At 34.8% G+C, this 72,089-nt stretch overlaps 5 protein-coding genes and 4 non-coding genes across 11 annotated transcripts; 4 read left to right on the forward strand and 5 right to left on the reverse strand.

The window, feature by feature from the left end:
• The first annotated feature begins 274 nt into the window (after positions 1-274).
• On the forward strand, positions 275-354 carry TRNAS-GCU (transfer RNA serine (anticodon GCU)). The gene has a single exon. It is a non-coding gene; the product is annotated as a tRNA-Ser (tRNA).
• Positions 355-4,332: 3,978 nt separating this feature from the next.
• On the forward strand, positions 4,333-4,414 carry TRNAS-GCU (transfer RNA serine (anticodon GCU)). Its single transcript has one exon. It is a non-coding gene; the product is annotated as a tRNA-Ser (tRNA).
• A 1,877-nt stretch (positions 4,415-6,291) lies between these two features.
• On the reverse strand, positions 6,292-6,363 carry TRNAD-GUC (transfer RNA aspartic acid (anticodon GUC)). Its single transcript has one exon. It is a non-coding gene; the product is annotated as a tRNA-Asp (tRNA).
• A 333-nt stretch (positions 6,364-6,696) lies between these two features.
• On the forward strand, positions 6,697-6,778 carry TRNAS-GCU (transfer RNA serine (anticodon GCU)). Its single transcript has one exon. It is a non-coding gene; the product is annotated as a tRNA-Ser (tRNA).
• Positions 6,779-11,107: 4,329 nt separating this feature from the next.
• Positions 11,108-13,362, forward strand: LOC114164145 (uncharacterized). Its single transcript, XM_085667204.1, has 3 exons — positions 11,108-11,562; positions 11,814-12,202; positions 12,628-13,362. The coding sequence occupies exons 1-3, from the start codon at positions 11,436-11,438 to the stop codon at positions 13,048-13,050; spliced, it is 939 nt and encodes a 312-aa protein (XP_085523330.1). The 5' UTR covers positions 11,108-11,435; the 3' UTR covers positions 13,051-13,362.
• A 15,571-nt stretch (positions 13,363-28,933) lies between these two features.
• On the reverse strand, positions 28,934-30,658 carry LOC114162362 ((+)-cis,trans-nepetalactol synthase NEPS1-like). The gene is made up of 2 exons (XM_028046223.2): positions 30,333-30,658; positions 28,934-29,733 (listed from the first exon to the last, which is right to left on the reverse strand). Exons 1-2 carry the CDS (start codon positions 30,527-30,529, stop codon positions 29,130-29,132), a joined length of 801 nt encoding a protein of 266 aa, XP_027902024.1. The 5' UTR covers positions 30,530-30,658; the 3' UTR covers positions 28,934-29,129.
• A 3,780-nt stretch (positions 30,659-34,438) lies between these two features.
• LOC114162367 (LRR receptor-like serine/threonine-protein kinase FEI 1) lies at positions 34,439-38,598 on the reverse strand. 3 transcript variants are annotated; one of them, XM_028046232.2, is made up of 13 exons: positions 38,281-38,598; positions 37,850-37,985; positions 37,600-37,671; positions 37,446-37,517; positions 37,272-37,343; positions 37,045-37,116; positions 36,892-36,963; positions 36,579-36,685; positions 36,201-36,374; positions 35,764-36,096; positions 35,293-35,541; positions 34,970-35,103; positions 34,439-34,896 (listed from the first exon to the last, which is right to left on the reverse strand). In XM_028046232.2, exons 1-13 carry the CDS (start codon positions 38,363-38,365, stop codon positions 34,675-34,677), a joined length of 1,800 nt encoding a protein of 599 aa, XP_027902033.1. In that variant the 5' UTR covers positions 38,366-38,598; the 3' UTR covers positions 34,439-34,674. The 3 variants fall into 3 exon arrangements, with proteins under 3 accessions (XP_027902033.1, XP_027902032.1, XP_027902034.1); XM_028046231.2 differs by having other exon boundaries at positions 36,186-36,374; positions 38,281-38,596; XM_028046233.2 differs by having other exon boundaries at positions 36,186-36,374; positions 37,846-37,985; positions 38,281-38,595.
• A 15,723-nt stretch (positions 38,599-54,321) lies between these two features.
• LOC114163136 (ATPase 11, plasma membrane-type-like) lies at positions 54,322-60,253 on the reverse strand. Its single transcript, XM_028047255.2, has 22 exons — positions 59,974-60,253; positions 59,719-59,810; positions 59,470-59,589; positions 59,243-59,341; positions 59,007-59,144; positions 58,735-58,869; positions 58,450-58,629; positions 58,090-58,296; positions 57,895-58,014; positions 57,684-57,803; positions 57,410-57,532; positions 57,217-57,321; positions 56,971-57,115; positions 56,652-56,816; positions 56,285-56,523; positions 56,078-56,110; positions 55,899-55,980; positions 55,647-55,807; positions 55,287-55,472; positions 55,020-55,202; positions 54,771-54,949; positions 54,322-54,609 (listed from the first exon to the last, which is right to left on the reverse strand). Exons 2-22 carry the CDS (start codon positions 59,770-59,772, stop codon positions 54,513-54,515), a joined length of 2,871 nt encoding a protein of 956 aa, XP_027903056.1. The 5' UTR covers positions 59,773-59,810; positions 59,974-60,253; the 3' UTR covers positions 54,322-54,512.
• A 7,273-nt stretch (positions 60,254-67,526) lies between these two features.
• Positions 67,527-68,246, reverse strand: LOC114163417 (uncharacterized). The gene has a single exon (XM_028047736.1). The coding sequence runs from the start codon at positions 68,244-68,246 to the stop codon at positions 67,527-67,529; it is 720 nt and encodes a 239-aa protein (XP_027903537.1).
• Between the last annotated feature and the right edge of the window lie 3,843 nt (positions 68,247-72,089).

The raw sequence follows: 72,089 nt of genomic DNA on the forward strand, positions 1-72,089 counted from the left end.
GTAATATGATAAAGGAACAAAGACAATAAGAAATTTGAATTATGACCGATTGAGAAGATTGATAACAACAATATTTCCCAAGAACATGAATTATAATCCTAACCTGAAACCAAACTATACACAACCTTGTTTCAAAGATTAAACAAAAATCGCGTATCCATAAAGTCGATTCAAATTTACAAAAAGAATAATCTGAATTCATGGTTTTTTTGGAATCATCCCAACTTGTGAATGTTCACCAAAGAAAAACCATTAGCACCAAAGTCACAAAGAAGTCGCTTTGGCCGAGTGGTTAAGGCGTGTGCCTGCTAAGTACATGGGGTCTCCCAGAGAGTTCGAATCTCTCAGGCGACGTCGATTACTAATTTTTTTTATTTGCTGTCAAAAAAATACCTTCGACAATAATTTTCCTATGCTCATCCTCTCCAAACCGAACATATAAAAATTCCAACACCGAAAGGTGTGGCCTTAAGGTTAGGGAACATACCATGTAAAATGCCTGTCAAGAGGCGATAATAGAAGCTCTAACGTCGACGATGAAGAAACATCGGAACAAAGGCGACGACGAAAATGGCCTCACCACACAATAGGGGGCGATAGAGGAAGTAACAGAGCTGATGACTGAGGCACTACAGAGGCAATAACGAAAGCATGAAAAGGGTTTGGGAGGGAGAAATCTTTACTTATTTTTCGAGGGAATTTCAAGGTGTTTGAAGGTGTTTTTCGTTGTTTGAAGGTGTTTTTCAGGAGTTTCGAAGACCTATTATTAGGTGAAGAAATGGTAATAACTTTCGAGTGTTTTTTTAGTTTCTTCTTCATCTTGCATATGTATTGTTGTTTGTGTTGTTGTTTGAATGTATTTTTTGTGTGTTTCTATTTCGTTTTCATAATTTTTGTTTTGTTTTTCAGGTTCTCAAGTTTTTTCCAGAAGCTTCAGCACCACTCACACACTCACCTACCACTCTGATACACTTCTTGTCTTCGTTCTCTCTCCTCTACTCTTTCTTCCTCACACTCTCAACTTCTCTTTGAAGCTTCTTCTTTTCCTCTATTCTTTCATGTTTTCTTCTATTAAAAAGAAGATCAAAGATTTTTGAAGATCCAAAACGAAGTTCTCAAGCAGAAGGATGAAAAATCATTATTAAGAGGTTTTATTTTTAAAAGGTTTGATTTTTATTATTTTTCCATTTTTTGAGATTGATTCTAATCATTTTTGTTTTGTGAGCCAACCCATCCTCCTGGTGGTGTTCCAATGGTGTTCCTCACATGTGGGTCTACGAGGTTAAACTTGAAGGATCTGTTGTTGGATCTGTACGTTATTCATGAATTTTTTTTTATATGGATTTTGTGTATATATAATTTGTTTGGTTTATATGACGATGTTATTGTTCAATAAATATTATACTTAGGATGCAGATGAGGTTCTGAAGCAAGTTCTTGAAACTGAATACTTTGGATTTTTTTGAAAAGATGAATGATTTGCTTAGTTAAGTTTCTTCAACACTAGATGGTAAAGTTTCTTCAATGAAACCTCTGGATGTTTCGATCTCTTCAAATCAGTAGCATGGAAAACATAAATTATTATTGAAGACCATTTAATAGCATGGGAAACATAAATTACTATTTAAGACCATTTAATGCAACTAGATGGTAAAATTTCATCAATGAAACCTCTGGATGTTTCGATCTCTTCAAATCAGTAGCATGAGAAACATAAATTACTATTCAAGACCATTTAATAGCATGTGAAAAATAAAATTACTATTCAAGACCATTTAATAGCACGGGAAACATAAATTACTATTTAAGAACATTTAATGCAATAACTTACTCTATCAATAAATCTTACGTTCAATGAAACCTGCACAACTTCCAATGAAAATATAAATTTATCACTGCATTGGAAATCTAAATTTATCACTGCTCAAGAAACCCTACACAACTTCCAATGAAATTTTTTTAAATATATTTTCATAACGTCTTATAAATAATGAATACAAAATCTGAATAAATGTTTGTATAAATTTTTGTAATTATTATTTGCACTACTCCAGATAATCATCATTGCACCACTGATCTAGATAATTGAACTGTTCCATTAATTTGAATTGTTCGGAATAAACATTTTGATGATTCAATTGATTGGAATTCACCTATTGACGTAATTCATTAATCTCTCTTGATATCCGAATATGGTGCACGTTTGTATAAATATTTTTCCTTATTATTTGCACTGCTTAAGATAATTATCATTGCACTAGTCCACATATTTCAATTGCTTCATTTATTGTTTCATCACCAATATGCTTTCATGATTCAACTTATTCGGATTAAAATATTCAAAAGATACATTTACTTATCTTCATATTTGACACTTAATTCAAAAGATACATTTACTTCTCTCATCTACATTTCACACTTTCTTTGTTTGATCAACAAGAATTAGTTATTATAAATTAAATGTCTACATTGATAACAATATCTGCATTTATTTTTGTTTAAAAATGTTAACATCAATCTTACATTATGTTTGCATTTTTGTTTAAGTTTATTATTCATGTGTGGACATTAATTTTGCATGAGACCAAAGTTCTCAATATTCCTATATTTTATTTAAACAACAATATGTACACATGCATTTCATTTCAATATAATATATAACTCAATGTACATTTTAAACAAAAACAAAATAAAATGTGTGTACCTATCAACAATTAGTTATTATAAATTTAATGTCTACATTAATAACAATACCTGCATTTATTTTTGTTTCAAAATGTTAACATCAATCTTACATTATGTTTGTATTTTTGTTTAAGTTGATTATGTGTGGACATTACTTTTGCACGAGACCAAAGTTCTCAATATTCCTATATTTTATTTTAACAATAATATATACATATGCATTTCATTTCAATATAATATATAACTCAATGCAATAAAGCTTTTGATGAGAAATCATGAGATCCACTCAATTGGTTCTGCTCCATTCCCATAAGTGAATGTAGCAATCAATATTATGAACTTATTTCATGCCTTTGTGGGGCTGAACAAAGCAATGAGCTTTTGATAGAAAATCATGAAACATGTCCAATTGGTTCTACTTCATTCTCAGAAGTGAATGCAACAATATTTGATCTATATTTTCATGATCATGATATTGATTATGAACATGGTTATAAAGAAAATTTCTTAGACATATTTTGTCACAAGAAGTGGCATAATAATGTGAAAAAGGGAAGAGAAAAATTTGAAAATATTGACAAATAAGATGAAAGTATATATTATCATTACGGTAGTAAAGACCAGTTGAGTTGTATTTGTCGTACACCAAAACATTTTACAAATAATGTGAAGAATATAGAAACACACTTTGCTTATAAAGATGGTGATTCTGATTATGGCCATATGGATGCTACTCATCTTGATATTATTATTTTCTTTGCTAAATCAAATGGAAGCATTGATCACCTAATTGGTTATGAGAGTGTTGAAAAAAAAAACTCATATTGATATTTATGTTTATATGAAAAATGAATGTTGGCACTAACACTAATGATGAGGATATGTGCCTTATTCATAGTGTAACAAGTCATACAATTCTCAAGAGTAATAAATTTTTTCTCTTGTTTGGTAATGCAATAAGTCAATATTATTTCTCGTACTACTAATATAATTGAAGGCTCTAAAAGAGCTATTGTACTTCTACCAAGAGGTACAAGATTACATATTAAAAATGCATTTTATTTTCCTAAATCTAATGGAAACTTATTAAGTTTCAAGGATACTCATCTAAATGGATATCATATTAAGACAAACAATGAAGGAGATATTGAATATTTTTATATCACTCGAAGTAATCCTTAATAGAACGAAATTTACATTCAAGCAAAATAATGCAACAAAGATTTAAATCTCACAGTAGGAAATCGCCGTTGTCGGGGATCGAACCTTGGTCACCCGTGTGACAGGCAGGAATACTCACCACTATACTACAACGACCAACACATTAAAATTAACTAAAGCCTCTCCTTCATAGCCCTTCCCACACTCCCTACAAAAGTAATATGATAAAGGAACAAACTAAGAAATTTGAATTATGACCGAGAGAGAAGATTGATAACAACAATATTGTCCAAGAACATGAATTATAATCCTAACCTGCAACCAAACTATACACAACCTTGTTTCAAAGATTAAACAAAAATTGTGTATCCATAAAGTCGATTCAAATTCACAAAAAGAATAATATAAATTCATGATCTTTTTGGAATCATCCCAACTTGTGGATGTTCACTAAGGAAAAACCATTAACATTAAAGCCACAATGAAGTCGCTTTGGCCGAGTGGTTAAGGCGTGTGCCTGCTAAGTACATGGGGTCTCCCCGCGAGAGTTCGAATCTCTCAGGCGACGTCGATTACTAATTTTTTTTATTTGCTGTCAAAAAAATACCTTCGACAATAATTTTCCTATGCTCATCCTCTCCGAACCGAACATATAAAAATTCCAACACCGAAAGGTGTGGCCTTAAGGTTAGGGAACATACCATGTAAAATGCCTGTCAAGAGGCGATAATAGAAGCTCTAACGTCGACGATGAAGAAACATCGGAACAAAGGCGACGACGAAAATGGCCTCACCACACAATAGGGGGCGATAGAGGAAGTAACAGAGCTGATGACTGAGGCACTACAGAGGCAATAACGAAAGCATGAAAAGGGTTTGGGAGGGAGAAATCTTTACTTATTTTTCGAGGGAATTTCAAAATTGAATTTTCTCTCAAATTCATTAATATTAATTAACCACCTTGTTCCTTGAAAGAGAAATTGATAGTGAAAATATACAAATTATTTTATGAGTATCTTTTTCACCTCATAATGACGGGTTGGCAATGTATTACCCTCTAGGAGCATTAGATGCAATAGTTCTAGTAACTCACTAAAACTTTTATCAATCCACCCATTTTTGGCTTTAATGTTAAATAATCTTAGTGTCGCTGACAAACGAGTGAAACTCGTACAACCAGGATATAAAGTATTTTCTTAATCATCTTTCAATGAACCATACACGTGTGCTCGTCGAAAATTTTCTTGTCCAATATCTTCAATCATATCTTCCATGCAATCCTCACAATATGGATTAAACTCTTGACTTTCAAATAAGGTTGAAAGGTGTACAACTTCGTTATGCCAGGTCCACGTTGTATAACTCTTCAAGATACCATCACATAAAAGATATTCTTGTATCAAACAGGGAAAAGCTCCATTCTGCTATCTCAAAAGAGTTCCATCCACCAAATTATGAGTTCTAATCAATCAATTTAGTGTACATGTCAACAACATAATAAGGTGGTTCTTGTTGGACTCAGATACATACACACACACACACATACACACACACACACACACATATATATATATATATATATATAACCTGTATTAGCAAAAAAAACTAAAATAATGAAGTAGCATGCACGATTAAACACATGGAATGGTGAAAACATTCAACAATACAATAAAATCACTCAAATTACTATCTTCAATACTTCAGTTCCAGGGGAAATATTGAACATATTATGCTAGAACAAATATAAAGATATCCCTATGAAGTTTCTGATTAAAATAAAGCAAACACTTGTGTTAAAACTATACAAAATATATCAAGTATCTAATTACTAAAACCTAATCCTACTCAAAGTAGTTACGTCGAACTGATAAATTTACCCGTATAATTCTTGGAGCAGCATAGCCTGCGCACATCCGTATCCGACGATCATAATTGAGCCAAAAAAATTCATGGGAACCTTTCAAATATCTATAGTAGGAGGTGGTAGTTTCCAAAAATTCCAAGAGTAAAAGTCCTCCCTGTAGACAAGGTTCAGAAAAAAGATTGGCAAAAAAGCAATTTACAACATGCAACTTTTCAAAAGTAACCCTTAATAGAACGAAATTTACATTCAAGTTAAATAATGCAACAAAGATTTAAATCACACGGTAGGAAATTATAAAAAAGGTCCATCCTAGCTCTCTCACACAACACTCGACATGATTTGCATTGAATTTTAAATGTTCCAAAGACCGCAATACCAACCCCCAATGACATTATGAATAAGAAAATTAAATGATAAAGTTTCTTCAGATTTTCATATAAAGATGCATAGGTTGCAAAATCTTCTTTAGAGAACCACAGAGGTAGGCGAGTAGATGGGTCAAACAAGGTAGCAATTGGAATCTCACTTTTGGAGAAGAAAGTGCAAATGACACCACATTAAAAGGTAGCAAAAACATAAATCGCCGTTGCCGGGGATCGAACCCGGGCCACCCGCGTGACAAGCGGGAATACTCACCACTATACTACAACGACTAACACATTAAAATTAACTAAAGTCTCTCCTTCATTGCTCTTCCAAAACTTCCTGAAAAGTAATATGATAAAGGAACAAAGACAATAAGAAATTTGAATTATGACCGATTGAGAAGATTGATAACAACAATATTTCCCAAGAACATGAATTATAATCCTAACCTGAAACCAAACTATACACAACCTTGTTTCAAAGATTAAACAAAAATCGCGTATCCATAAAGTCGATTCAAATTCACAAAAAGAATAATCTGAATTCATGATTTTTTTGGAATCATCCCAACTTGTGAATGTTCACCAAAGAAAAACCATTAGCACCAAAGTCACAACGAAGTCGCTTTGGCCGAGTGGTTAAGGTGTGTGCCTGCTAAGTACATGGGGTCTCCCCGCGAGAGTTTGAATCTCTCAGGCGACGTCAATTACTAATTTTTTTTATTTGCTGTCAAAAAAATACCTTCGACAATAATTTTCCTATGCTCATCCTCTCCGAACCGAACATATAAAAATTCCAGGTGTGGCCTTAAGGTTAGGGAACATACCATGTAAAATGCCTATCAAGAGGCGATAATAGAAGCTCTAACGTGATGAAGAAACATCGGAACAAAGGCGACAACGAAAATGGCCTCACCACACAATAGGGGGCGATAGAGGAAGTAACAGAGCTGATGACTGAGGCACTACAGAGGCAATAACGAAAGCATGAAAAGAGTTTGGGAGGGAGAAATCTTTACTTATTTTTCGAGGGAATTTCAAAATTGAATTTGCTCTCAAATTCATTAATATTAATTAACCACCTTGTTCCTTGAAAGAGAAATTGATAGTGAAAATATACAAATTATTTTTTGAGTAAACTCATTCTTTTCTTAAAAGTACTTCTTACACATAAATTAAAAACAATTCAATAAATTAATACATATTTTCTCTACAAAACAATTATCTATTATAATATATAAAAAAAATACTAGTAAATTTTCATTTTGTTTGGTTGACAAATGTCACCAAAGTTTGTTTCTTTAGTCATTTAATATTTTTTAATTACTCTTTCATTTTTATTTATATTTTTCACATAAAAGTTTTTTTATTTATTTTTTTATTTTCAGATTTATTTTTTATTTATATTTATTTTATCGTTACGTGTGTATAAAATTTATTTTATTTTTTTATCTATTTATTTTATTTTTAAAACAATTTGCCTATACTATTTATTTCTTAATTTAATCTTTTTATAAATTTTAACTAATTGATCATTTAATAAATTATTAAAAACTAACTTATTTTTAAAGTAGTGTTATGAATTAATGATTGTTTATTGATTTTATACAATTACTCGTATGATTGATATGATTGACACTGATATGATTCGTTTATGTAAATATTTGTATTGACTATTTGATTTGTATAATTTATGGGTTATATGTTGTATCCATAAATTAGGATTTTTCCTATCAATAATAAGATACACAGAAAAGTTGCTCCTCATTTTCTGGATCTCTATTCTTCATTTTCTTCTCTCCTCTATTATTAGCTTTATTTTATATCACGTTATCAGCACGATACTCCAACAAACTGAGCGTTAGTGGAAGCATTTTCTCTCTAAGGACAATGTTCTACGTGTCTCAATCCAAGTTTTTTATAATTCTTTATTCCTTTACAATTTTATCTTATATTTTCATTCTTGTGATAAGAATTGTTTGAATTTATCAAATTTCATATCCGTTTTATTATTATTATTATTTATTTTTATTTTTATTATGATGGTGATTTTTGTTGTTGTTGTTGTTGTTATTATTATTATTATTATTATTATTATTATTATTATTATTATATGTGCTAATTCTAAACACGTGCAATGTTGCAAATCTTGAATTTGTGACCCTTGATATTATAAGTAAGAATTACTTGTATTAGATTTTAAATGTTGAAATACATTTAAATGGAATTGGTCTTGGTGATACCATTAAAGAAATAAATAAAGCATATGAGCAACGAATTTGTTGTTGCAACAACAATATTGTGAAAAAAATATTTCACAAATATTATAAATTTATTTCATGCATTTGTATGGCTGAACAAAACAGTGAAGCTTTTGATGAAAAAGCATGAGATCCACTCAATTAGTTTTGCTTCATTCCCAAAAGTGAATGCATAAATAAATATTATAAACTTATTTCATGTCTTTGTGTGGCTGAATAAAGCAATGAGATTTTGATAGAAGATCATGAAACATGTCCAATTAGTTATGCTAAATTCCCAGAAGTGAATGCAACAATATTTGATCTATATTTTCATGATCGTGATATTGATTATGGACATAGTTATAAAGGAAATTTCAAAGACATATTTTTTCACCGAAAGTGGCACAATAATGTGAAAAAGAGGAACATGAAAATTTGAAAATATTGACAAATAAGATGAAAGTATATATTATCATTATGGAGGTCAGTTCAATTGTACTTGTCGTACACCAAAGCATCTTACAAATAATAAGAAGAAGATAGAAACACACTTTACTTATAAAGATGGTGATTCTGATTATGACCATATGGATGCTACTCATCTTGATATTATTATTTTCTCTGCCAAACCAAATGGAAGCATTGATCACCTTAATGTTATGAGAGTGTTGAAAAAAAAAATCTCATTGATATTTATGTTTATATGAAAAATGAATGTTGGCATTAACACTAATGATGAGGATATGTGTCTTACTAATAGTGCAACAACTAATACAATTCTCAAGAGTAATAAATTTTTCTCTTGTTTGGTAATGCGATAAGTTAATGTTAGTACTATTTCTAGTACTACAAATATAATTTAAGGCTCCAAAAGAGCTATTGTACTTCTACTAAGAGGTACAAGATTGCATATTAAAAATGCATTTTATTTTCCTATATTTAATAGAAATTTATTAAGTTTCAATGATATTCATCTAACTGATATCATATTAAGACAAACAATGAATGAGATATTGAATATCTTTATATCACTCGAATTGAGTCGAATAAAAAAATGTGTATTGGAGAAATTATCAGTCTTTCCTTATGGCTTGTACTACACATGTATTAATGCAATTGAGACGCATGTCATTGTAAGCCAGAAGCTTACAAATAGAAATGAATTTCTTGTTTGGCATGATTGGTTGGGTCATCCTAGATATATCATGATACGAAAAATAGTTGAAAACTCATGTGGACATCCATTTAAGAGTTCAAAATATAATTAACAAACTTCTTCAGACCAATGAGTTCTCATGTACTATACGTTCACAAAGGAAAGTTGATATTAAAACCATCACTAGAAAAATTAGAAATGAGTCAATCTCATTTTCAGAACGAATACAAGGTGATATTTGTGGTCCAATACACCCACCATGTTACATTTAGATATTTCATGGTTTTAATTGATGCATCAACTAGATGTTCACATATTTGTTTATTATCAATTCGCAATCAAGTATTTGCAAAGTTAGATATACACATTCATTAGAGAAACTCTATCCCCTGATTCCATAAAGCATGGCTACCACCATGTTTGTCTACATTCTACATCTTTAGATGATAACCTTAAGACATTCTTTGTTGCCATAAGCCACAACTCGTGGTTCTGCCATCTATAAGCCACAACTTTTAGAAACACGTGAAGAAAATCATGCTACGGACCACACTTTGTAGCAACAAGTGGAGTTTTCAATACAAACCTAAGTTTGTAATTTCAACACAAGATTAGGGTCCAATGGTTTGCCTGTGCTCGACTAACTTGGTGCCAAGATTGATGAAAATTTGAAATTCATGATTTTTGAGTTTTATGGATTAGAATGCACTCCAAATATCACCAAATGATTATAGCAAAAGTTTTGATTCATAAAAACCCTTTATTTTCCATAAATATATTAGATATTTATCCAGACCATGTGTCCAATGTATTTTTGTAATTACACCCAAACAATCCTTAAAATTCACTTAACATTACTTTCTTATTTTGTACCTTAATTACATTTTATGTAATTTATATTAAATATCCACCCATATTTCATCTTGTAGTCATCCTCACATTAATTAATTTTTTGTACAATTTTTGAAACTTAAATTTATTCATTAAAACTTCAAATTAACAAAAATATGTAATCCTTGTTATTTAACATGTTCTTCACAAAAATAATAAAAATTAGTTGTCGTTTAGAGACAAGTAAGAAATGATGAAATAAGAAAACCACCACCTTGTCAATGAAAAAAATTAATGATGATAACTCAAATGAAAAATATAAAATTTCTGAATGCTCAATAAAATAAAATATTCAATATAAATTAAATTAAAAATATACAAATTTGTTAAGGCTTGAAATTCAATTAAATTTTAAATAAAATAATTAAGTTAATTTAACATGTCAAGAACATCCATATATTATATAATTAGCTTAACAAATATATTTAAATACTCAAACTATTTAAGAGGTTATAATACATTAACAAATTACAAGGTGACTATAAAATTAAAATCTTTTAGAATGAAAGAACAAAACAAAAATTTAAACCTTGCAAAATGAATATGAAAATGAATCATTTAATAAAAACTAAAGCTAAACACTTTTAAAAGGATGTTAGGATCCCCCACATGAGTTGTCCATTGCACACTGCCTCTCTAACACAGTAATTAGGCAATGTAAACGTGCGAAATGCACGGGATCAAGCAAAATGATGAAGGCTAATTGCACAAGGGCATCATCGTAAACCACCATCGTCGTCATCCCTGTGTTGCTCCATGTGCCTCGTATAAACCCACGATTCCCTCCTCTTCCAGGAACACCCCAACCAAACCATTCTCTCTCTCTGCACCTTCCTACCTCCTTTCCCCTTCCACTCTCTTCCAATAACACTTTTCTTGTTTTTCAATTCCCCATCTTTTGAGAGTCTCAGTGATGGGTGTATGCTGTCGCTGTTCCCACACCTCACACATCACCGCCATCATCATCACCAGCTTCTTCCGCCACAAGCCTTAGATTTTTACAGTTTTACTTCACCCACGTATTTCTACACCGTTGACCACACTCCATGCTCTTCCTCTGAGGATCCAACATGGTGGCTGGGACTGTCTTTTCTGCTGCTTCAAATTTAACCACTTTGCTTCCCAACCAAACACCTCCTTCCGCCTCTCAACCTCTTGATTCTCTTTTCCATTCTTCTTCTTCTTCCCCTTTTCTCGGTACCTTCCTTATCTCTCTTCTCTCTTACAATAAAGGCTTGTAACACCGATAAAAATCAACTCTTTTACAGTCTGAACAAAAATTCATGAATAAAAACTACAACTTGCACTTGCCCAAGTTGTGATTGGGTTGGCTAAGGATCCTACAACAATTTACAAACATGGGTTGATGGAATACGACTCTTAATAGTCTAAATTGTCATTTTTTATACATGGGTAACGGTCTTTTTGTGGTGGTGTTGTTTGTTCAGGTTCAAGATCTATAGTGAGCTTTGGAGATGTTCAAGGGGGGAAGGGGTGCAACGAGTCGTTCTTTCTGCCATATGATGAGAATGGGGATGAGGACACGGACGAGTACTTTCATCAGCCTGAGAAAAAACGCAGGCTTTCCGTTGAGCAAGTGCAGTTTCTTGAGAAGAGCTTTGATGAGGAGAATAAGCTCGAACCCGAGAGGAAGATTCGGCTAGCTAAAGAACTCGGGTTGCAGCCGCGGCAGGTGGCGATTTGGTTTCAGAACCGCCGGGCGCGGTGGAAGACGAAGCGGATGGAGAAGGATTATGATTCCCTGCAGGCATGCTATAATGATCTCAAGGCCAGTTATGATGATCTTCTCAGGGAAAAGGATAAGCTCCAAGCTGAGGTGAGTTCAGTTGATGCCACTTGCTGAATTCTAGAATGCCAAATTCGATGTATAATTTAGCTCTTCACAGTAGTTACTTAATCTAAGTTGATTCCACTTGTTGAATTACAGAATGACAAGCTTTCAGTTAGCATGCAAATTAGCTTTTGAAAGTAGTAACTTGTGTTAAATTGTTGATTTGATAAAGCGTTTGTGTATTCCAATTGGCAATCTGTTAGTAAGTTTACTGGGAAATTGTTTAAACCAGCAATACACGGTGTCTTGGTTAGAATCTCATCGCTGGGTCATTGACTCATTATCCCAAATGCAGAGATTTACCATACCAAGTTGTCAATTTATACATAGTCTTGTCCATCTAAAAGGATTATTTACCACACCATTTTATGATTCATGAAAGTGTTTGTGATTGTGGTGTTTCAAATTAGGTAACAAAGCTCAGTGAGAAGGTGCTTGGAAGAGAAGAACTGGAGGAGGGGAAGTTTTACCGGGTTGAAACCAAGGGATTTGAGGAGCCGCTGCAGAAGTCTATGATTGATTCAACTTCAGAGGGTGAAGGGTCCAAAGTTCACATTAGTTCAGCAAAGAGTGACATGTTTGATTCATCAGAAAGCCCACGTTACACTGATGGAGTGCACTCTGCTCTCCTTGAGACCGGTGACTCTTCTTATGTGTTTGAACCTGATCAGTCTGATGTGTCTCAGGATGAAGGAGATAACTTGAGCAAGACCCTTTTGCCTCATTACATGTTTCCCAAACTTGAAGATGTTGGTTACTCCGACCAATCTCATAATTCATGTCATTTTGGAATTCCCGAGGAAGATCAAGCCATCTGGTCTTGGTCTTACTGAATTTTCTGTTGTAGTAGTAGTAGTACACAGCATGCATCTACCTTGGACTCTCACAGCTTCTTCTGTCAAGAAATGAGATGATGTTGTAGACATGGTTGAGTGAGTGAGAATAATAAGCCAAAGAAAAATGGCACTTTACTTTGCAATGTAACTTTTGGATGAAATGTAATTAAATAATGTCTTCTTGTTGAGTATGTAGCTCTCAGTTTCATTTGAGTTACATAGGTAGTTAGATGAATAATCATGAACACAGAGAGTTTATGTTTTCCATTTGAGGTCAGTTATGATGATTCTATTCTATAGTTTTGTGTTGATTGTGTTGTTGACATTTAATTGGTGGAGGACCTATAGCACTTGCTTGATTCCTCGGTTCACTTGGAACATGGGACCATGTTGTTTGAAATTTGAATAGGTGGCAAAACCTTGCACGAGGAGGTTGACTAGACTGTTTGAAGGATCACTTTCTTAAGTTTGAGGGTATTTTTGTGAGGTATCCTTTCTCCTCTAAGGGTCACTTTCACTGAATTGGCAACAATCATAGTAGTGGCTTCCAACAAATTAAGGAGAACCACCGACTTTTGAGAAAAAAAGTTTTGCAAGTGGTTCTAGATATCAACTTCATTTTTACACTCTATTAACACACATAAACTTAGACATGATGTGTAAAATTTACAGTTACATGTATGAGATTTGTGGTGGAGAGAGGAGAATGATATTTTTGAGTGTGGGGATGGGGTAGGGACCACCACTTTGTTGTTTCCCTTGGAAGTAATCAAAAAATGAATGCTTTTTTTGATAAGTGATTTCAAAGAACTATGCAGGAGACAGATAATAACTTGTCGTCATATGCACTATAGAAATTACATACAAGACGTCATAAGAAACAAAAACAATGTTTTACATATAAATATAAGTAGTAAGCATAGAATATGAATGTGTGTAATCGAATGCAAACAAATTAAACAAAATAGTTCATTTTAGATTAAAAGTAAATCGCATTCTTCCTAACGCTAACATTGTTAATTGTTAATAAAAGGAATAATAATATTTTATTTTATTTTATTGATCTTGCAATTTCCACAACTTGAATATTTTACTTAAGAAATGGACGCACATTCACAAGAAAATTGTTTATAAACATTTTCCAAAGCGCTCATGTTGGTTTTAATGTAACTCAATAAATGCATCAAATAATTGATCATAATTTGACTCAAGTTCAAATTCAAACTTACTTACATCGTTAATAGAAGACTAGAAAGAAACCAACGATGAAACATAAGTTTGACTTTTCATTACTCTCACTTTATGTTTTTCTGGAGAACTTGAAGCATTTTCCTCCAAAAAGAAAAAAAATTGTAGACTTTCTTCTTTTTACAATTTATGTCTTCAACTTGTTTTGTATTAAACAAAGGACAATCAAGTTTAACACAATCACACATACTATATTCAAAACATGTATAAGATGATGTTGACCTTTATGATGTTTACGTTATTGTTTCTAAAATTTGTTTCCGCTAAAATATTTATATTCACACAATCTGCACTATGCAATTGCTTCTCTTATCTAAAGTCTACTTTCATTCTTCTTCTTTCAATCTCTCTAGCTTCAACTTATGCTCTCTTAGTTTAACAAATAATGTAGCCATGTGATGATATTTTCTTATTATGAAATTGTTTGTGACTCTAAGTTGTCACCATCCATTCAAACTTTTTATAATGTTTATATTCAACTCTCTTTTATCGAATTTCTTTCCAAGTGATTCACTATGGTAGAGAGTTGTTCCACACATAAAAAATGTTTTCATTGGGTAACCTCAAAAACATCTCATATTTCCTTTGCATTTATAACAGAAAAGGTAGAGAGAGAAAAGAGAAAGGAGACTTGTGATATTATGAAAAGGAAGTACACTATTATAACATATGCAGAGACGTAACATGGTGTATATAAAGGAATTAGGGGTGGGCAAAAAATCTAATTTTCTTGATCCAATCCACTTTTGCTCCAATCGAATCCATTTATAATCCATTTTATTAAAAATCCAACCCATTTAAAATCCATTTAATGGATCTGGATTTCAATCTAATTTACATTTTATATATCTTATGGATTGGATATCCATTTTATAAATCAAGATTTTTAAATGTGGATAATCCAAAAAATCCAATCCAAATTTTCAATTTAAATTTTTAATTGGGTTAGACTAAAGGTTGAGATGGACTATGCTAAATTCAAACTTGGATGGGCCTTGCTCGACGACCTATACGGATCGGGCAGGCCCGACGACCACAAAAGGTTAGGTGAGTCTAAAGATATGAACGGACTAGGCGGGCCCAATGACCCGAATGGGCCTAACGATTCAAAAAATTCAAGTGAGCCCGATGACCCGAACGGGGCAGGCAGACCCAATGACCAGATGAGCCAGGTGGGCTCGAAGACCCGAACGGGCCAGGCAGGTTCAAAGATCTGAACGGGCCAAGCAGGCCCGATGACCTGAACGGGTCAAGCGGGCTTGAAGAACTGAATGGGTCAGGTAGACCCAAAGACCCGAACAGGTCAAGCATGCCCAAAGACTCGAACGGGTCAGGCGGACCCAAAGACCAGAAAGGGTCACGCGGACCCGAAGACCCGAACGGACCAGACGGGACCACTGACGAAAAAAGGTCAGGCAGCCCAAAGACCCGAACGGGTCAGGCAGGCCTAGAGACCCGAACGGACTCGACGACCCGGACGGGCCCAACGAACCGAACGGGCCCAAAGACCCGAATGGGACGGACGACCTAGATGGGCCCTACGACCCGAACGGGCCCGATGTTCCGGACGGGCCTGACGACCCGGACGAGCCTAACAACCTACACGGGCCTTACGACCTGGATGACACGACGAAACGAAGACCCGGACGGGCATTACGACCCAAACGCTCCCTACGACCCGGACGAGCCCGACGACCCAAACGGGCCTGACGACCCGGCATGCCCGACGACCCGGATCAATCCGATGACCCGGACAGGCCTGACGACCTTGACGTACCTAACGACCCAGACGGGCCCCACGACTCGAACGTGCCCGACTACCTGATTAGGCCTGACTGTTTGGACGGGTCTATCTGGGTCGTCTGGCCTGTTTGGCCCATCCGGGTTGTCGGACCCATTCGGGTCGTTTGGCCCGTTCACGTCGTTGAGCCTATTCGTGTTGTCGGGCCCGTCCGGGTTGTTGGGCCCGTCCGGGTCGTTGAGCCCGTTCGGGTCGTCGAGCCCATCTGGGTCGTCCGGGTCGTCGGGTCCAATCGGGCCTTAATGACACAAGTTTTAAAAAATTCAATTTAAATTTATTTTATAAGAAATGGATTCTGGATTTTGAACTTGATCCAAATATTTGGATTGGATTTAAATCTTGATCCAAATATTTGGATCTGGATTTAAAAAAAATCCAAACTACTTTTACTAAAAATATGGATTTGGGTCAAAAATCTAATCCAATTATTTGGATCTAAAATAAATGTGGATTGGATCATTAAAAATCCAATCCATGCCCACCCCTAAAAGGAACCTAGCATGTGCAAGGCACATGTGTGAGCAGATATAGGTTATTTACGTAATATCCCCCCTTAAACTTATGGTAGGATTGTGCACAACCATAAGTTTAGCACGAAACAGATGAAACATGGATGATGCAAGCGACTTTGTGAAGATATCCACGACCTAAAATTTTGAAGGAAGATAAACAAAACTAATTTTTTCTTTTGAACATGGTCTCTAACAAAGTGGAGATCTACTTCAAAATGTTTAGAACGTGAGTGTTGGATTGGATTTGCCGCTAGTAGCACTGCTCCAAGGTTGTCGCTGTATAATGTTGGTGTGGGTATTGAAACCTGCAGTTTGGTAAGCAACGAAGATACCCAAATGATATATGTGAGAGCATAGGCAACATTTCTATACTCAGCCTTTGTGCTGCTTCGAGAAACAACTTTTTGCTTGTTGCAAAGCTAGGAAACCAGAGTGAAGCCAAAGTAGATGAAGTAACCAATATGGAGCGTCTGTCTGTCATCTACATCAGAACCCCAATCTGAGTCACTGAACCCAACCAAACAAAGATCACGAGCAGATCGAATAAGAATGCCATGAGTGGATGTACTAGCCAAGTATCTAAGTATTTGTTTGACAGCTTTCCAATGATGTTCTTGGGGAGCTTGCATGTATTGGCACACTTTGTTAACGAAAGAAGCTATTTCTAGACGTGTCAAAGTGATATATTGAAGGGCTCCAACAATCACGCGATATGTAGTGGGATCAAAGACATGGGACAAACCATCTTTGCTGAGACGTGAAGAAGAGATCATGGGAGTTTGTGGAGGTTTAGCATGCAGCATATCAGCCTTTGAGAGAAGATCATGGATGTAATTTGTCTAAGAAAGGTGTAAAGCTCCTTCTGGTGTCCACGAGGCCTCAATCCTCAAGAAAAAATGTAATGGGCCTAAGTCTTTAAGCGCTTAGTTAGTGTGAAGAATGTGAATAAGGTGTTGAAGACATGAAAATTATTACCAGTAATTATTATATCATTAAAATAAATTAACACAAGTAAGGTAATATCCTTTTGAAAGCGAATGAATAAAGAGGAATCTGACTTAGCAAAATGAAAACCAAGAGAAAAAAGAGTTGCACTAAGCTTTAAAAACCATGACCTGGGGGCTTGCTTTAAGCCCTGTATTGCTTTGTTTATTCTACACACAAGATTAGAGTTATCAAATAAAATCACATTTATTATAAATCCATTTCCCAAAAACGCAGGAAATTTCAAATAATTTATTTCATAATAAAAATAACTCTAAGTTCAAATCTTCTCAAAATTCAATAAAATACCAAAACAGTCTCACAATAGATTACATCTTTATTCCAAAACCATAAATGATAAAACTCTATAAAATTGTTCCCATGAGTTTTCCCCGCTCCGCTGCTAAGCCTCACCAAATCCACCTGCAACATCATTTGCTCCCATGTACCACGTACACGATCATCGCCAAACACAAGCAGATAGGGTGAGCTAACAAAATAAACACACACACATATATATATGGCACAAATATACAAATCACACAATCACCCCAAAGGAATTCCATCCTTTGATATCACATCACATGGCCACCACTATGTTATTCGTGTTCTACATCTTCTAGTGAGTACCTCTAGGTGTCTTGCTGCCATACCTATCGGCCACAACCGATAGAGCATGTGCGGGAAACCATGCTATGGATCACACACCGTAACGCCAGGTGAAGTTCGCAATCCCAATACGAACATAGTTCGTAATGTCCTAAGACTACCAAACTCGTCAGCTAATTACTGAGGAGGGTAATCTATTTGGACCCATTCGTACTGGTCACAACCAGTACACTCACACCGGCAACACTCGTCAACCCGAGCCACAACTCAAGAGTTCCTCGTGTTCATCCGCCATCCCGAGCCACAACTCAAGAGATGTTATTTCGAGCCACAACTCAAGGAATACCATGTGCTTAACCCCTATCTCGAGCCACAACTCAAGGGATACGTTCCGAACCACAACTCAAGGAACACCAGGAACCGACCTTTAAGATATTCTAGAAGTCTTATAGATCACGCACACAGAATCAACAACCCAAGGCTGCTGCAGTAAAATCTCCTGGCGGGGGACACGTACCGCTAGGCATTGCCCGCTTCCAGATCGCCTGGTGGGGGACACGTGCCGCCAGGCGCCAAGCGCCTCTGATGCTATTGTTTCAGCAAGTATCGCCTGGCGGGACAACCCCTTACCGCCAAGTGCCAAACAATACTCTAATGGTTTTGTAGCTATCGCCTAGCGGTCAAACACCACCGCCAGACGCTACACCAGTACTTACGCAGTACTGGTTTTTAAGTACCCAAAACAAGGTAAAAATCAATCCTACTCTTATAAATAAGCATATCCACAATCAAGAATATAGGCTTCCAAAAATCAACATGACTCACATGCATAATCTCAACTTAGATGGCATCATCATACATGTACACAAGTATCACCATATATCATATGCATAAATGCAATTAATATTGACACACATGCCTTGACCAATAACCAATTCTCCACATGTGACTAACCCAAAGGAACATTCAAATTGATATAGACTTACCATATAACCCAATCATGCTTCATTAGAAGTTACTTGAAATTATCAAGAACTTATTCATGTATTTTAAAGACTCCAAAATCAGTAATATTGAGTAATGTATAACTCTAGCTACTGACCTCCAAATCAAATCTCCACCGTTCAAAGTGAAGAACTACATGTTATGGACCACATGTCAAAATTTCACCTAAATCGGACGATTAAAGAACTAGAAAATGCAGTTTTACGAAAACTGCGCAAACCAAAAAAATGGTAGCCCCTAGTGCCCAGAAGTGAGGAAGGTGGCGCCCGACGGGACTAAACTACCGCCCGACGGGTCTTACATTGAAGACATGCAAATTATTACCAGTAATTATTATATCATCAACATAAGTTAACACAAGTAAGGTAATATCCTTTTGAAAGTGAATGAATAATGAGGAATTTGACTTAGCAAAATGAAGACCAAGAGAAAAAAAGAGTTGCACTAAGCTTTAAAAACCATGACATGGGGGCTTGCTTTAAGCCATATATTGCTTTGTTTATTCTACACATAATATTAGAGTTATCAAAGAAACCTGGAGGTTGAGACATGTAGATAGTTTCATGAAGAAAGCCATAAAGAAACACATTATTAATGTCAACTTGGTGGATTGTCATTTGTTAGCAACGACAAGAATTAATACAACTCGAATGGTAGAATGCTTGATGACAAGACTGAAGGTGTCATTATAATGAAGTCCAAAAGTCAAATGAAATCCTTTTGCAACAAGACGAGCCTTTCGTCTTTGTAGAGATCCATTCGCATTGTACTTGTTCCGAAAAACCCATTTGTATCCAATGATTTTATCATCAACGAGAGGAGAGACAAGAGTCCACATGTTGTTTTGAACGAGAGCTTTATATTCAACTTTTATAGCATCAAGCATTGTGGTTGAGACAAAGCTTCTTTCATTGTGACAAGTTCAGTGTGGATGGTAGTAAGATAGGTATTATAAAGTTTTGGTTTAAAAATACATGCCTTTGATCAGGTTACCATTTTATGAGTGTTAGGCGTGACTTGTGGCGAGGAGGATGCTGAATCTGGTGAAATCTCAGTTAGAACATTGTCCACAAGCGCATCTCTAGAGGAAAAAGGTTGTGATGACATGAATGGAGAGGTTGCACCATGAGTTGTTGATGTAGCAGTAGTGGTATTATTAGATGAAGAATTGTTATCATCTTGAAACGTAGTGTTATGCATATGTTTGTGAGAAACCACAATAAGAGGTAAAAGGAGGAAGATGGCATATCTTTAAAACAAATTATTTTGGAAGGGAAGCATTTGAGGCAAGTTAGAAAGGAAATTGATTTTCATTAAAAACAACATGCCTGGATATATATATATATATATATATATATATATATATATATATATATATATATATATATCTTTTACCTAAAGGATTAACACAAACATAATCTTTATACTATTGATTGTAGCCAAGAAAGATGCATAACGTTGAGCGTAAGGTGAGTTTATTGGAGTGATATGGGCGCAACATAGGATAACAAGAGCATCCAAAAGTGCGTAAAAAGGCATAATTTGGTGTTTTGTGAAATAGTAACTTATATGGGGATTTATGTTTTAAACAAGTGTGGGCAACAAATTGATTATGTAAACATCAGTTTGAAAAGCTTCCCCCCAATATTACATGGGTAAAGATGCAGCAAGCAAAGAAAAGCCAACATCAACTATGTGGCGATGCTTTCTTTCAATTGAACTGTTTTGTTCATGTGTATAAGGACATGTAAAACAATGCATTATGCCACAGTCACGTAACAAAGAAGAGAAACATATGAACTTTTTAGCGTTATCGATTGAAGACATTAAATTTTACACCTTCTTTGAGTTTTGACTAACATTTTAAAGTTTTTAAAGACATATAAAGCCTGAGATTATGAGTTAACAAATGTATCTAAGTATAACGAGAATATGCATATAGAAAAGAAATATAGTACCAAGAGCCACATGATGCAGTCATAGATGAAGGATCCCAAATGTCCATAAACACTAGTTGTAAAGGAGTGTGATAAATTGTAGTAGAATCTTTGAAAGGCAATTTATGGGACTTAGCTATAGTGCATGCATCACAAAAATCATTATTATGTTTACAAGATATGTTGCAAGTTCGTAAAACAAGATTTACAATGGGAGAAGACGCATGTCCGAGTCTAGCATACCAGAGTTTGTATACATGAATAGAAAAGGAAAAAGTAGCATTACAAGTAGTGATAGAAGAAGTATTAAGCAGCGAAGGAAAAACATAAACCATTTCTAAGAAAGCCTTGAAAAATAATCTGGTTGGTGTTATTTGATTTTACATAGCATCTGCCAACATGAAATTCAAAGAAGACGTGATTATCTTAAGCAAATTTGGACACACTGAGAAGATTTATCATGATAGAAGGAACATAAAGAAGGTCATGTAAAATAAAAGGTGATTGTGTGTGTGGAGTAGTGAAACAAATAGAACCAATAGAAGAAATAGAGATACCTACACCATTGCCAAGTTTGATTGAGTCTTTACCAATGTAAGAGCACTTTTGAGTGAGGTTTTGAGCGTCGTGAGTGAGGTGGTGCGTTGCACCACTATCCGGATACCATAATGGCTCATGAACAATTGATGGCATTCCAAGGATAGACGAATTTGCATCTTCAAAAGGAGTTAACTGTATAATTGGATAAAACAAAAGAAGAATATGATTAATCAAATCTAAACCAATAATCCATGGAACTGTGGCTTTGTTTTCTACAAATCTGACATTGTTGTCTAGAGGTGGTGGATGATGAAGATTTGTTTGGAGGTTTGTTATTCCATCGAGGTTGTCAAGAGGAGGTGTTTGGCTGGCGAAACTTGTTAGAACGATTCATAGGAAAATTGTTGTAGTTGTTCTTTGACGCATCATTGGAAAAAGATGATGAAAAGTTAGCATGAACTGAGGGTTGATCAGCAAGCCTGTGCCGTTCAAACCGTTCTTTCTAAGATAAGTGGAGAGACTCAATATCCTCAACAATATAAGGATCCATTCTTGAAATGATGGAGGTTACAAAACTATCATAATCTTTGGATAAGCCGTCAAGGATGCATTCAATGTGTTCTTCGGTTGATATGGAGCACCGATTGCAGTGAGAGTATCCACGACCTTCTTGATATTAAGAAGAAATTGATTTATCGTGCGATCTTTCTTTGGTTGATGAAGGCTGAGATGTAGCTTCTTGATGCACGTGCGGGTTTGCATGGCATATTATGTGCGGAGGCGTTGCCAAACTTGAGCAGAGGTGCGTAACCCAACCATTTTTGTTAAGATGGGAGGAGTCATTGACGCTAGTGTAACATCCCTATTTTTTTTCATAAACTGTATTATTTATTTTAAATAAAACACTTAGAAAATCTTCTATGTTTACTAATGTTTCGTATTTTATTATGATGTAGTTTAAACATTAAAAATATATTTTATCATGATGTAATTTTTACTTATTGAAAATAACAATAAGAACAAAACAAAACAAATAATATATATATATATATATATATATATATATATATTAGGTAAAAATACATTAATTAAAAATATTATTAAATAGGTGTGTGAAAAAAAAATAATATACGAAGAATCTTTTAAAAGAGAAAAAAAATATAGAAAATAAAAAATAACAAAAAAGAAAAGAAGAAGAATAGATAAGAAGATAAGAAGAAAAGATAAGAAGAAAAGAAAAAAAGAAGAAGATAAGATGAGAAAAGATAAGAAGAAAAAAAACCCTAAAGAGATAAACATTATCTCTTAATTAATGAATGCAATGATGATAAGCACATGCAGGCTATATATATATATATATATATATATATATATATATATATATATATATATATATATATATATATATATATATATATATATATATATGAAAGAAGAAGTTACGGGAGAAGGTAAGAAAGTGAGAAAGAGAGAAAGAGAGAAAGAAAGAAGAGAGAGAAAGAGAAAAGAAAGAAAGGAGAAAGAAAGAGAAAGAAGAGAGAGAAAATTTAGAGTAAAGATTCAAAGAAATCCTAGTTCTCTACAAATATTATTAGTGTGTCCTTCAATCAATAAGGTAAGGGGAGAGTAAGGTTAAACTCTTTTTATATTAATCTTGATAAACTCATGGGTTTTATATTGATCTTTTATTTATTTTGACTCATATATTATTCTATTTACTTTTATTTAACTTATTTTCATTTATTATCCTCTTATATTTATTTTATTTAATCTCTAATTATACACGAATCTTGTTTATTTATTTATTTTATTTAATCTCAAAATATGTACTGATCTTGTTTATTTTATTTTATTTATCTCCAGTTACGCACTGGTCCTATTTATTTATTTTATTTTATTTATCTCTAGTTATGCACGGGTCTTGTTCATTTAGTTTATTTTATTTATCTCCAGTTACGCACTGGTCCTGTTTATTTATTTTATTTTATTTATCTCCAGTTACGAATTGGTCCTATTTATTTATTTTATTTAATTTAATTTATCTCCAGTTATGTACTGGTCTTGTTTATTTATTTTATTTAATCTCCAGTTACGCATTGGTTCTGTTTAATTTATATTTTTGTTTATTTATAACGTTCTTATCCTTATCTAATTATTTATTTAAAGTTTTTGCTTTGATTCTTATTTTATCATTATTTTTACAATTAAAAAATAAATAATTCTGAAGTGAAAGTAAATATTATTTTATCATTATTTACATTTTATCGTTGTTTATATTCTTTGTGTATAGTTTATACAATGACATGATTTGATAATCATCATATTTTATGACCTTTGAAAATATCCAAGAGTATGTCAGTTAAGTAAAAGTTAAGTTTGGTTTCAATAAGTTGAGATTAAACCAGTGTCAAAGTGTTTGTATTTGGGAAGTCACAGTTTGGTACACTGCGGGATGAAAGGCAGGGACCATGGTGGGGTCTAAGGAAGTTTTACCAAGTAGGTGAATATCTGGATAGTTCAGAATAGCGCCCTGGACTAGGATATTCATAGGCCAAACTTGGGACTATCCGATACCTGCTCGGCATCGCCAAGGTTAGGTAGTGAGCATATATTTCTTTTGTGAGTCGATGAATGGCTAATATTCTCGAGAAAGAAATAATTATGACTGTACCAATATTTTATGAGAAATACTCAACTACCTAATCACTTCCCAAAGTAACTTTTGATGTTCAGATTGGATCATCAGAAGTGGAATATGGATCCATATGTCTGGTAAAACAAGATCAAGTTTTGTGGTTGTAGGTCCAAATCTAGGCCCCCGGTGTCTGTATTGTTTGTTGAGTTTATTAAGATTGATATTTAAGGCTTATAAAGACCTCACCCCTTTCATATTTTTCTTTCATATGTACCTGTTGCATGAGCAGAAGAGGAACCTGCTCAGTGAGAGTTGTTCGGGATATTATTGGTGGATCTTCTGAAGATTGACTCATGGATAATTTCTATTAATATGTTTAGAAGATATTAAAAATATAGATAATCTTCTATTCTAATGTAGAACTCTTAATATTTTACAAATATATATTTTTGTAATATTTCATGAACAATTATAGAAATGTAAACTATATATATGAATATGAAGCTATGTTATTATTAATGTTCTCTCCTCATCTATTACAACATCACGACTCATAAGTACTTTGTTTGTTACTGGATTAAACAATTTATACCCCTTTATTTTATCATCATATCCAATAAAAACAAGTTTCTTACTTCTATCCTCGAGCTTGGTTCTTTAGTACACTGAAACATAAGCATATGTTACACTTCTAAATACCTTCAAGTGAGATACACATGGTTTCTTTCCACACTCCATGCTTCATGTGGTGTCTGTCCATTGAGCTTTGCATGAGGACACCGGTTCTGCACATATACTATACACTGCACTACTTCAGCCCAAAATTCTTTTAACATATTCTTACCTTTCAGCATTGCTCGAACCATGTTGAGAATGGTCTGATTCTTCCTTTCAACAACTCTAGTCTGTTGTGGTGAGTATGGAGCTGTCAAAAGTCTTCTAATGTCGAGCTCCTCATAGTACCTCATGAACTCGGTTGATATATATATTCACCTCCTCTATCTGACCGAACAACCTTAATTGTTGTGCTCGTTTCATTTTCAACCATTACTTTAAATTTCTTCAACACCCCGAATACTTTATATTTCTCCTTCAAAAAATAAACCCATGTCTTCCGAGAGAAATCATCAATAAATGTTAAAAAATTACCTCTTACCACTGAAAGATACAAGAGTAATTGGTCCACAGACATCTGTATGCACCAAGTCGAGCTGTTCCTTCACCTAATACTTAGTTATATTTGGAAATAGAGTTCTTTGGTGCTTGCCAAGTATAAAATCTTTGCATAAATTCTTTTTAAATTCTATATTTAGCAATCCATGCACCATTTCCTTTTGTACTAGCTCGGTCAACCCTCCAAAATATAGATGGCTAAATCAAAAATGTCACTTCATGGCTTCATCATTGACGTCAAGTTTCAAACACCCCAACTCCAGTTTATACATTCTATTTTCTTTCATTCCGACTCAGGTAATAAGGTGTCTGAGTTTATCCCTCAACTCTAGTACTCGGTCTTTCATGATGACCGAGTACCCCTTTTCCATTAATTGCCCTATACTCAATATGTTACTTTTGAGGTCGGGTACATAGTACATGTCCCAAATTTTCCCAATTCGTCCATTCTTCTAAGAAAAAAATATTGTACCTCGTCCTTTTACCATCACCTTGGAAGCATCTCTAAATGACACATGTTGGACCTCTATTTTGGAGAGCTCGTCAAACATGTTTTCATCTCCACACATATGGTTACTAGTTCCAGCGTCTAGATACCAAACTAAGTTGTTTTGGCAACTCAAACCAAACTCGGCATTTGTGTTATAGCTCGGTATCCGAGCTCCTCATCAGCAACATCTCACACTCATCAATTTCCTCCCTTGCCAAACTCTTCCCACCATGTGCCGAGCTCTTCACATCATGTGTCAAGTTTGCTTCGCTACTAGCCATCAACAATATTCCTACTTGTTCTGCAACCTTTTCTATAAGAAGATTGGTTGATTCATTTCTCCTATTTTAAGATCGACAATCCTTTGCAAAATGACTGACCTTACCACAGTTATAACATTTAGCCGATCTACACTCATTTGCATAGTAACCAGACTTGCCACACTTGTAGCACTCACCACTATTGCCTGACCGAACTCTTCGGCCTCGAACTTGACCTCAACCTCGCCAATTTTGCAGGCCAACAACGCCGTCTTTGTAATAATCTCGGTTTTGACCACTACGTCCTCGACCTCTACTTCCAGGATCTCGATTTTGACTCCCGTGATCTCTTCCTCCTCTACCACGACTGTTTTGAATTTCAAACACCTTTTTCTCCTTGAAATTTGTCATTGCTTAGAGTCTTTGGCCAAAGTAGTCCTCCTTCGTCTTTCTTCTTCTTTGTTCATAGGCTTCCAAGGACCCAACAAGCTCATCGACCATGATTTATAAGAGGTCTTTGGATTCCTCTATGGTACACACAATGTTGTCGAAGCCAATTGTCAATGACTTCAAAATTTTCTCCACAGCTTAGTTTGCAAGTAACGACCCCCCATTCTTACCGAGTTGGTTTGCCATAGTCTCCACCTAAGATATGAACTTAGCCACCCCTTCGTTCTCATTCATCAACAACTTTTCAAACTCTCCTTTGAGAGCTTGAGATGATCCTATTTCACACGGTCATCTCCCTTATATGTTTTCTCCAAGATCTCCCATACCTTTTTTGAAGTCGTAGCATTTGCTAACTTCTCAAGGCATGTATCGTCCATAGCTCGGTACAATGCATACATAATTGTCCTATCTTTGACTCATGTTCTTTTCAATGTAGTAATCTGGGCGACCGTCTATTCATCAAAATTCGTTGGCTCTTCGAAGTCATCTTCAACTACATCCCATACGTCTTGGGATCTGAGGTAGGCCTTCATCTGCATGCTCCACTTATCACAATTGGTTTTTTATGTCAACTGGTGTAAGGACATATTGTTATTGGCCATCACTCTCTCTTACTATTTGCTTCACTTAGACACTCGGACAACTGGCTCTCTTTTTTTTATTGCACACTTAAGAACAACCTAGCTATCTAGCTCCCAAACTGTCTAACTAGCTCTTGATACCACTTTGTTAGGAGAAAGAGGCTCTTGGATGAAAAACTTGTTCACTTTTCGTTGTTATCTTATTCATGTCATCAACAATAGAATTTATAGGCTTATAATTTTTGTCTGTTGTACTCCCAACGGCTATAAACAACTAGTACATTAACTACCCAACGACTATAAATGATTAGTATACTAACTACCAACAGCGGCTATAACATAAACTTTATTCTATTTAAGTTTACCTAACAGGTTTAACTCTCCATGGTGGAGAACCTAGGGTTTACAAATAGAAGAAAGAGGGAAGAGATCGAAACCAAAGAGAAGATGCAAGCTCTGTCCCAAGGTTCTTGGCAACTACTTCATGCTCCATGCTCCATGCTCCATGCTCTATTTGTGTCTCTCATTCGCGTCTCCATCTCCAATTTGCATCTATCTTCCTCTCCAACTCCAAAAGAGGGAAAACCACCATGAATGGAGGAGAAGACCCAAGGAGGAGTAGGAGAGCTTCCCAATATTCCTAGACACCTCCAAGAAGCTCTCTAAGCACCTAAAAGTATTTCTCTATCATGCCAAATGAGGAATCTCTCATGTTTAAATACCCATTTTTGACATGTCGGCGTCGTCATCACTTGGCGCCATCTCAGCATTGCCAAACACTATCAGTCAAATAGGCAACATCAAAGAGTCATCCTTTGGCGGCACTCCTCCACTGCCAGGCGCTATGATGCTCTGCAACTAATTTTCATTTATGACTTTCTAGTAGTGGACGCGATTCCTTAGCGCCTGACTTGGGCATTTGGCTCAAAATCAAACTTTTGTTGTCCAAAACATGCTCTCTTGATTTCTTGCTTGTTTTCCTCTACAACAAATGCTTCTTATTAACTTATTTAACTCACTTAAAATAGATATTAGAGGTAAAACAAACATAAAATAACTAAAACACAAAACAATATAAAACACATTAAACTTAAGAATATAACAAAATAAAAGCTAGAAAATAGTTCTTTTATTAATGACAATAAACGCACAAAAATATGTCAAAATGGACATTATGAATATTATAAAAATAATTGATTATATTTTTTTAATTAAATATAAAAATTCAATTTGAATAATCTAATTGATTAGTTGACTGATAATGAATTATCTTCGCATGTTTATATTTCAAACAAATTCCAAATAAATAATCTATTATTATTTGTAATAATACATTAAGAGAATGAGTCTACTTTTACAATTTACAATATATTCAATTATATTTAATAATAATCAATTAATATATTTTTAATTCTTTTTTTTAAATCAATGTAATGGATAAAGCAAGCAAACTGTTTTGGGTGTAGGGTTGGAACGACTACTAAAACAAACAATTTATTGAGTCTTCTATACTTCACTTCACTTCGGTCTTCCATGGGCCAGCACACAAATTTAAGATAATACCACAAGTAAAATAAAGATTTATTATCAAAACCGGAAAAAGAAAAAAAAAATCTTCTCTTGGATCTTCAAAGTCTTCATTCTACCACCCCAAGTCGTGTTGAAAGAACATATTAAAGATGAATGACAAGATATAATACACAAAGGTACAAAAACTAACAGCATATACATACACTTGTCTGAACAGCAACCAAGTTCGTTAATGACAATTATTTTTCAGACAAACAAACAGAAGAAAAAAGAAAAAGATGACACAAACAATACAATAAACACTCGCGTGTATAAACACCGTCAAAATGAAAAACTACCGTCCACCACAAGATCGTGTCCGGTTACAAACTCGGAGTCACCGGACGCGAGAAACAGCACCACATCCGCAACATGTTTGGTGCTCAAAACAACGCCTTTCAGCCTGGAGCTCTGCGCATACAGTTTCTGCAACTCTTCGATCTCCATCGTCGCGTGCGCCGCACGCGTCAAGGGCGTGGCCAACCCACTCGGTGAGACGCAGTTCACCCTGATACCGTGCACCCCCAGCTGCACACTCGCGCAACGCACCAACCCCTTCACCGCGTGCTTCGACATCACGTAGTCCGTGCGTACCACGCTGCCCTGCGACGCCGCCACGCTCGCTGTGCATACGATGCTGCCCCTCACGCGCCGCTCCACCATCGAGCGCGCGGCGTGCTTCACACACGCCGCCATGCCCCTGGCATTGACCGCGAAGAGACGGTCGAACTGGGAAAAGTCGAGGTCGAGGATTTTCTGGTCGGAGGGACTAACGATGCCGGCATTGCTGAACATCACGTCCAATTGACCATAAGCGTTGACCGTTGAATCCACCAGCTCTTTCACCTGCTCTTCCTCTCTCACGTCACAATGGATATAGGTGCACCTGTAGTATAATATAAATTAATACTCACACTTTTCTTTTATAATTATTTTATACAATACGTTAAATATCAATGATTTTTAGTCAATGAACTTTAATTTCAAAACTTTATAAGCTGGCTGAGTTGGGAGTGGACTCTACAACATTTTGACACGTGCTTGCTTTATTTTTGTTAGCTTTATTATACTTTGGCACGTACCAAAATAATTATTACCAATTTGTGGTTGTTAAATCTGTGGTTGTTATTACTAAAGAAATTGTTATGACTCACAGAGATGCGAACAGGTTTTTCCACCACAAATATTCAAATTAATCAATTTGTAAATCATAATTTGACCTATTGTATATTTTACATTTTAGTCAAAGGATGATTTACTCAGATTTTTATCCTGTATTTCTTTTCTTCCTACTGCTTTAAGTAAAATTTGAGTTAAATATATTTAATACGTTTCTTAAAAATTAAGAAAACTAAATTTTAATATAATAAACTAAGAAAACTATGGTAATTTGATTATAGTGTAATATATTTTCTCTTATTCAATTTATACTCTCTAAATGTTGATGAGAAATTTGATTATAGAGTATGCAAGAATTTGTGTTACCTATGAGAGCCTATGGATGCTGCGACTTGGTTGCCCAGTTGATCTTGGATGTCTGCAATCACCACCATTCGCGCACCGTGGTTGGCGAACAGACGCGCCGTCTCTTCGCCGATGCCGCTAGCTCCGCCGGTGACAATGACAACTTTTCCGGCCAACTTTTGGTCTCTGTTTTGCATTGAGTTAGCTGAGTCAGCCATTTCTTTATTATTTCCTGGGTGAAGCCTAATCTGGTATACTCATATATATACACAGTTCTCGGAGGAGAATGATACTTATTTCACCCACCAATTTCTGGGGTCACGCTCTCACGCCCCTCATTTTGCCCGTCAATTTCTTTTTATGCTTTCTTTGAACCGAAGGGAAAGTAAGTAGATAAGGACAGCAAAATATATATTATTTAGATTGAAAAAAAAACAATTAAGTAAAAGTTATAAATTTGTGATATATTTTTAAAAAATAATTTGTAAAATAATTTTGTTAAAATAATTTGATTTAAAAATAAATTTTAAAATATAAATTAAAATTTATATGCAGCTTTAAATTAATTAATTTATATTTATTATTTTTATATTTTAATTATTATTTATTTTATTACAGTATGAAAACACATATTAATGAAAAAAATGTTTTCTGAATTATTTACTTTTATAATATAAAAAATTCATATTCTAAATGCATGTTATCAATATAATACTTACTAATATAATAGATTATATATATATATATATATATATATATATATATATATATATATATATATATATATATATATAATTTTCTTTAAATTGTAAAAAGTATAATGATAAGATTTATTCACTTTATTTTAAATAATGTCTGTTTTCATGGACATCTTAGTAAAATAATAAAGATTTAATTATTCATTTAATTCTTATATTGTTGAAATATTGCAAGTAGGTTCTCATTTTTATTTTTGTTTCAATCAAGTTATAAGTTTTGAAAAATTAATTCAATTAAATATTTTTGTTAATACTTTACAAACGACATTAAAAGAAAAAAAAATAGCAAACTAACACATGACAACGTACTAACGAACAAGATCTAACTGAGTTAACTTTTAGATTATTTTGACTTGATTGAAATAAAAATAAAAGTGAAAACTTACTTGCAACTTTTCAATGAAAATAAGGATAAAAGGAGTAATTAAATCAATAATAAATAATAATATTTAAATATTTGATTTTAATTTATTTTGGTTCACTTTGAGTTAGTTTCAAAGTTTCAAATTGTAAATCAAATCTAATTGCTTGATTCTAAAAGAGAAGATACAAATCAATCATACAAATTGTTATTTTAATTGGTTATTTGTTTTTTGGATTAATTTTCAAATATCTTTATCAATTAGTTAGGTTCTAAGCACTTTTGTGATGTAGACATGACTAGGAAAAGGGCAATGAAGAGAAGGACATTCAAATCAACCCAACAATCATCGTCCAACGCCAATAGAATGACGCTCAGTGTCATAGTTGCAAGGGCTGCAAGCACGCAACATAAGTAAGAACACCCAACGAGTGCGAGCACGTTTTTGTATTTATGTTTTGTTTAATCTATGTTTAACTTGTTCTATTTTTAGGGCAACTTACTCTCAAACTTTAAATAGATGCTTGCCTTTTATTGTAAGACACATTTGATGAAATTGAGAGTTGCTCTACTCCTTTGAGTGTGTCAATTCTCCTTAGTCTTATCTTGGGTTCTCTCACCCAAGTGGCGGCAATGGTTTTATCTTGAGTTTCCAGCTCAAGTGGCAACCTTCCCTTCACTCATCTTGGCGTTATCCCCGAGTGGCTTCCTCCATTCGCTCCACTCTCCGATCGATTCGTGTTTGGAATTCATCCCCTCCTCCTAATCTACTCGTGTTTGGTTAATTTTTCGTGTTTTCATGTGTATGTGGCTTCGTTCGTCCATCACCTTTTTTTGTTTGTGCATCCAAATTGTTCACATTGCAAGCATGCTCCCCCAATTTTCTAGGGTTCATTCCCATTTTTGTCCACAAGAAATTCCACCCCAAAATCCAAAACAAGACCTACATCATTTGGTAATTAGATCTTCGGTTTTGTGGAAAATTTGTTGATTTGAATTTGGATTTTACTATGCACTAGTCCATAGGTGTTCTGATATGATCCTATCCAAGAAAAAGTACGATCATTTATGAATTTGAATCTTCCAAAGAGATGAAAAAAATAATTCAGAGAGAAGAATGCGAAATAAAACAATGATGACAAGGATGAAGGATGTCATAATCTAGCAGATTGATAAATCAAGTGAAGACTTGCCACAAAAGTGTTAATCTTTGATAAAAACTCGAGGCCTAAACCAAGAACAAAGAGAGAGAATCGTCTCTTAAATGAAATAAAATTCAATATATGACTAAAAGTGTCTACATTAGTTTTTAGTACCTCTATATGTAGGCACATAAGTTTAAGAAAACCTAGAAACTCTAAAAGAAAGAAAAAAAGCCCAAAAACATAAAAACATATTCTAATTTCTGGAAGAAAGCCCAAAGTCCAAAAATATAGAAACCTAAATTAATTTTTCTAAAATCTATTTTTCAAATGTGTTCATGATCTTCATGTTCTTTAAATTTCCTACTTCATGACACATTATAAGCTTTAAAGGGACTTGTTTTGATCTTTGACTTTGTCATAGATCCTTTGAATTGCAAATCTTCTTCCTTTAGTTCTTTTTATATATGTTTAGGAGATAGTTCTCTATCATACCCTCATTCTTGAAGAGAATTTGTCCTCAAATTCATGCCACTTGAAGTTTAGGAGATAGTCCTCTATCATACCTCCCTTACTAAAGAGAATTTGTCCTCAAATTCATCTCACTTGAAGATTCCTTATCATTCTCCCCTATTTAGAGAAAATTTGACTCTAATTTTAAAAGATCCTACGCACAAATGTAACATCCCAATAAATTTTTCATTTTTTTTTACAATTGACCATCTATACACTTTTTCAAAATTAATAACACATCATCATTTAGTTTAACTGCTCCTTTAGGTTTTCACTAACCTTCTCCCAACTCAAGTGCTACTACAATTATCCGTCCCTTTATTTGTTCATGTATTATCATACGATCATTAACTTAGGTCTGACATAGTGTAACTAAACTTGTGGTAGGCCTTACATGATCCAACCTTACATGTCTTAAATTCAATCCAAAACTTGAATAAACTGAGTTCCACCTAAGTTAGTTGTACCTTACCTAAATTTTTCTAACTTGTATTTGTTTCCCATGATAGAAACACAACATGTGTTGACTTAAGAAGAAAGTTAGAAATTCAAGACACAAATGCACATTCTTTGAGATAAGATTTTACTAAAAACTTTCTTCACATGTATACAAAGATTTGCAAAAAAAAAAAATACAGAAAGAAGCTAGATTTAATAAAATACATATATTATACTTTTATAATAAACATGATAAAATATTAACTATTATTATTAAAATAATAATAATAAATAAAATAAATAATAATAATAATAATATAAATTTCACATACTTTCATATCAAATCATACCAAATTTTCCTTTATTCAAACAATTTCTTATTCATCTTCAAATCTAATTCACTTTCTCAATTTCATTTCTCAATCCAAACACAACCTTAGTTTAAAATTTTGAAAACATATAAATTATTCGTTCATATCTAATCAGAGTTTAATTAAGTAGACTGAACTTAAAATCTAAAAATATAAATATAAATTTAAAATAAATTCATTAAAATAGACTTAAATAACATTTTGGATAATTATTAAATTTGAAAACAATTTGAATACATATTTGTTCATTGTACAAAAAAACATATATGATTAGGTCCATATTTTTGGTGCGCTATGATAATTTATAGATTGGGTCATATGAATTAAAGTATACTACTAGACACGTTCTTACGTGATCTAAAAATGAAAGATGAAGCGACTAGATGGTTTTGTAACCTAATGAGTCAGGTGTTTGTAACCTAGTTTGACTTGGGCCCTACCATCATAAATTCCTACATATCTGTGCCAATTGGATAAACATGATGATGATGATTTCGAAAGCAATAAATTAACCCTCGCTTGTTAAACAAGAGATTCATGTATGTCCACCTTCTTAGGCAAAAAAAAAAAAAACCATTAACCATTAAATAATGTTGATTAACTGTTCTGTTTTTGCAATCAACATGAATTTGTTGATTAACCACAATCATTTCAATGGAGGTCTTTTCAAAGAACCAGAACCATTGCAATGTCAAACTACTAAGGTTGCACATTCGTCATTCACTACAACAAATTTACATCGTTGTTAGCGTAGCATCTTGAAGTTGGTCGAGTCATTTATCAGTGATCTGAGTGTGACTCATAAAAATCACTTGGGCAAGGAGACATAACCTCTTGTTCCAGTATCTGTAACACTTGGTTCATGGATGGACGTTCATCCGCATTTGCATCGGTGCAACTTGCTGCTAGTTCAAGAATTACCTCCACAGATTCTACATCTGCATCACTACATCTTTTGTCTAGTACGTCCTCCAATCCATTTTCTTTCAGGAACGTGTTCATCTGCAAACAATCGTTATTAGTTTTCTAACACTAGTTCATGTTTCATTTCTGCAGTTAATGAGTTAGGACTTACCCAACCAACAACGTTTACACCTCTCCTTGCAAATGAAGGATCTGTTGGTCTCTTTCCAGTTACAAGTTCTAGCAACAGAACTCCAAAACTATACACATCAGACTTCTCAGTAGCTCTTCCACTTTGTAGATACTCTAATGTTGACATCAGTAAAATGTTATTTCTCATTAGATTAGCTACTACAATACAAATAAACTGACACCAAAAAATACATAAAAACGTTACATTTATAGAAAATTTCAGTTCAAGAATTTCATTAAACCCTGGAAAGGGTGACAAGAATCTAAATGAAATTCTGCTGGTGTGTGGAACTAAATACATACCTGGTGCAAGATAACCAAAGGTGCCAGCAACCACTGTGGTAACATGGGCATCTTCATCAACCAAAAGCTTTGCAAGACCAAAATCAGAGACACGAGGCTCCATGTTCTCATCAAGAAGGATGTTGCTGGATTTTATGTCGCGGTGCACAATTTTCGGGCAGCAGTCGTGGTGCAAGTAAGCCAAACCCCGGGCAGAACCAAGAGCAATCTTAAGGCGAGTACTCCATTTCAGTGATTGTTCAGTGTTTTCTAAATCAGAAAGGATTCAACAAAAAGTTAGCAACTGCAGAATTGAAGGGCATGTCATCATGAAATGAAATCATAATAAACAAACTCATCCCTTTTCCTAGACCTCATTCTACACAATGCCACAAAAATTTCCATTTCTATCAGTACCAGAAGATCCTCCAAGAGAACAGTTCAGGTTATGGAAAAAAAAGATATAGATGGTTTATACAAAATGTTGCATACCATGCAAGAGATCATCTAAGCTTCCCATGGCCAAATAATCGTAGATTAGAAGCTTGGTAGAAGGAAGTCTGCAGTAACCACGAAGGTTAACTAGATTTATGTGCTTGATGCTACCCAATATCTCTAGTTCCCTCTCAAAAACCTGATCAGAACCTTCACGGCTTCTGTCAATCCTCTTAACAGCAAATGTACCACAATCATTCATCACCATTCGATATACGGTACCAAATCCTCCAGATCCTACCACATCATCTTCGTCGAGAGACTCCAACTTTTCTATGAGCTCACATGATGTGTATGGCAGATCACCATGGAAGGTGATAAGTTTTGTACCTGTTACAATAACATGTGAGCATTTACAAAGAAGAAAAAGACAACTTTTCTTTTTACTTTTTGTAAAGGAGAATGCTATTTTGAAATACCATCATCCTTCCTACTTGATTCTGGGTTGACTTGATCCTTAACTTCTATGTATTTTCTAGCAGCTCTTTCCTTCTTTGACAGCAGGCAAATCCATAGTAACGAAAGAGTTATAACAAGTGCAAGCCCCATTATTGTTATTGCACCAACTAACAGCCACTTCACGTAATGTGGAGATCTTTTAGCAGGAACTGCATCATACAGATTCAACAGTTATTGCTCAATTGGTAAATTTGGTTGTAAGAGATCTAATAAGTCAAAGGGTGCTTAAAAATATAATCTTTTTTACTCTTAGTATAACGTTACCCTATAAAAAATTACGATAATTGATATGTAGATACTGTAGTAGGACATAGCATTATTGCTAAAAATATGAAGTATCGGATTTGACTTGCCTGCAGCTTCATCACTTTCTGCATGTGGTAGCACCACTGGGAAACCAAGTGATGTCCGACATGGTTTCTGAACTTGCCGCCCACAAAGATCTAAGTTCCCAATAAACCTGTTCAAGTGCAATGAATTTATAAATAGAAGCTTAAATTAAATTGTATAAAAAATTAGAAAGCTTAAATTATTTCCTAGAAAATTAAGTGGAATGTTACCATCAGGTAACATGTAATGCAACTCCATCTACTTTACTTCATATATGTTTGAGTTATGCAATTATTTTTAAATTAGTACATGACATTATTGGGAAAGTGTGCTTACGCATTGTTCCTGAAGGTGCTTAGTACTCCAATGTCAGGGATTTCACCGGAAAAGAAATTGGTTGACAAGTTCCTGAGACAAGCACATAAATTAGCATATGCTGAATCCCAAAGCTATTATCTTTATGCAAAAGATACGGTTGAATGGACTTACAGAACACGCAATTGTGTAAGACGACCAATAGAAGATGGTATAGCACCCTTCAATGAGTTACTTGATAAATCCCTGCATTTTAACTTTCTATTAGATTGAGAATTGAGAAAGAAAATGCAAGAGCACAAACAAAGAAACTTCCCAAAGGAAGATAAACACCAATGACTATTATTACTAACAAATTGAACTGAACTTCTTGGAGGCAGAAATAAGAGAGAGGAACTTACAATACATGTAAATAAGAAAGATTTCCAATATCTGATGGAATGCCTCCTTGTAAATAGTTAGCTCTCAAGTACCTATAGATGAAGTCAGATGAAGCATGTCCAAACATTAAAATGAAAGCATGCATGATTATTCACACACAAATCTCAAACAAAACTATACTAATTTTCACTTACAGTGCTCTAAGCTCTGTACAATTGCCAATTTCATTAGGGATAACTCCATGTAAGCCATTCTGATGAAGGGCCCTGATTCATTGCAAACACATTACATCTCTCTACTTTGAGAAGTTAAGGAATTGAAGAGAAACATGTTACTTGTACTACTTACAGTCTATGCAGTCTGCTGAGTTTGCCAATGCTGGGAGATATAATACCTCCCAGTTGCATATAAGGTAGATTTCTGAAGCACAAAAAACAAACAGAGGTGTCAACATATCATTCAAACTCATAATTCTGGAGAGAAATGAAGAAAGTAAGTGCCCTTTAGTTTCAGAAAATAATTATTGATGAAGAAAATTCTCTTTTATTTCTCAAACCGATTTGTAAGAGAAAATGAAGAGTGTGTGTTGCTTACATACATTGAGCGAACTCGTTGTTCCCCAGGATGACAAGTGATACCAGTCCATGAACAATGAGACTCATCAGACTTTATCCAGTTGCTCAGAACATTCCTTGTGTCATTCAAAGTGCTTTTGATCTCCAACAATGTGTGTCCTAAATAGATGAATAAAAAACCAAAAGTTCGAAACTTTAAACGGTGTATTATTTAACCCCATCTTTGAAGAACAGATGTGGTGAAAGCCGAAAGCTAGAAACTTTCCGAGAGGCTCAAATCATTCATCACAAACAACAAACATGAAAACACACTATGATCGATGCCAGTTTATTTTGTGACTCAATGACAACCAAAGACAGTAAATAAAGGAAAGTGAGTAAATAATCAACTAAGAAGCCCCAAACAGAAAAGGATTTAAGTTTAACCCAGAAGCGATTCAAATAAGGTTCTCACCGTCTTGCGTGAGAGCGAGAGAAGAAGGGTATAAATCAATGGTGGAAAAAACCAACAGCATCAACAATAAACGAGCCATTTCCATTCCAGCCTTCAAAATGGAAACTTTTGCTCACAACTTATCTGGGTGGGAGTGGAAAAGTGTCAACAGTGGTGATGATTCCAGTGGGTGGAGTTGTTGTGATGAAAATATGGACCTCAAAGGGTCACCATGATTAAACTTTAAACTAGCAAAGCTAATAATTTGAACTTTTGAAGCATGTAGAGCGAGAAAGCATGTATTAGGAATGCTTCTTTTTCACTCCAATAAATAAAAATTAATATTTACGTGCAAAGGGTGAAGCCAAAATGCAGTCTTTGAAAGTGGCATAAAAAGTGATGCAGAGGGAAGTAGCCGTTCCACTGTGCAAATTCAAACATTCAATTTTAAAGTTATATCATACTCGCGCGTAAGTGGTGAAGAAGAGTACTCGCCAGTGATTATGGAAGATGTGTTACACGTGTGAGGTAGAGGTGGAGTGTATTGGAACTATGAAAACGAGCGCGTGCCCCTGTGCGGTTCGAATTTTAAGAGTAGCTCCGTTTTATAGGGAAAAACGGCGTACAATGTTTGAAAAACATCAACATTTTACATTTTACGAGGTGATTATGGTAAATGGCAGCCTCAAACATGGAGCATCGTTTTGGTGATACACGCCCCGTGAGATGTGACTCTGACCCATCACGTGAGTTTTTCAAATTAAGAACATCGTTTTTTTACCGCTTCACGGTATTATAGGGTAACAATTCATTTGAAAAATATCAAGATAGAAGCTACTTTCTTATGCTAATTAAACTAAAAGCAAATTTATTTTCAATACAATATAATTAAATTAAATTTATTTGCATAAAAGAAGAGTGTTAGAACTCAGAACATATTGAACAGGTAACACATAGCAGGAGAAAATTTTAGTTTGTAACTCTCTTCACTCTGTGTTCTAGAAAAATGCTTGTGAAGTTGGTGTTGAAATGTAAGAGGATATTACAAATGTTATGTTGAAATCATATATTTAAGAAAGAGATTTAATTTAATTGTATTACTTTATTGAATTATTACTGAATTATATGTGGTAGAAACGTGTCTGGTATTTAAGGTACAGGAAAGAAAATAAAATCAAGCAGAAATTGTAATACAAGAAGGCATTTTAAAATGTTCAGCGAGTAGATGGAGGGAAATTTTAATTTGAGTCTCGTTATTCCTAATTCATGAGAATCCACATTGAATTATTCAGTGTTTTTTTTTTTTTTTCTTTTTTTCTAGTGCTAAGCTCTGTTTATATGAAGGTTTTTACTTCCTACATATCCACAATTTCTTCGCACATCCCATCAGATTTTCAAATTATCACTTTTCCTTCTGGAAAAGGTGACTTTTAGATTACATGTTGCAGAAACTTTCCAGAATAAAGTTTTCAGAATTTTCAAAATAAGATTTCTGAAATAAATAAAAAATCCAGAATATAATTTCTGAAATAAAAATTATGGAATATGATTTCTGATACAGAATTTTCGAAAAACATAAATCTATTATTGGAATATATCTTTTGGAATGAGATTTCCAAAATCTATATAATATTTTCTAAAATGAATTGTTTTGGAATACTCATGTATTTCAAAAAGAAAATTCCAAAACACATGAAATATATTTTGAAAAATGCTTTTCAAATGATTTTTTTTTTTTTTTTTGCATTTTCTCTCTTCTTTTCTTGTCTTGTTTTTCCACACTTCTTCTTCTACACCAGCAGGAATATAAGGAAAATAACCAAGTAATAATAGCAACAATATGGTGAAGAGTGTTTGAGTCTTATCTACAATTATTATAGGGATATATAGTTAATAATTAAGAAGATACAGTAGTCTAATATTTTATATAATATTTAACTTTTTATATATTTATATATTAAACGAAATACTTACTTTACTTATAAATAATATATAATTAAATATAAAATTAGATTTAGAAAAAAAATATTAAAAAAATATGTATCTAGAAATTTAATTTAAATTATTTTTATAAAAGAAATGTATTTTTATAAATAGTGATAATATTACATTTTTTCATTATTTTTAGATTTGATCTGAATGAATATTTGCTCCTGCTTGGTTTGACTTAGTTGTAATTGAATCTAAATATTTGTATCTAAATTTACAACTTAATCTAAATATTTAGATTTGGATTTTAAAAAATCTAATCTAGTTTTGCAAAAAAGAAAAGATTTGAGTCTAAAATTTAATCTATAAATTTGGATTTAGACTAAAATTGGATTGGATATTTAAAAATCCAATTCATGTCATCTTTATTGGTGGGATATTTGAATTTAAATGAGTATAATTAAACTTGTTAAAAAGGATTAGGAGTGATAATATAGTCAATTTTTTGTTTTGACCCAATACGTCATTGATTCGCTAAAAATAGGTCGAATCTATCTGATCAGTCACAAGAGAACAGATTAAAGACCAAAGTTCGCCAATTTTTTCAATTTTTTTTTTTTTTGTAATATTTTGCTATGGTTAAATGGACTAATCCAGTTTTGTAATTTTGGCATAGTTTGGCATTTTTAATATTTTGTGTGTTTATATTGTTACATGCCCTACAGTTTTGTGATTATTTTAGACCAGTTTTGTAAATGCATATTCCTAAGCTATTGGCGATGCATGTTTTAGTTTTTGGCCCAATTTTGTGAAGAGAATATTTGCTTTACCGGTGAAATGGGCTTATATTAAAAACTGTATAATCAACGTGACATCATAATCCTTAGTGGGCTCTGTGTGTTTTCTGGTGGTTCACATGCACTATCTAATTATAATTGAGTTAATCCTTTTTAGTTAAAAATTGCATGGTGTGTGTAAAGCCTTACTTACTGAGAAACAAAACAAGGAGTAAAACAAGTTGGTGAGATGCATTTTTCTTTTTCCTATATACAGCCTGCAGGTTGGATTGGTGAGATGCATTTTTTTTTTCCTATACACAGCCTGCAGGTTGGATTTTTTAGTTTGTTTTCAAATTGGGAGCTTCTCCATGCACCCCCAAAGAATCTACGGTACCCCAAAAATGACCAAATTGACCTTAATTAATTTTTCACCTGTCTCGGTGGTTGAGACAATTAAATCGAATTTATTGTGCCTCGCTGGTATTTACAGTGTTGCACCCCCAATTCTTGTATTTTTCCTTCCTCCGTTCTCTTTCTTCTTCCTCTGTTTTCTTTCGTCCGTTGTCATTATTATTCTCAAGTAGTGGTCTAGCTTTCTCTCTTTCATTTTCATTTGAAAGTGCTTTTGCACCGGTAGTGGTCCCTGCTTTCGTTCTGTGTGAACTGGGTTGCTTCAGGTGGTCCAAACTTTGCAAGGTCATCCATACGTGCTTCAAATTCCTTATAGCTTTCTTCGTTCTTTACATGTACCAGGTTAGTATTGTCGTTGATGTTTTTATTAATGGTTCTTTGAAATCTTTCTCTGTTGCATGCAGTTATTTTCATTAGTTATATTTCATTTTGTGATGATAACTGATGTTCAATGAAATCTGAAATGGATGTCGTGGGTTTTTCACTGAATTGGATGCTGAAATCCGTTTTGGAGAACTGTGAAACGGATCTCGACATTCGTTTCACTAAATTTTTTTGAAAAATATAATGAAAGGAATGTCGAGATCCATTTCCCACTTCTCCGAAATGGATTTTAACATTCGTTTTCGTTTTATATTACTTTTTTTACCAAACAAATGTTGAAATCCGTTTCGGAAAAGTGTGAAATGGATCTCGACATCCATTTCATTAAATTTTTTTGAAATCTGTCAATGAAACGGATGTCGAGATCTGTTTCACACTTTTCCGAAACGGATTTCAACATCCGTTTCTGTTTTATAGGGCTTTTTTTTCGAAAACGGGTGTCCAGATCCGTTCCAGAGAAGTGTGAAACGGATCTCGACATCTGTTTCATAAATTTTTTAAAAAAATTTAATAAAATGGATGTCGAGATCCGTTTCACACTTTTCCGGAACGGATTTCAACATCCGTTTATGTTTTCTAGGGCTTTTTTTCCAAACAGATGTCCAAATCCGTTTCAGAGGAGTGGGAAACAGATCTCGACATCCGTTTCATTAAATTTTTAAAGAAATTTAGTGAAACGGATGTCGAGATCCATTTCGCACTCCTCTGAAACAGATCTGAACATCCGTTTCAGAGTTGTTTTTTTTTTTTTGGTTTTGCTTATTTCGTGGTGAGGCACATGAGGGAAATGAATCACTGAGAATAGTTGGAGTGGAGAGGTTGGAGTGCAAGTGGTGAGAGTGTAGGTTGGAGTGGAGGTGGTGACAATATGTAGGTTGGAGTTTCAGGATTGTTTTTTTTTTTTTGCTTTTGTTTATTTCGTGGTGAGACACCGGGGAAATGAATGACTGAGAATAGTTGGAGTGCAGGTGGTGAGAGTGTAGGTTGAAGTGCAGGTGGTGACAATATGTAGGTTGAAGTGCATTCCTTTTTTTTCTCATATAAAACTCTCTTTTTCTCTCCTTTCATGCTCTTTAAAAAGTGCATTCCGATAGTACACAGACAAAAAAAAGGTCTGAAGCATGATTGTTAAGTTGCCAAACCCCTCGCAAAGCAATTGCAAATTCAATTTCACAAATTACCAAATTCAAACCAAGAGAAATTACAATCAATCTTTTGCAAGCGTGCACTTCTCGAGGATATCAAGCCAAATTAGCTGCAACTAATATTGCCAAATTCCTAATCTGCATTCCCTCGTTTGAAGCGTGGATATATTATCACTACCTTCACCACCTTACTTCAACTTCCTTCATTGTTGAATAGAATACTATTATCTGATCATAAATAGTTATATTATGCTTTTTCTAAAGTTTACAATAATCATTTTAAATGTCATATGTTATGCTTGAATGACGGTGTAAAGTAGTGAATATAACATTAAACTATTAATTTAAAGATTTAAATTAATGGTTAAAATACCTTTTTGGTCCCAATTTTCGTCAAGTTTTTTCAAATAAGTCCTAATTTTGGTTTTGTGTTCAAATAGGTCCCAATTTTCGTTAATTATGTTCAATTGGGTCCTTTTTTGCTAACACCGTTTAAATCATTAACGGCCATGAACAGTGACGGTCACATGTCATTTCGTGGTTTTTTTGAATTTTTTTGAATTTTTTTTTGAATTTTTGAATTTTTTTTAAATTTTTTATTTTTTTTAAATGTACACGTGTCAACCCAGGAGTGTGCCACGTGTCACTTTGTGGTTTTTTTGAATTTTATTTTTTATTTTTCAATTATTTTTTAAATGTCCACGTGTCAATCTAGTAGTGTGTCACGTGTCAAAGTCAATATTCTATATTCAATTTGTCCCTATATTTGTTATTTTTGTTCAATTAGGTCCTAATTTTTGTTAAGATTAACCAATTTGGTTCCTATAGAAGATGTGACCAAATTTAATTTTTATATCAAAGTTATAATGATGTGAATTTTAATATATTATATAAAGATATTTAATAAAAAATATGAATTTTAATATAAAAATTAAATTTGGTTTTACTTTGGAGAGGGACCAAATTAGTTAATGTTAACAAAAATTGGGATCTAATTGAACAAAAATAACAAATATAGGGACCAAATTGAATTTAGAATATTGACTTTGACACGAGGCACGCTACTCGATTGACACGTGGACATTTTAACAAAAATTTAAAAAAAATTTAAATTTTTTTTTTAAAAATTCAAAAAATTCAAAAAAACCACGAAGTGACACGTGGCACACTCCTAGGTTGACACGTGTACATTTAAAAAAAATCAACAAAATTTAAAAAAAAATTTAAAAAAATAAAAATAAAAATAAAAAAAATTCAAAAAAACCACGAAATGACAGGTGACACTCACTGTTCATGGCCGTTAATGATTTAAACGGTGTTAGCAAAAAAAGACCCAATTGAACAAAATTGACAAAAATTAGGACCTATTTGAACACAAAACCAAAATTATGACTTATTTGATAAAATTTGACGAAAATTGGGACCAAAAATATATTTTAACCTAAATTAATATATGACAATTTCTTATTTTGAGCATTTCATAAAGTTTTTCTTCGCATATGATAATTTAAAAATTTATAAGATTTTGATGAAATCTTTAAGTAATATTTATTTTGTAGTTTTGCCAGAACTATTATATTAACTTTTCTAATTAATTATTAAAATATTTTTAAATTTCTTTTTTAGTCTTTTTTATCATGAGAGTCAAACATCATCCTTATATACTATTAATAAACATAAAAGTCGTAATGTATATTATCTCAACACTAGAAAGATCATATTACACTATTTGTATTTAACAAACATACAAACATCTGTGGAACAGTATTAACGAAGATAATATCGAATACATAAATCTATTTTTATTTATTTGTTATATAAATAATTTATAAAAAAAATTAAATGCTTAAAATAAAAACTATTAATTTAAACTTATTTTAACCAATTTTAAATATAGGATAGACAAAGGAACTAAAGAATAAATACCACAAATTTTCATTCAATCAGAATAGAATATTTACCTTGACCACGAGCTCCAGGCATTACACTAAATTATTAAATTAATAAAAATAAAAGCAAATTTAAAAAAAAAACATGAAACGGATGTTGAGATTCGTTTCGCAAAAGTCTGAAACGAATTCTGACATTCGTTTCGGTCAAAAAAAAAACTGAAACGGGTCTCGAGTTTCGTTTCAGTCTTCTGCGAAACGGATTTTGAAATCCGTTTCGGTGAAAAACGAATACAAAAATGACGAGATCCGTTTCTGATTTTTATGAAACGGATATGTAAATTCGTATTTCTCATTTGTAGTGAAAAAAAATTGGTTTGCCATAAACCCAATCGAGCAGATAATAACAATCGATCTATTGCACAACCATTCCTAAAATCAATTAAAATATAGATAGATGGTATAGAATTACTTAACTGGATTACACTCATTGGCAACGACAGAGGAGAGGTGCGCGAAAGGAGAAAATGGGAGCTGCGGAGAAGAAGAGTGTGTGAATTTAGGTCTTTTAACTAAATTTTGTTAAGTTTATTTGACATTGCAAACACATTTCATGATAACATTTGAGTTGTTTATACTGTTTGACACATTTTCATTTTAATGTTAGTTGAGAAATATATTTAAAACATCAAATAAACTTAACAATATTTGGTTAAAAAAACTAAATCCACAAATTTCTAGAGACAGAAAACTAAATTTGATCAAAGTTTTGAAAATGGACTAATTCCAATTTTCATTGAAAGTTGAGAGATAAAAAACATATTTAATCCTTAATTTAATCAAAACTCTAGAGGATAAAATGATTTTAGTGACTTTTATTATTATAAAATTATTAAATATGTTTTATAAATAAATTATTAAATCTTTTTTATAGAAAAATTATTAAACATTTTATAAAAAATTATCAAATATTATTATTTTATATACAATTTTTAGGTTGCAGATTTATTTCTAATTTATTGTTTTGTTTTTTGTTATTTTGTTGCTTTGATACTCCTATTAAGTAGGAGGAATAAATCACACGTTCCGAGATATTAGGGATCACATCTAGGCATGTAAATGTGATATGTGCAGTTATTTGTTTTGATGTAGCAACTTTATATAGTCGTATATTTCTCATTTTTTTGAAGACAGAGAGCACTTTCATCTTTTCATTTACTTTTCTAGAATATTCAGATACCCAATTTAACAATTGGTATCAAAGCTCCGCAAAGGGCTTGATAACCTAAAAGAGAGAATCGAAATGGCAAAGCAGTTCGTGCAACCCTCGATTCCAAAGTTTGATGGCCAGTACGACTTCTAGTCCATGACAATGGAAACCTTCCTTCGGAGCAAGAAGCTATAGAGTTTTGTAGAGGATGGAGTACCAACGCCTGTGATTAGCACGAGACCCATCAGTGAGACGCAAAAGAAAGCTCTTAACGAGGCTAAACTCCAAGATTTGAGAGTAAAATGTTTTCTCTTTCAATCTATTGATAGAGAAATTCACGATACCATTCTTGACAAAGAAACATCCAAGGCAATTTGGAATTCCATGAAGCAGAAGTATCAAGGTTCTACAAGGGTCAAGCAGGCACAACTCCAAGCGTTATGAAGAGAATTCGAACTACTCGCCATGAAAGATTGAGAAAAGGTGGATAATGGAGAGATGATGGAGCAAAACATAGTGGTCATTAAAATCTTGCGCTCTCTCATCCCAAAATTCAATTATGTAGTTTGCGTAGTTGAAGAATCCAATGATATTAGCATCTTAACCATTGATGAGTTGCATGGAAGTCTCCTAGTGCATGAGCAAAGGATGCAAGGGGTACATGAGGAGGAGTAAGTGTTGAAAGCAACCCATGACGAAATTCCTAGCAAAAGGAACACTCAAGATGATCGACCTAACAGAGGCAGGGGTCGTGGTGCATTCGGAGGTGGTTGCGATAGAGGGAGAGGAAGACAATTCTTCAACAAAGCCACGATTGAATGTTTCAAGTGTCACAAATTGGGGATTTTTCAATATGAGTGTCCAGTTTGGGAGAAGAAGGCAAATTATGCAAAGGTAGATGAAGAAGACGAGATTTTACTAATGGCTTATGAGGACTTACAACAACAAATAAAAAATTGTTGGTATATTGATTCCGGCTGTAGCAATCACATGATTGGCAATAAAGAGTGGTTTCTAAGTTTAGAGGAAGAGCTTTGCAGAACGGTGAAGCTTGGGAATGATACTCACATGAAAGTGGTAGCTAAGGGTAGTATCAGAATGCAAATTAATCGTATGTCTCAAATTTTAACTAATGTATATAATATTCCGCATCTGAAAAATAATTTGCTAAGTATAGGACAACTACAAGAGAAAGGTTTGACCATTCTGATTTCAAACGGTACGTGCAAAGTATTTCATCCATGGAAAGGATTGATTATGAAAACTAACATGAGTGGAAATAGAATGTTCTATGTGACGACCTCTGTTGTTCCAAAACAGTTTGTCTGTTTAAAAACATAAAGTGCATCAACAAGAGAGGCCTACTTATGGCATTGTCAGTTCGGACATCTTAATTACAAAGCATTAAATACATTGGTTTGTAAAGAGATGGTCGTTAGATTACCAATATTGGAATTTCCTCAATAAAAACATGTAACATATGTTTAATTGGGAAACATACCAGAAGTTCTTTTCCTAGCACGAGTATATGGAGAGCATCCAAACAACTTCAATTGATTCATTCAGACATTTGTGGTCCTGTCAAGCCAAGTTCACATAGTGGTAAGAAGTATTTCTTGAGTTTCATTGATGATTTTAGTTGTAAAACCTATGTGTATTTTTTACATGAAAAATCAGAAGGACTTGCAATGTTTAAAAAGTTTAAAGCTCGTATAGAGAAAGAGATAGAGACAAACATATCATGTCTCAGAACAAATAGAGGAGGTGAATTTGTTTCAAATGAATTTGAGGAGTTCTGGCACTCAGAAGGTATACGAAGACAGTTGACCACCTCTTAACTTCCTCAACAAAATGGCATGACGGAGAGGAAAAATAGGACTATTATGGATGTTGTCCAAGCTATGTTGCATAGAAAACATGTTCCCAAGATGTTTTGGCCAGATGTTGTGAAATGGTGTGTGCACATTCAGAATAGAAGTCTAATTGCAGCTGTAGAAAGCAAGACGTCAGAGGAGGCCTGGAGCGGTGAGAAGCTTGTGGTGGAGTACTTTAAAATCTTTGGTTGCCAAGTGCATGCCCATGTACCAGATCAGAAGAAAGCTAAACTAAATGACAAAAGCAAAACATGTATCTTTCTAGGAGTCAATGACGAATCAAAGGCCTGGAAATTGTATGATTCAATTTCAAAAAATCAATCATCATTAGTAGAGATGTGGTGTTTGAAGAAGAGAAAAGTTGGGACTGGAGCCAATAAAAAATTCAGCAACAGAAACTACATTATGAAGATGCAGATGATCCGGCAAGAGTGATTGATCAAGAAACTGAAACAGTGGCCAATGAGGATGAAGAGGAAGACAATGCAAATGGCATTTCATCTGATATATCTCTAGGGAGGGGTGCATGTGTAAGGAGAGCACCAAGATGGTTGGAAAATTATGAATCTAGGGTAGGTGTTTTCGAAGAAGACTGCTTAAATGCAATGTTGATGATGACTGATAGTGATCCAATCACTTTCAAGGAAGCTATAAAGAGTAAACATTGGAGAGAAGCAATGATGAGTGAAATAGAAGCAATAGAAAGGAATCACACATGGGAACTCACAATATTACCAATTAGAGTTAACTGGTTGTTTAAAACAAAATTGGAAGCTAATGGGCAAGTGGAGAAATACAAAGCAAGGTTGGTAGCAAAAGGATATGCACAGAGGCGTGGGATTGATTATACCGAAGTCTTTGCACCAATTGCTCGACTTGACACGATATGAGTAATATTGGCCACAACTGCTCAATTTAGTTGGATAGTATTTTAGCTTGATGTGAAGAGTGCCTTTCTACATGGGGAACTTAAGGAAGTTGTGTATGTTCTGCAGCCCGAAGGATTTCATAAAAAAGGAGAAAAAGAGAGTTTATCGACTGAAGAAAGCATTGTATGGTCTCAAACAAACACCACGAACCTGGTACAACAAGATTGAAGCCTACTTTGCAAAAAAATAATTCGAAAGGTGTTCTAGTGAGCACACATTGTTCACTAAGTCACAAGGAGGTAAAATAATAATAGTTAGTATTTATGTTGATGATTTAATATTCATTGGCAATGAAGGAAGCATGTGTGATGAGTTTAAGCATTCTATGATGTTGCATTTTGATATGACTGATTTGGGTATATGATGAGTCATTTCCTTGACATTGAAGTCAAGTAGAGTATGAATGGCACATTTATATGTCAAAGAAGATATGCACATAAGGTATTGTCGAGATTTGGAATGTTGGATTGTAATGTTGTGAAAAATCCTATGGTTCCAGGAACGAGGTTATCAATAGATAAAGAAGGAGAGAAAATTGAGGAAACACTCTTTAAACAATTAGTCGGGAGTTTGATGTATTTAACGATTACAAGGCCTGATTTGATTATACAGTGAGTTTAATAAGCAAATTCATGACCAGTCCTACTACAACACATTGGCTTGCTGCAAAAAGAGTCTTAAGGTATGTCAAAGGCACAATCAATTTTGGTATCTGATACAAAAATGGAATTGATAGCCTAAAACTACTAGCCTTTACTGGCAGCGATTATGCTGGAGATTTGAAAGATCGAAGGAGCACTTCGGGTTTTGTGTTCATGATGGGAACATGTGCATTATCGTGGGCATCTAAGAAACAAATTGTGGTTGCATTGTCTACAACTGAGGTTGAATATATTACAACAACCTTATGTGCTTTCCAATGTGTTTGGCTAGGAAGGATACTTCATAAGATTGGAGTTAAAGATGAGACTGGAATTGAAATTATGTGTGATAATAATTCTGCTATACAACTCTCTAAGCATCCCGTGTTCCATGGAAAAAGCAAACACATTGATGTGAGATTCCATTTTCTTCAAGACTTGGTAATAACGGGGTCGTTCAACTCAGTTTTCGTCACTCACAAGACCAAGTTGTCGATATCATGATGAAACCCTTAAAGTTGGAACAGTTTGAGAGATTACAAATTATGCTTGGAGTAACCAGTATAGGAGCATTAGTTTAAGGGAGGGAATGTTAGGTTGCAGATTTATTTTTGATTTATTGTTTTGTTTTTTGTTATTTTGTTGCTTTGATACTCCTATTAAGTAGGAGGAATAAATCACACGTTGCAAGATATTAGGGATCACATCTAGGCATGTAAATGTGATATGTGCAGTTATTTGTTTTAATGTAGCTACTTTATATAGTCGTATAATTCTCATTTTTAAAGACAGAGAGCACTTTCATATTTTCATATATTTTTCTAGAATATTCAGATACCCAATTTAACACAATTATATTTATATGTATAATTTCAACTTACTTTTTTTCATGTTATATAATTTTATAATTAAAAGGTATAATGTGAATTTATTATAAAAGTATAAATATAATAATATAAATAAAATAATTTTCAGGAAATAAAGTATTTATGATTGTTAGTTTTTAATTAACTTTAAATATAACTAGTTTTGAAATCGTATTTATGCACGAGTTGGTGTTTGTTTATATGTTTACGAAAGAAGATTTAGAAATTGAAAGCATAAACAATAAATACTTTTAAGTTTATAATTAAGTTTTGAAGAAACAACATGATAAATTATTTATAGGTTTAGAAAGTTAATATATATGTAAAAATGCAAAGAGTAGATTTTGTAAAAATACAAAAGGATAAAGTATGTGCAAAAATATACAGTAGACTTTAGGGTTTAGGACTCGCCAAAAATACAAATCAATATATGGACAAATTGGTTTAATATGTATTACGAGACTCGTCTAATTAGGTCATCGACAAACTCGTCTAATGTGTATTCAAGACTCATCTAATTAGATAATGGATAGAGTCGTCTAATATGAATATAAACAAAACTCGTCTAATGTGTATTCAAGACTCATCTAATTAGATAATGGATAGAGTCGTCTAATATGAATATAAACAGACTCATCTAATGTGTATCATTAAATCATTTATTTAGTATATAGACAAACTTGTATAATGTGTGTTGCAAGACTTGACTAACCTCTGATTGGATAAACTTGTATAATGTGTGTTGAACAAAGTCTAGATAAAAAAACATATTAAGCAACACAACCAGTTTTATACTAATTCACGCTAAACACTTGGGTTATGTCTAATTCTCCCTAAGCAAGTTGCTCAAGCGATTCCACTAATCAACTAAAAAAATTAGAAGTCGGATACACAAACCACTCTTAAACAAGTATACAAACCACTTCGGGTTCTCACGAGTACACAAACCGTTCCTAGTTTCACCTTCTTAATCTCTCATTGATATTAAAAAAACCTATAACAAATAAAAAACACTTGAAAAGCACAAAATCCACTCACAAGGATAACTTCAGAGGATGAAGAATTTACAATAGATTTCTCTCACCCACAAAGAGCATTATACGATCACTAAAGGAATAAAAGAGTTGTTTATAGTAAATGTGTTCTTTATATAGCCACTTAAAGAACTCTTTTCTCATATTTTTCTGTTAAAGCAAAATGAATAACAAAAGAATAAAAAATGTTAGTTTATTAGAAAATTTAGGGTGTGTGTAAAGATGGTGTTGGGAAGTAAAGAACTTTAATGATGAAGAAGCTTGGAGTACAAGAATCATCACCAAAGTAGTACAAATAATTTCTATTTTCGGTTTCCTTTACTCATTTGTTTCTCTATTCCTTGGTCTAGCTTTTAGTTTTCCTAATAGTTTTCTTTAGTATTTTTTATGGAAAACTAACCCCGAATAAAGATCATTCCAACAATTTCCACCCAAAATTGACAAAATAGAAAATACATAAGAGATGGATAAACTCCAACATATATTTATTGATGACCAATTAAAAGAAATTGATCACCAGAGTAAAACCTAACACTTTGAATTGGAAATTTAAATATAAGAAAAAAATAAAGAAGAATTCTCGGTCTAGAAAATTATTTAAGTTTCACAATAAACAATTTCCTTAGTTCTTTATATAACTTTTGGTCCTTATTGTTGAAATTCAAATTTAAAGTAGCGGATTTTTCCCTCTCTTTGTAGTGTCAATCAATTTTGATTATAGCTCCTTCATCTTTAATATTTTCATATTTTATGTTTTGTCAAATTTTTTTAGTAGAAATTGTTAGAATAATCTTATGATATTAGTTTTCATCACTTTAACTTTCTTTTTATTTTTTATTCAATTAAAAAATTAAATATATCACCTCAACAAAATTAGAATTATTAATTTTGAATAGTAGTATGGAAAGTCCAAAAGAAATAAATAAAAGTGGATTGGACATTGACCAGGCTTTCCTTTACTTCTACTCATTCAAAATTGCTCTTCACTTTGGTCTTTCCTTGAAATAAATTGCAGCGGTTGCTTTCTCATCATATATTGCAGCGATTGCGACTCATTACCTATTTCCTCGGTCATTAGCCAAAATCCTTAACTTTTCTTTGGACACAAAATTTCAAGTTTTTTAAATATTTAAACATTATTTTAAATTATTTTTTAGAATATTTTATTTTGATAAAAAAATTCAGACGTTAAAGTTTAAATTTCTCTTTCGGACAAAAATATTAATTACTACCAAATGCAAAAAAAGCTATTTAAATATTAAACTATTATTAATGGTTCAAAAATATTGATGATCTTGTTTTAGTCGATCGTGGTTAATGATACTTTTTACTCAGATTTTTTTTAAGAAAATTCAATTAATATAACAAACAATTTTCTCGATTGACTTTAACCAATATTGTCTTCGGTTAATTTTAATCACTTTTATTTAGAATAACATTGATCAAAGCTGATCGAATATCTTTTTTTCCGACTTTTCGATCAATGCCGACTGAAAATTTCTACTATTTGATATTAGTTAAAAAACTATCTTAACTAATGTTGATTGAAACTTTTTCCAATCAGCATAAGAAAAAAATCCTAATTAACAAAAAATAATATTGGTGTTGATGATAATAAAAATCACTGCAAACAACAAGATAATTATGATACACGTCAGTTGAAAAAATTTAGTTCAAATCTATCAAAAATTAGTGATTGCGACACTGACAAAGAAAACTTATTAACATTGAGCGAAAAGAAAAAATCTAAAATAACAACGACAAAATCATCACAATTTAATTAAAGAAAATTTTCTATCAATACTAATAGAAAAATCTAGTTGATATCAACTCAAAAATATTCATCCCAACTAAAATAATTAGTCTGTTCATGACACATCAAAGTAAATCAAATCAAGGAGATATGAAAAAGAAGAAAAAATAAATAAAGAATTTCACATTCTTACTTTATAAATGAAATTTCAGAAATTTAAAGTTATTTAATTTTAAGTAGTCTAATTAATCAAATCAAATTCTAATAATTCATTTTCTTTTAAAACTTATCATAACAAAAACATAAAAAAAAATTATAATGAATAAACAATAAAAAATATTATTAAATTATGCAAATATTTTACAAAAACTAATTACAAATATAAATAATGTTTATAATGTGTTGAAAGTAACTTTTATTTATTTGTAGCTAATTTTTTTATTATGTGTAATCATTTAAGTTTAAAAGGACGATTAAATTTTAAAAAAATAGCTATTTAAATAGTAAAGTTGTAAGAATTCATGTCCGAAAAACAAGATAACCCCTTTATAGATTTCAAATTTTCTGTAAAAATAACTATAGCATCTAAAACTTCTATGAAAAATGACTTTATACATTTTCTTTAGGAACTATGGATCCATAACTGTAATTAATGATATATTACCCAAAAATGCTATTTTCATCTAATAATCTCTTCGTCCGTTTGAATTTAATTCGTTTTATCTCCTTGAATTGATTTATTTATATAGTTGGGCAATCATAAACTTTGTTATGTACTCTTTATCACCGTGTAAACATTTCAAACACCCTAAGCCAAACATAGAAATGATAAGACAAAACAATTAGACACGTTATCACTTTGTTTAGATTTCAAACGTGTGCGCTTTAATCAATTACTATTTTAATGCTACAAACTCAGACTTGAAGTTGAAGTTTGAGGGATCTTTATTTTAATGCTACAAATTCTCAAGTATTCTCAACAGTTGTTCTTGAAATAAGTATCAAACTCTTGCATTATTCATTCACAAACGCAGAGAGACAACATGCTGCATGCAGGCATGCATAACAGTAAAGACATTCGAACTTCTAATCAAAACTGAATTCTCAACAAAGTGCTATCTCCTGAATATTTTTGTTCCAAAGCAAACCAATGCAACCTTAAACTAACATGTTTTTCTTATATTCATAACTAGAAGTTTCAATCTAAAGGGATATAGATAGGGAAAAAGCATAGAAGATGATACTGCATTATGAAACTGTGGAGGAAAATTTGACAGCAGGAAACAAGAGGCATATCAACTATAGAGTGTAACCATCACCACGTTCCTATTACTCTCACCACTCACCACCATTGAATTGTGCTCTCTTTACAGTAACCGTATGCAAATGCAAATATATAACATGCATCTTCAAACTGTGTATGCTTGCTGAATTGTGTCTACATCGATCCCCTTCAATTTCAAAACTGATTCTACATGACCCTTCAGTGTATGCAATTCTCGCAGCCTGCAAAAACAGTTAGAAAGCAACAAATAAGAATTCACTTAAATGAACCTGCAGTGACAAAGATTTTTGACATTATCGTCCAATCATGTGTTGTCACATGTGGTAACACTTATATATGAGTTTTTGTCACAATGGCAATGCAGGGAGTGAGGTTTCTCTACCTAGCAATTTCGGCTCTCCTTTTAGCTTCTTCAGCCATTTGATTGAGTTCATTGAAATGTGTGCGCTCGGTGAACATCTTGGTGTCAGGTGGCTGTAATCCATGCAATGTTCTTTGTGCATGTGCCCATTGAAGTTCCCTTTGTTCCTTTCCGAAGTCCTTTTGTCTTGTAAATGCAATCTGCAAGATAATGAAAATACATGAGCATGGAGCCAAAATTCCTACCATACACTAACAAATCTCAACTTACCCTTTGCTCAATGACAAGCTCCCAAGCCCTCCCACTCAAAGCATATCGAATTAGAAACTTGATGGGGTCAAGTGGGATATAGAATATTATGTTATATAGCCATATTACACCAGCCCAACCCCAACCTATGCCTTCAATGGCAGCAAAACTCCAGTTCGCATATACTGCAATCAATGTAGCAATCTGCCAAAACCAGATCAATCCCTTCAATCTTCGATGTAATTGGAAAAATTGTAACCAAACAAAATAAGTGCTTAAATGGCTTACAAGCTGAGCAATCACGAAAGCTGTGACAAGCAAAATACCAGGACGTTCAACATAGGACCAACCCCGAGACCGAGTCACAAATATAAGGGCCTGACTAATGATGCTCACTTGAAGATAGATTGCAGAGGCTAGTTTTCGGATATCATCATGAGCAGTTTTTTCGAGGGTAGAGACTCCGAATACTCGCTTCACAAGTGGTATGTAAGATAAATCAATGAAGCATCCAAAATCATTATTAGGAAACATTAAATTGTAATACTCAGCAAATCATAGGATTCATTCCTGGTATAACAGATAAAGTTACATGTGACCAAATATAAATAAATGACAGAACAAATTAATGACTGTCAAAAGATGTACCGGGAAGAAATCAGTTTTGTATGCTGCCCAAAAGAATATGACTGTCATCATTGCCAAGTAACTTCCAAGCACAATGCCAGTGGTAAATATCTCTGCTAGCTTCCAGCTATCAGGCAGAGGTGATGGTTTTACTCGATCTTTTGAAATTGTCATGATAGTACCTTTAACATCATAGACATCATAACATTAGCAGCGAATAAACTACAGACAGTAATGCAATCTGAGGGAGAAGAGGGAGAAGAAACAACTAACCATCATTTAGAATGGCGATAATAAGAACCATAAAAGGTGGAAAATCAAACTTCCATATGAGAGCTAGTAACATGAAACCAAGCTGCAAGAATGTCAAAGACGCAAAACATAGTAAGAATATTGGACCAATCCCAACACCTAAGGTAGAAAATATATTCCAGGGCTGCGAGTTCACTTACTACTATACGAATTGTAATAGAGACAGCATAAATCTGCATGAAAGAATAACAAATAGGTCAAATAATGGTATTATAAGAAACAGTATTTGGCCAAGAGCACAAGGCCTGAACAAAACAAATTTCCTCAAAAATCAATAGAAAATACGATGAAATACTATTATGGCACAAGTAACAAGAGATTAAATAATGAAAAGTTCAATTGCTCACCGTATAATTTTTCATTCTCTGGAAGATAGCGCGACTTGTCAACACTGCACTAATAATAACACTAAGGCCAGGTTCTGTTAAAACAATATCAGATGCACTCCGAGCTGCATCAGTTGCATCAGCAACGGCTATACCAATGTCGGCCTTCTTGAGTGCAGGTGCGTCATTCACTCCATCACCAGTCATTCCACAAATATGTTTCCTGGCTTGCAAACGTTTCACAATCTCATACTTGTGCTCTGCCAAAATATAAATCAATATGAGAAAACAATCAATTGCAATTAACTAATTAATTAAAAACAACCAATATGATGATCACCAACAGTATTAAAAGCAATCAATTGCAAAGATCGAGATAGAAACATACCAGGAAAAACACCAGCGAACCCATCTGCTTTTTCAATCAGTTCATCAATGGGTAAAGCAGATATGGATTCATCCTTGTCCTGCCCAAGTAATGCAGATGAAGGATACATATTGGTACCCATTCCCAACCTACGGCCAGTTTCCTTTCCTATGGCTAGCTGATCCCCTGAAGAAAAAAGGAAGAAATAAATGAGATCACGAGGACTATATGCTGTTGATAAAATTAGAAAAATAACTAATTAACTAGCTATGAAGATTAAAGAAAAGTTATTGAAATGCCACAAATACAAGAAGCTTAGGGTTTTCACTATGTAATGTACCTGTAATCATTTTGACATTCACTCCAAGGTTAAGTGCCCTGCGTATTGTTTCTGCACTGTCATGCCTGGGTGGGTCAAACAGAGGCAAAAGGCCAATAAACTGCCATGGGCCACCAGGACTTTCTTTCTTTCCATCTGGAACGTCCTGTATAAAACGGAGAAACCCAAGTAAATATCTATAGCATGAAGCACAGATATATAAATTAGTGTAGTATCATGTAATAGTGTATGCAATGAATCAATTACCTGGAATGCTACTGCAAGGGTGCGTAAACCACGCTCTGCAAATTTATCTATAACTGCATGAACTCTACGTTCTATGTCTGATTTATTGTGTGCAAGATTAAGGATCTAGCAGTCACGGCATAATTGTACAAATCAGAATGAGAATAAGCAAGACTTCAACAGAAATTCACGAGAAAAAATGCTACTAGGTTACCTGTTCTGGTGCACCTTTGCTTACTCTATGCATTTTACCATCACGATCAATATATGTCAATGCTGTTCTCTTATCAGTGGGATTGAAAGGAAGAAAATGGACTTCTCGGATACCAATACGAGCCTTGATAACAGCATAATGGAAAAGAAAATCAATATACAAACATGAATACAGAATAAAAGTTACGATGCAGCACAGATTATAGCTACACAGGCTTGAAGATTATAAAGATGTCATCAAAGAAATCATGGTGAAGAACATATCAATGACTAACCTCTTTTGGATCCGCTAACATCCCAACTATGGCAGTGTCTATTGCATCTTGATTCTCAAGTCTTGAAGCTTGAGCAGCCATCAAAACAACAGTATCCACATCCACGCCTTTTGCAAAAACCTCATTGGTTTAACAAAAATAATTAGAAAATGTGCATATGATTCAATAGTCACAGTCTCAACAGTGCAAGTAAAACCATTCAGCATCCAACCTCGATAAGATTTTCGTCAACGGTAAGCTTGTTTAATGTCAAGGTCCCTGTCTTATCACTGCAAAGCACATCCATGCCTGCCATTTCCTCAATAGCTGTCATCCTCTTTGTGATAGCCCCCTAAAATAATCATAACCAATTAACCACTATTTCTAGCTAATGTCCACCAAACATACTCAATTGAACCTAACCAACCTGCTGCGATAGCCTATGAGAACCAATGGCCATAGTCACTGAGAGAACCGTGGGCATGGCAATTGGAATTCCACCAATGAGAAGCACAAGAAGGTTATCAATTCCAGGGCGATATTGTCGATCTTGGATGGGATACATAACAATAATTTCAATAATCATCCCCACGGCAATTGAACATATGCAGAAGTTCCCAATTGCAGTCAAGACCTAAATAACCAGCAGCAGAAAAAAGAACAGATGAAATCTCTTTAAGGACAAAAACAGCATTCAGGAGCAGCAGAAAATAGAACAAATGAAATCTGCTGAGCACAAAAAACAACTTCTAGGATGCTGAAAATATGGTGTCTGACTTCATGTTACCTTTTGAAAATGTCCAACTTGATTAGTGGTATCTACAAGGTGAGCAGCTTTCCCAAAGAAAGTATGAACACCAGTGGCAATTACCACAGCTTCTATCTCTCCTTGTTTACAGGTAGAACCAGAGTACACTCCATCACCAGGGCCCTTTGTAACCGGAAGGGACTCACCAGTGAGAGCAGACTGAAAAAGTGCACAGCAAAGGGGAAAGCATGGTGTAACTTAACATTTGGAATAAACTAATATGATTTTTAAGGAAAATGAAAAAGGCAAGAATAGTAAACATACCTGATCAATTTTCAAAGGATCTCCATCAAGTAGACGAGAATCAGCTGGTATAATATCACCAAGTTTAATGCTAACTATGTCACCAGGAACCAGGACTGAGGCATCTTGTTCACTCCATCTACCATCTCGAAGAACCTTTCCAACAAAAGACAAAAAGGAATGAAACGATGAGAGAAATACAGAGAAAAGGCAAATCCTTTGCAAAGAAGAGATTTTACAGCTTAAATATCAAAAGCATCAAGTATTAAACTGAAAGAAGCTAGACTTGACACCTTAGCTTTCGGAGCAAGCCTAGCCATGAGGGCAGCCGCAGCATTACCAGCATTATTCTCCTCGATGAAACTAATAGTTGAATTGATGACAAGCAAGGTGATGATACCTACAAAATCTTGCCAATCAGGGGGCTTCCCCTGCAAAAGAAAAACATATAAGGAACAATCAACTAATCAGCAACACGTCACCATCATGGCAATTAAGCACTCCCAAAAGCTGAGTTTGCTCAACTCACCCCTCCATTGGCAAGTGCAATTGCCATTATAGCAGCAGCCTCCATAACCCAAGACAGAGGATTCCACATGAACCCCAAAAACTTCAAGAATTTTCTCTCCTGAAAAACACCCAGAAAGATAACTCGCCTCAAAATTCAAACATTTTAGTGGGACTTATTCTACGCGTGACAAACGAAAACTCCATGAACGGGAAAAGAAGATAAAATAGAAGAATGAAACTCTGAACCTTTTTCTCTTCAAGCTTGTTGTGGCCAAAAATTACCAACCTTTCCTCAGCAGCCACGCTGCTGAGACCTTCTTTGCTACATCTCAGGTTCTCGAAAACCTCCTCAACGGGAATGTTCTCCTGCATTCGACAAAGAAAGAAACACAAACACCACAAAGAAAAGAAAAACAGCACAACCCATCAATGAAACCAAAAAAGGCACAGCGAGGAAGAGACTCAAAGAGGCTTAAAGTGCTTCAGATCTGTTACCAAATCCACAGTTTCCTTCAACACAGCCTCCAATACTTGGGACTTGTCTCCCATGGTAAACCACTTCTTCTTCCCCTCCCAACTTTGTCAAACTGCAAACATAATAAAAACAGCTCAGAAATCAGCAGAAGGCGTGCACAGCACCAACGGTGAGAGCTGACAGCACAAGTACTAAAGCATATTATAGTACACAAAGAAAGATAAAGAAAGAAAGAACAGGAAAGAAGAAAATTGTTTGCAGTGATGTTGGACAACCTTAATGGCTGTGACACCAAATTTTGGGATCCAAGACTGAAGTGATGTTCAAAGTGCAGGTAAAAACACAAAACCTCAACAACTACTACTCTGTAGAAAGAACCGAAGCAAGATGGCACAAGAAGAAACAGTTTTTGCAAATGCAACTGGAAATGTAAGCTTGTAGGAGAAGAACAGAGAGCAAGTCAGTAACTGTAACCACTCACAACTCATTCACCCTTTCATCTTCACTTTCTCTCTTCTTTTTTCCTTTTCTTTTATAGATTTTTTTTTTTCGGTTCTTGCTATTATTACTTACTATTTATTATTTATTTGCGAAAAGAATCATCAGAAAAGACTCCTGATGCAGAATGAATGTCATCACCCTCTCCATGTTAATTAAACTGGGTTACTGTTTAATCACGGTTACTGTTGTTAACCACGTTTCGTCTTCTTGCATTATATTTTTAAAGATTAATTGCACGTTTTATTTCTTCATCTATTTTTCAGTTTTAAGATTTTTTTTTCTTAATTCTTTTAAGCTTACTTTTATTTTATTTTATTTTTTAACAGATTTCATTTCAGAAATAATCATGTTAAAAAAAGTATCGTACTGAATAAAGAAAATGTTTAAAGTATGATTAGATAATATTTACAAACGTTTTTAGCATACATTTAGTTATTATTATAAAGGACCAGTTTCTTTTTCTGAACTTAACTCCAATAAAGAATCATTAATATTTAAATGTTAATGTGTATAGATTAAGTTTATCGTTAATTTAACATATAATATAAAAAGATTGCTGTGACACTTCATTTTGATATAGTACATTAATACTTTCTTTTATTACAAGATTAACTCTTGCAAATATAATTAATTTTATTAAAAACATATTTAATTGTATCACCTTTTTAAATAGTTAATTTTGTAACTAGTTTTTTTTAGACAATTAATAATGAACTCCAATATAATAATAAATCTCACATCTTCCTAGATCAATCCTAATATTTCTTTTGGAACACGTTTAGAAACATTTTTACAAGTGTAATCTTTTGCATTTAATCTTTACTTGTCTTTGTTTGACAACTTTGATTTGCTTTCACCTTCCAACTTGATTTATACATGATATGTAATTAGTGACTTATCTCTTGAATCAAATAACACCACTTTGTTAGATATCACATCCCATAGGAACAATATTGAAAAATAACCAATTAACCTTTGAGATGATGTCCCAACCTTGTAAAGAAGATGATTCAAATCGACTTTGAATATTAATTCTTTGGTCACCACAAGACATACCACACATCCAAGCAAACTTCACTTGACTATAAATGTAGCAAAACCACCAACTCAACTTCAACTCTCTCTTATAGGAAACATGACTCATTTACCATACTTGTGACACTAAGGTATACGACCCCAAGCGAAACCAAAACCTTAAATCCAAGCATCACCTTTGTACCATGTATCTATCTTTAAATTAGATCATTTATGTTAACCAATTCAACACTAGTTGTCGTAGACACCCTTTCAACTACACAAAACCTTTATTTTCCTTTCCTCTTTCATTGTGTTCTGACATTGCTAACTTGTCTTTCCCTACAAGAACAAAATTAAAGAGGAGCCCTTCCTGATAAGCCCTTCCTCCTGGTACTTGAAAAACCCCCACCACATGTCCTAGGTCAAATCTTTCCCTTGTGAACCACCTTACTTAGAACATCCCTTCTATTGCTGACTTGGATTACTACTATTGTTGAGAAAATCCAACTATCTCCTACTGGTGTTGCTTTGATATAAAAACCCTTTTATACTTCCTTCTCATCAACAAATTTTTCCCTCCTTATTGAGAAACACCAACATGCTTGACTAACCCTCAAAGCTCTATTTCATCTTAACTTCTCACTAAAGATGTTCCTTTCTTATACACTTCATGGTCTCTACCCTTATTAGCTTTAACCTTAAACCTTCCACAACTTTCTATTTTAGACCTCAACATTGTCGAGATGTAGAACCAAGTTGATTTCTCAAATTTCACTACATAGCGCGTACCGATATATTCCCTTATTCTAAACTTTGGACTCAACTCCTCTTGTAAAACTTGTAAAAAAAAAATCGTTATTGAAGCTCCCTCAGTCCAAAGTGTTGCTTATGAACTCTAACATCATTTCTCAACCTACTAAACCAAAACTTAGCTTTCCTTATTTAGCGAAATACAACCTACCACTAGTTCATATCTTTGATGCAATAAATTGTCTCAAAGTCCTTACCCAACCCTTGCAAAGGTAAGCAGGTCAAGTTTGACCTTGAATCTACATTTCTATACCACCATAGACACCAAACACAAACCACAAAAACACAAACCACAAAAACGCAAACATAGCAAGAAAAAGTATAGAAGACAAAACTCAAACGATAATTCTAACTCCCCTTTTCCCAAACCGTTAGAATTAAGACATTTTATGGTTCCATGATATAGTCATGAGTGTGCACCCTCATCACTCTATCAAGACATTTTATGTTCTTAATACTTTCAGTTCCATAAACAAATTCCACTAAACTTAAACTCTTAAACAAGTAAGACATGACAAACCCACAACCCTCGGGTCATGCTAAGGACGAATTGCTCTAATACCATTATTGTAACATCCCATTTTTGTAGTCAAAACGAATAAAATAAGAAATTCATATTAATAGTCAAAGGCCACTTAATAGAATAAAAAGTATATTAATATAGTCCTTTAAGAGTTCAGACTATAAGATATACCATTTCTACAACAACACTAAACTTGCAAAAAGAAAAACAAACTCCTTATACCTTATGTATCTACAACTCATACATCTGTTGTAATCTCACAACTCTAACTAAGACTTCTCATCATTTAGAGGTGCCTCTAAACTTGCATCTTTAACTGCTCCCACTATAATAGTGATTATTGCAAAAGAAGAAAACAACACAAGACCACAAAGTGCAAGAGTAAAATAGTATACAAAAGAGTTATCATAAGACCATTTAAAACATACCAATGAAAAGCAATACATGGACAAACTACAATAATTCACACAAACAGCTGACACTAAACTTAATTATCCGAATAAATGCATTTGGAATACTTGCACTTAAGGTGGCCTCTACTACTCTATAGAGTCATTGGCAATGGGTTTTACCCTACCACACACATGGTTAATCCATCATCAACTAAGATCTCATCATACATTCACCACATGATTTATTCTACTCTATTTAAGTGTGAATTATCATTGCAGTTTCAGGATGTCTCCTTACTTGAATCCATAGTCTAATGCATATACTAAAATAACATCATCATATAATTTACTCATGAGATCCATGGAATTATGTCAAATACATACAATGCTTGTAAACATTTACAAACCCATGCATCATCGCCGTATTTTGTTGCATCATAGCAGCTACCATTGCCTCAATCGCTCTGGCGATGTCCGACACATCGCCCTGGGAAGATTGCAGAGTCCTACGAGATGGTGCCATAGTTCACTAGCACACAAGAAATCACTTGGTTACGCTCGATAAGACAAGAATTAACTAAGAATACTCGGAAAGACACGGAGAAGGCTAAGCGGACACCCAAGTCCACAAACCTAAGGAATCACCGCTCTGATACCATAAATGTAACATCCCAAATAAATAGATAAAAACCCATTTAATAAAACGCCACATACATAATATCCAGAGGGTACGAAGATTTGGAATATGAAGTACTTCGTACCCCAACACATCCATAAACATAAAAGAGGCCTCACATGGCCCAAAACATAAAATGCTAACGAACTAATAACAATAAGTCTAGTAGAGACAAGGAAAACATAGTAAATAAATTCTCCAGCGATGGGTCCTAAAGTGGGCCCAATACTCGTCCAGTCCATCAGGCTGCAGCATCCCTATCATCATTACCACTGCCAGGGGTTCTCACATCTGCTCATATCAACAAGGTTGATGATCATCGCAATAGAGAAGACCACACACAACATACAAGCAAGCAAAATGGTAAGATAGTGTAAAGGAAATCTCATATCATAACGGTTCACAGGTAATCTCAAAGCCAAGCATATATAATAAGAATCACACCAGAGCTATCAACATATATAAGACCCCAAGACCTGACTATCCGGATACGTGACTGAGGCACCACCACGTGGCAGTGGAATTATGTCCTAGCAATGAGGCGTCACCGCGAGGCCTTCGCGGAATTATACCCTTACAAGAGGCACCACCACGTGGCCTTTGTGGAATTACGCCATGGCCCTAAGGCACCACCACGACCCCCCGTGAAATTACGTCCTTTTGTCGAGACACCACCAGGAACTCCCCTTAAGAGGGTCCATGGAATTACATCCAACAGATTAGGCGCCACCAAGATCTCTCACTACAAGAGTCATGGAATTATGCCCTACCCATACTTTATACAGGTTCCACCCACCAATCAAGAATTTCCCATAGCATCAATATCATGTAAATTCAAGAAATCATACAACTCATGCTTTCCAATTTATACCCAATAAAATATCATGTCATTCCCATCTCAAACTCATATATTAATCATACCATCATCACACAAACTTTCTAGTAAAGCATTTAAATCAGACAAACAAGCCACACATCTGTGAACCATACAACAATAACATCAAACCTGCCCGCTGCCTCGCTCAAGCTAACAGGACTCGCTCAGGCGAGAGGAACCCTCTCGCTCAGGCGAATCCCATCTCGCCTAGGCGAGGGCACAATAGAAGAACAAGGGCTCCGCGACGTCTCGCTCAGGCGAGACCCTTCTCGCCTCAGCGAGATTGCACCTCGCTCAAAAATGAAGCCAAGTCGCCTGAGCGACCATTCGTGCAGAAGTTTTGGGCGAGCCCCCTGTTAGTCTCGCCTAGGCGAGGCATGCTCGCTTGGGCGAGAAAACCAGTGCCCGCCACTGTTCGTTCACACCACAGATTCACGTACACCAAACCCAAAAGCCAAATGACACTCTTATCACATCACAATAGCATATAATCCACAAAACCATACAATAGCAGGAGAACAAGCAGAAAAATGACCTAGACAAATGGACCCTAGCTTCCCTTACCTGGAAGGGTTCAGCAGAAGGCTCCTGGACCAAACTTGATTAGCATAGTAGCTCCGATGCTAGCTCAGGAACGACTCAACAAACTGGGAAAAGGAATGGCAGTAGAGGCATGAGCTACTCAGAGTAACAGTAACAGGGGTTTCAAGCACGGAGGAAGAAATACTTACGTGAGGAGAAAAATACTGGTTTGAGCTCTCTGGGTCACAGTAACACCAAACCCTAACGGAACGGGAGACGGCTGCGACTCTAAGGGTTGTCTGAAAATGAGCAGGCAAAGTGAGTTAGGGCAGACCTGGGGTTCAGTTATATCACTTGGGCCAACTCTAGGCCCACTTCCAACAAGGCAGCCCTTTACTTTAGGGCAGAAAAGAAAACCAAAAATTTAATGGGCCTTACAGACTAGCAATTGCACTCTAACCTTGTCCAGACTAGCATCCAATAACTGTCTTTCTCTAACCGAGTTTAGGAAGTCACTAGATATGGTCAGGTTACTACATCTAATGAATCCTGATTCCAACTCCACCTGTAGTTTCATGTCTTTGAATTTCTCCAGCAATTCCACCTCTTTGATCATGAGGTGAGCGGTGTGCACCGTCTTCCTACTCAGAGCATCTGCTACTACGTTCGCCTTCCCTGGATGGTACAAAAGCTCAAAATCATAATCCTTCAAGAACTCCATCCATCTTCTCTGTCTTATGTTTAACTCCTTCTGATCAAATAGGTACTTCAGACTCTTGTGATCACTGAATACCCGGAATTGAGCACCGTAGAGGTAGTGCCTCCAGATCTTCAAGGCAAACACGATAGCCGCCAACTCTAGGTCATGAGTGGGATAGTTTCTCTCATGCACCTTGAGTTGCCTCGAAGCGTAGGCCACTGCCTTCTTCTCCTGCATCAACACACAACCCAACCCTAGGTGAGAGACATCACAATAAACCTCAAAGGGTTTTCCAACGTCGGGGATTACTAAGATTGGAGCACTCGTCAACCTCTGCTTAAGCTCTTGGAAGTTTTCCTCACACTTATCTGTCCAGGTGAAAGGTTGGTCCTTCCGGGTGAGTTGTATCAAAGGTGCCACTATCTTGGAGAATCCCTCTATGAACCTCCTATAGTAGCCAGCCAATTCCACAAAACTTCTGATCTCAGTTGCTGACTTGGGACTTTCCCACTTAACCACTGCATCAACCTTCACTGGATCCACTACAATGCCTTGTGCTGATATCACGTGACCTAAGAATTGGACTTCATCCATCCAAAACTCACACTTGGACAATTTAGCATACAGTTTTTTCTCCCTCAGAATACCAAGCACTATCCTCAGGTGCTCGACATGCTCCTCTTGAGTCCTGGAATGGATAAGGATGTCGTCTATGAAGACCACGACAAACTTATTTAGAAACGATCTGAATATCCGGTTCATGTAGTCCATGAACACCGCTGGAGCATTGGTCACCCCAAAAGGCATAACCACGTACTCATAGTGTCCGTACCGGGACTTGAAGGTCGTCTTCTGCACATCATCCGCCTTTACCAATATTTGGTGATAACCCGACCACAAGTCAATCTTCGAGAATACCGATGACCCATGCAACTGATCCATCAGGTCGTCTATTCTCGGGAGGGGATACTTGTTCTTGATCCTCATTTTATTTAACTGCCTGTAGTCCACACACAAGCGTGAACTCCCATCCTTTTTTTTTTACCAACAACACTGGTACTCCCCAAGGTGACGTACTAGGTCGTATGAACTGTTTTCCCAAAAGCTCCTCAATCTGACTCTTGAGTTCCACCAACTCCGTCGGCGCCATCTGATAAGGGGCCATCGACACCAGGCCGGTTCCCGGTACCAAGTCAATAGAGAATTCCACTTCTCTACTAGGAGGTAAACTTGGAACTTTCACCGGGAATACGTCCTCAAATTCATGCACGACTGGTATGACGGATGTCCTATCCTCTTTCTCCACCTCTAGATGTGTGAAGATTATGTAACACTGTGCACCCCCTTGTAGTTCTTTCTTAACTCCCTAAGATGTTAATAACTCAGGCTCCTCTATGTTGGGGAAAAGCAGCTTCTTCTCTCAAAAATTTATAAGAATGCGATTGGCAGAGAGTCAATCCATTCCCAAGATCACCTCTAACTCCTGCAGAGGTAAGCAGATCAGATTTACTTTATACTTGCGTCCCTCTACCTCCACTGGACACCTAGCACACACGGACGATGTCCTGACCAAACCCGATGTCGAAGTAGACACCACAAGTTCACACTGCAGCTCACACACTGACAGACTCAACTTTTTCACACATGCATCTGACACAAATGAGTGTGTCGCTCCAGAGTCATATAACACACAACAAGCTTTTCCAACTATCAAACAATGGCCCATAACGAGGTTACCTGAACCTGTTGCCTCCGCTCCGGTCATGGCGTACACTCTCCCGGTCGCCTGAGGCCTGTTGCCTCTATGCCTTTACTGGTTCTGCGTAGGAGCATGTACTAGAGGTCGCGTCACTGCTCTAGCAAGGGTGGGGCAGTCCCTCCCATAGTGGCCTTCCTTGCCACAGTTGTTGCACTTCTTGAAGCCTGCAAGCTGGGGGCAGACATTCCTCTTGTGCGGTCCCCCACACTGGTAGCACTGAATTATGTTCTGCTGGAAAGGAGACTCCCTAGACCCTTGAGACTGGTAATGGGGCCTAGAGTAGGGCTTCCTCCTTTCCTCGTGCCTATGCTTGGACCCAGATGGTCCTCCCACTCTCTGCTGGGATGGGTGCTGAGTTTCCACCTCTACCTTCATCTTCTCCATGACCCTTGTCTTCTCCACCAAGGCGGAAAAATCCTTGATGGATAGCGGGGCCACCATCAAACGGAGGTCTCCACAGAGGTTGTTCTCGAACTTCCTACATCGCCACTCTTCATCTAGTGGCATGGTGTAGAAACGACTGAGGTGCTTGAACTTTTCTACACACTCAGTCACAAACTTGCTTCCTTGGTTCAACTGCAAAAATTCTACCTCCTTAGCATATTTGACGCTGTTAGAGAAGTACTCGGAGAGGAACTTCCTCTTGAAGACATCCCAAGTAACTGGCTCCTGCCTCTCCTCCATAATGGACTTCATGCTGACCCACCAGTGCTCAGCCTCACTCGTGAGCATGTACACTACGAATGCCAGTCTACTCTCCTCTAGGCACATCTTCGCGTCAAATATTCTCTCCAGGTCTTTCAACCACTGGTCTGTTGCGTCTGAACTGGTCTTGCCTCCAAACTTTACTGGGTGGTGTTTAAGAAAGTCCTCTAGACTCCATTCCAGGCTGTAGGTCGTTGCTCCAGGCCAAAAGTAGGGGCAGCTACCCTGTTCTCCTCCAGCTAGCGGAGGGCCTCCATATGCTGCCTCTAAGCATCCTCAGCAGCCGTCCTGGTAGCCTCCATCTGGTGCATCACCAGCTGCTGCGGTTCAACCGCTGCCGCCTGTCATTACATCGATGTTTCATTTTGTTGCATCATCGTCGTACTTTGCTGCGTCATAGCAGCTACCATCTGGTACGAAGATTTGGAATATGAAGTACTTTGTACCCCAACATATCCATAAACATAAAAGAGGCCTCACATGGCCCAAAACGTAAAATGCTAACGAACTAATAGCAATAAGTCTAGTACAGACAATGAAAACATAGTAAATAAATTCTCCAGCGATGGGCCCTAGAGTGGGCCCAATACTCGTCCAGTCCATCAGGTTGCAACATTCCTATCATCATTACCACTGCCAGGGGTTCTCACATCTGCTCACATCAACAAGGTTGATGATCATCGCAATAGAGAAGACCACACACAACATATAAGAAAGCAAAAGGGTAAGCTAGTGTAAAGGAAATCTCATATCATAACGGTTCACATGTAATCTCAAAGCCAAGCATATATAACAAGCATCACACCAGAGCTATCAACATATATGAGGCCCCAAGACCTAACTATCCAGATACGTGATTGAGGCACCACCACGTGGCAGTGGAATTATGTCCTAGCAATGAGGCGTCATCACGAGGCCTTCGCGGAATTATACCCTTACAGGAGGCACCACCACGTGGCCTTCGTGGAATTACGCCTTAGTCTTGAGGCACCACCACGACCCCCCGTGGAATTACGTCCTTTTGTCGAGGCACCACCAGGAACTCCCCTTAAGAGGGTCCATGGAATTACGTCCAACAGATGAGGCGCCACCAAGATCTCTCACTACAAGAGTCATGGAATTATGCCCTACCCATACTTTATACATGTTCCACCCACCAATCAAGAATTTCCCATAGCATCAATATCATGTAAATTCAACAAATCATACAACTCATGCTTTCCAATTTATACCCAATAAAATATCATGCCATTCCCATCTCAAACTCGTATATTAATCATACCATCATCATGCAAACCTTCTAGTAAAACATTTGAATCAGACAAACAAGCCACACATCAGTGAACCATACAACAATAACATAAAACCTGCCCGCTGCCTCGCTCAAGCTAACAAGGCTCACTCAGGCGAGAGGAACTCTCTCGCTCAGGCGAATCCCATCTCGCCTAGGCGAGGGCGCGACTAGAGAACATGGGCTCTGCGACGTCTCGCTCAGGCGAGACCCTTCTCGCCTAAGCGAGATTGCTCCTCGCTCAAAAATGAAGCCAAGTCGCCTGGGCGACCATTCGTGCAGAAGTTTTGGGCGAGCCCCCTGTTAGTCTTGCCTAGGCGAGGCATGCTCGCTTGGGCGAGAAAACCAGTGCCCGCCACTGTTCGTTCACACCACAGATTCACATACACCAAACCCAAAAGCCAAATGACACTCTTATCACATCACAATAGCATATAATCCACAAAACCATACAATAGCAGGAGAACAAGCAGAAAAAATGACCTAGAAAAATGGACCCTAGCTTCCCTTACTTGGAAGGATTCAGCAGAAGGCTCATGGACCAAACATGATTAGCACAGTAACTCCGATGCTAGCTCAGGGACGACTCAACAAACTGGGAAAAAGAATGGCAGTAGAGGCATGAGCTACTCAGAGTAACAGTAGTAGGGGTTTCAAGCACAGAGGAAGAAATACTTACGTGAGGAAAAAAATACTGGTTTGAGCTCTCTGGGTCACAGTAACACCAAACCCTAACGGAGTGAGAGACGATTGCGGCTCTAAGGGTTGTCTAAAAATGAGCAGGCAAAGTGAGTTAGGGCAGACCTGAGATTCGGTTATATCACTTGGGCCAGCTCTAGACCTACTTCCAACAGGGCAGCCCTTTACTTTAGGGCAGAAAAGAAAACCAAAAATTTAATGGGCCTTACAAAACTCACTTTTAACAAAACAACTATTTATAGTAAAATCTTTTAATATTAAAAGAATCGAGTTTTATTATTTTAAAATATTATAACTTTTAAAATATCATTTTCTAATATTTTACAACACGTAGATATTTTTACTAGTGTAATATAAAATTGTTTTCTATTAATTAATGTTGAAAAGATATTTACATTAATATTATTAATGTTTAAATGTTAAATTTATAAAAATGTATAAAATAAAATATAAAGATGTATTTGTCTTTCATTTAAATCAAATTTGTTTCATATGTTTAATTCAACTTTTTTTTCTCAAGCAGTAATCTTGATGAAAAGACTACTATTTTAGTTATCACCCATAAGTAAAGAGGAGAGTCGTGCTAAACATAATAAAATAGGGTTGAAAATCACATAGAAATTGATATTTTACATTTTTGGGAGAAACAAATTGTCTTCGTAGAAAAGGTTTACACTTCACTTTTTGATTGTTCTTCCTTGATGCGACTTTGGTTTTCTTTGCATCAATTTCCTTTAAAGTGACTTTTATGTATCTTCTTTTCCTCTTATTTATCTTGTTCTATATGTTATGTGGTTTAGTTTTTTTTTTCTTTTTATGATATTGTTCATCAATAGATATTTTCAGTATTTATTTTTCTTTTTGAATTTGGATTGTATTTTCCGATTTGTTTTCTCAATTTCAAATTTATGGGCACTTGTGCCAGAGTGTCTAATTTGCAAAGTTTTTTTTTATTAGACAAAACATGACAATAACTTAACTTTGTGTTTGGATGAAGCATTTTAACAATGCTTAGAAATTGAAATGCTTTGCATTTCAATTGTTTGTAATTAAATTCCATTCGTTTTTTAAATAATTTGTTTGGATAAGGAAATTAAAATACCTTACATTTCAATTTCTTGTTTGGAAAAAAAATTAAATTTATTGTGAGATAAAATTTAATTTTAACAATATTTATTTTAGGCTTAATTATGTTTTGAGTTCATGATAAATTTGGAAACTCGACGATCAAGAAGGGCCCGACAACACATATGGGTCCGACGACCCGGACGGGCCCGTCAACCTAGACGGGCCGACTACCTGGACGGGTCCGACGACAACACATAATAGATAGAATAATTATATTAAATTAAAACATCACATAATTATAACATTAAACAAAGCAACCAAATGAATAACATATTTAATGAGTTCACTGATACAGTCATCCATAAAAGTGCTTTGAAAGATACTTAGGCAAAACTACCATTCCTTAAACCAAACATAAATCCAAAGAGATTGAACAGTTTTGCATAAGAGGTTGCTCCTAGAGCAAGAAATACAAAGGCACCCAGGGCCTTGAAGCTACTCCTAAGAGCCACAGATAACATAACACAACTAGGTTGCTGCGTCACCACGGTCATATCTAGAATCAGAAATTCCTCCATCTGCTCCCACCAATATGGTGATCATCGCAAAAGAGAAAAACAAACAAGAAGCAGACACAACTGAAAGGGTAAGCTAGTGAAAATATCGTTAACATATTATAAAGCATGTAAAAGGCACAACAGGTTATTAACAATTAAATAGTAAACACTTAGATCATATGAGAGCAAACAAATTTCAAGTTACTATGACTAAATATCTGGATCATACTCTTGATATAGAATTCTAAAGGAAGTATGCACCTGTATTGGTTTCTAAACTCTGCTGAGTCTAGA

This window comes from Vigna unguiculata, chromosome 9 (genome assembly GCF_037176805.1).
Source record: "Vigna unguiculata cultivar grain cowpea cultivar isolate G323 ecotype 2 chromosome 9, ASM3717680v1, whole genome shotgun sequence".
In the NCBI taxonomy this organism is placed as follows: domain Eukaryota; kingdom Viridiplantae; phylum Streptophyta; class Magnoliopsida; order Fabales; family Fabaceae; genus Vigna; species Vigna unguiculata.

What these genes read in the sequence shown, in the direction of transcription:
- LOC114162367 (XM_028046231.2), bottom strand. Translation starts at nt 38,365, where the DNA reads ATGGAAATGGCTCGTTTATTGTTGATGCTGTTGGTTTTTTCCACCATT. An exon ending in CTCAGCAGACTGCATAGACT is followed by an intron (nt 37,518 to 37,599) that starts GTAAGTAGTACA and finishes GCAATGAATCAG; the next exon opens with GGCCCTTCATCAGAATGGCT. An exon ending in CTTTCTTATTTACATGTATT is followed by an intron (nt 37,117 to 37,271) that starts GTAAGTTCCTCT and finishes GTTAAAATGCAG; the next exon opens with GGATTTATCAAGTAACTCAT.
- LOC114163417 (XM_028047736.1), bottom strand. Translation starts at nt 68,246, where the DNA reads ATGTGCCTAGAGGAGAGTAGACTGGCATTCGTAGTGTACATGCTCACG.
- LOC114163136 (XM_028047255.2), bottom strand. Translation starts at nt 59,772, where the DNA reads ATGGGAGACAAGTCCCAAGTATTGGAGGCTGTGTTGAAGGAAACTGTG. An exon ending in GGCTTGCTCCGAAAGCTAAG is followed by an intron (nt 58,870 to 59,006) that starts GTGTCAAGTCTA and finishes TTTGTTGGAAAG; the next exon opens with GTTCTTCGAGATGGTAGATG. An exon ending in AAGTTGGACATTTTCAAAAG is followed by an intron (nt 58,297 to 58,449) that starts GTAACATGAAGT and finishes CTGGTTATTTAG; the next exon opens with GTCTTGACTGCAATTGGGAA.
- LOC114164145 (XM_085667204.1), top strand. Translation starts at nt 11,436, where the DNA reads ATGGTGGCTGGGACTGTCTTTTCTGCTGCTTCAAATTTAACCACTTTG. An exon ending in TTCTTCTTCCCCTTTTCTCG is followed by an intron (nt 11,563 to 11,813) that starts GTACCTTCCTTA and finishes TTGTTTGTTCAG; the next exon opens with GTTCAAGATCTATAGTGAGC. An exon ending in AGGATAAGCTCCAAGCTGAG is followed by an intron (nt 12,203 to 12,627) that starts GTGAGTTCAGTT and finishes GTTTCAAATTAG; the next exon opens with GTAACAAAGCTCAGTGAGAA.
- LOC114162362 (XM_028046223.2), bottom strand. Translation starts at nt 30,529, where the DNA reads ATGGCTGACTCAGCTAACTCAATGCAAAACAGAGACCAAAAGTTGGCC. An exon ending in GCATCCATAGGCTCTCATAG is followed by an intron (nt 29,734 to 30,332) that starts GTAACACAAATT and finishes ATTATACTACAG; the next exon opens with GTGCACCTATATCCATTGTG.